General features: G+C 44.8%; 1 protein-coding gene across 1 annotated transcript; it reads right to left on the reverse strand.

Annotated features, from left to right (window-relative positions):
• Positions 1-21,334: 21,334 nt before the first annotated feature.
• Positions 21,335-26,136, reverse strand: LOC101176379 (inverted formin-2-like). Its single transcript, XM_012503521.2, has 4 exons — positions 26,102-26,136; positions 21,983-22,503; positions 21,663-21,732; positions 21,335-21,374 (listed from the first exon to the last, which is right to left on the reverse strand). Exons 1-4 carry the CDS (start codon positions 26,134-26,136, stop codon positions 21,335-21,337), a joined length of 666 nt encoding a protein of 221 aa, XP_012358975.2.
• Between the last annotated feature and the right edge of the window lie 35,737 nt (positions 26,137-61,873).

The raw sequence follows: 61,873 nt of genomic DNA on the forward strand, positions 1-61,873 counted from the left end.
AAGTACACAAATTAGATGTAGTTTTCGTCTTTTCACATAGTCCCATATTTCTGGGAGGCTTTGTTGATTTCTTTTTGTTCTTTTTCCTGTAAACTTCTCTTCTCACATCATTTCATTCATTCGATCTTCCATCACTGATACCCTTTCTTCTAGTTGATCAAATCGGCTACTGAGGCTTGTGCTTTCATCACGTAGTTCTCGTGCCATGGTTTTCAGCTCCATCAGGTCCTTTAAGGATTTCTCTGCATTGGTTATTCTAGTTAGCCATTCATTTAATATTTTTTCAAGGTTTTTAAATTCTTTGCCATTGATTCAAACTTCCTCCTTTAGCTCAGAGAAGTTTGATCGTCTGAAGCCTTCTTCTCTCAACTCGTCCAAGTCATCCTCTGTGCAGCTTTGTTCCTTTGCTGGTGAGGAGCTGCGTTCCTTTGGAGGAGGAGAGGCACTCTGATTTGTCGAATTTTGAGTTTTTCTGCTCTGTTTTTTCCCCATCTCTGTGGTTTTATCTACCTTTGGTCTTTGATGATGGTGACGTACAGGTGGGGTTTTGGTGTTGATCTCCTTTCTGTTTCTTAGTTATCCTTGTAACAGTCAGGACCCTCAGCTGCAGGTCTGTTGAAGGTTGTTGGAGGTCCATTCCAGACCCTGTTTGCCTGGGTATAAGCAGTGGAATCTGCAGAACAGCGAATATTGATGAACAGCAAATGATGCTGCCTGATCGTTCCTCTGGAAGTTTTGTCTCAGAGGAGTACCTGGCCATGGGAGGTGTCAGTCTGCCCCCACTGGGGGTGACTCCCAGTTAGTCTTCTTGGGGGTCAGGGACCCACTTGAGGAGGCAGTCTGTCCATTCTCTGATCTCAAGCTGTGTGCTGGGAGAACTACTACACTTCAAAGCTGTCAGACAGGGACATTTAAGTCTGCAGAGGTTTCTGCTGCCTTTTGTTTGGCTATGCCCTGCCCCCAGAGGTGGAGTCTACAGAGGCAGGCAGGCCTCCTTGAGCTGCGGTGGGCTCCACCCAGTTTGAGCTTCCTGGCCACTTTGTTTACCTACTCAAGACTCAGCAATGGCAGGCGCCCCTCCCCGAGCCTCACTGCCACCTTGCAGTTTGATCTCAGACTGCTGCGTTAGCAGTGAGGGAGGCTCCATGGGCATAGGACTCTCCGAACCAGGCGCGGGACATAATCTCCTGGTGTGCCACTGCTAAGACTGTCGGAAAAGCACAGTATTAGGCTGGAAGTGATCTGATTTTCCAGGTGCCATCTGTCCTTGACTAGGAAAGGGAATTACCTGACCCCTTGCACTTCCAGGGTGAGGCGATACTTTGCCCTGCTTAGGCTCAGGCTCGGTGCACTGCACCGACTGTCCTGCACCCACTGTCCAACAATCCCTAGCGAGATGAACCCAGTACCTCAGTTGGAAATGCAGAAATCATTCGTCTTCTGCGTCACTCATGCCAGGAGCTGTAGACTGGAGCTGTTCCTACTCGGCCATCTTGGCTCCATCGCATGGAACAATTTCTTATAAATCCCTTTTGCATGGGAGGGGTTTTAGGGGATAGGGGCTAAGCAGAGTGGGAAGGTCTGCAAAGGGTCTTTCTGGAGGCTGAGACCTGGGAACCCAACCTCACCCCTTCCTGTCTTTAGCCCTTTCTCTGTGATGGCCATGCAGGCACCTTGTGCTCCACCTGCCTAGGGTGTGGGCCAAAACTGGGCTGTCAGAGATGCTGCCTGCAGTCCTCAGGGTGGCCCTATGGTTGGCTATTCAGACACCTGCCCATGGTCCACTGTGTGCCTGCCCTGTGCAGGGCATGGGACATGTGCCCAGGCACCACCCACGGCCTCCTCTAGTTACCCTCAATGGATTTCTACAGGGTCTGGTGTGAGAAGGGCTCAGAAAATACTTTAGGGCTGACTGCAGCAGGTCCCAGGATGGACACTGCTCCAATGTCCCATTTGGGAGAGGACTCTCCTGAATTATGGAGATCCAGTGTCTCCAGAGGGTTGTGATCCAGGCACAGGTACAGTGGCTGCACCATGCCATGATCACGCAGCAGGCCAATGATTGTGAGCCCCTTCTTCCAGTGCTTTTGTCCTAGGGTTGCCCCCATGGTAACTACAGTGTCTGACTTCCCATTTGAGGACCTAAGGCTTGCTGGTCAGGGGGCACCAGGACTCTGAGGCATGTGTCCTCCACTGTCAGTGGGCCTGGTCTCTGTGGCATTTGGGTTTTGGGGGCCTTGGAGAGTGGGATGCAGACGACTTCATGACCAGTCTTTTGGCTTGGGTGCCAGAAAGCCTGGGTGCTCAATACAGACAATCTCAGGAGGATGTGGCCTTCCTGCCTCCTAGCGTCCTTTTCCCTTCTTGAGATGGGCCCAGCTGCCCTCTGAGCAGGTTCTTCACTCATTCCCCAGCCCCTCCAGCAGGGGGAGCGGGACCTGCCCCCACTTCCTGGGCAGAGGCCTTGACTATGCCAATGCAACTGCCTGCTTCATGTCCCTGGCTGGCCAACAAGATCTGCCAGGCCTTTTGCTGTTCCTTAGGGGCCTGGAGGCTGGGTAGGGTGGGGCTGAGGCCATCCACCTTCTTGCTGCCTTGGGAGCTGAGATGGAACCCAAGATAGCTAAGTAGGAAGGGAAGAGCTGGTGGGTGCTCACGGACTCATGGAGCCCTGTGGTATCCACATCTGCCCTAGCTCCTTCCTGCCTATGTACATTGGTACAGCTCGGCTTAAGCCGGTTTGGCTTGTAGTTTCTGTCATTTGCAATTCCAACAATTGTAGCAGACGTACCCTCTGAGCCTGAGCTTCCACCCTTCATGCCTTGGGGAGAGGCTTTTCCTTGATTGGCAGCACCAATGGACAAGCCAAACCTCACCCAGGCCAACCCTCCCTGGAGTGGAAAATTCCTGCTGACACCAGTCTCCCCGGGGCGGTCCCCCAAGAAGGAGGCCAGCAATTGCCTGAGTCCTGGGCTGTGCCTGAGCCCTGGTGATTCAGGTATTGAGTGGTTCTGTCTGGGGGCAGCTCTGGTCTTGCTGTGAGGCAGTGTGGCCACGGCTAAGAGGTTCGGGGAGGCAGCCAGGGCTGAATCCTAGACAGATTGAACATGAGTCTGTAGCCCAATCACCACACAGCAGTGGCTCACTTAAACCTGGATGACAATAGCAGCTACCCGTCGGGGCCCAGGAAGACACTGCCCAAGTGTGGCCCTTCTCCTTCCCTGGGTAGAAGGTGTTGGGGATCTCTGTCCACAGAGGTCCTTGATTTTCATACCTGTGAGGTGAAGTTCCCAGCACAGGGGAATAGAACTCCTTCAGGGTCCACGTGGATCCTGGGCCTTACATCCTCCTGGGAGCGGCCTGGGGCTGAGGGCTTTGAGAGCCAGTGGAGAAGAGTAGTTAATACCCCAGGCCTAGGGAGAGGCAAAGCCTAAACAGGGTGCACTGGATGGCAAAATTCCATTCTATTTTGTGGCTTCAAGACTAGAATGGTTAGCCTGGCTGATGTTGTAGCCCATTCATCCTCTCCCTCAGCTCTGGCCCCACTGTCCATGGCCACAGGCTTCAGCTTATGCAGCTCCTCCTGGGAAGTTCCCTATCAGGATCTCATCCTTTAGGCACCTGGAAATCAAGGCCACCCACACAGCCCCAGGGCCCCGGGCTCACTGGGCCCCAAGAGATTCAGAGCTATGGGGTATGGGACACATGTTCACAGGCAGCCAGACAGAAAAGGGGCTCGACGTGGCTGTGGATCTCCCGGGAGCTCAGACGTGTCGGGACACACGCATGCTGGGTGGGAACTGGAGTCTTGGGCTACTGGGCCTCCCGCCCCCAGCGTGTGAGCTCAGCACACAATTCATGGCTCTTGTCCACACAGGAGCACTGGCTCAGATTCCTCCCAATGGAGTAGCAGGAAAATCTCTCTCAGCAGGGTCCAAGGAAGGACCCCCAAAGAGGCTGCCCCCAGAAACTGCTGAGAAATGAGGTCCAAGGACTCTGAACCCTGATCGGCACTGTCAGTGGAAAGTCAAGGCCAGGCTAAGACCCCCGTCCCCTCTCCTCAAGGGTGGGCATGAGACCCCGTCTCTCCTTGCCTCCGTTTCCTCACCTGTAGAGTGGCTTTGGGAGTAAATGACTTTATCTACGTGGGCTGAGCAGTTTGGAGGCACTGAGCTCTTGCGATGTGGATGTTTTTGTTGAAGGAAGGGCTTTCACAAAGACCACTGTTGCAGGGCCTTCAGCGTCCCCATACACCATCCTTCCGGAAAGATCAACTCTGGCCATATCTCAGCACCAGTCACCCCAAAGGGCCTGCCATTAGGACCTAGAGTCACACCCCCACCCTGCATGACAAGGGACCCTCTTTGAGAAGACCTTGCTCAGTGTAGCAGAGGGGTCAGGATGCACTGACTGGAGGAAGATGATGGCTGGGGCACCTCTGTTCAAGAAGGCGTCCTTAGTCCATCAGCAGCAGGGTTATATCACTGTCATGAGTGGACCCTGTGCAGAGCTGTCATGCCCAGTCCTCACAGGAGCTTCCCCTGGCTATAGGGCACCTTGGCAAGCTTGCCTTAAGCATGCACTCACCTCGACCAACTGGGGGGACCTCATGGGTGTTGGGATTAGGAGCCCACCTTGTATGTGACCCCCAGCCCCTGCCAAAGGATGAGGCTGCTCTGGTGCAGAGGGAGGAGGGAGAAGGACACGCCCGCAGGCTGGCCACAAATAAAACTCTTGGCAGGACACCACCACGCAGGGTACCAAATCATCAGGCAATTGACGGCCCAGGTGTGGATATTTTTAGTCTGTGACCTGTCATCCACTCTTGTCTGGGTGTTAATGTCCAAATGTTTTACAAGTATATTACCAGAAAGAATTATTCCCGAGAGGCAGCCATTTGTGGGAAGGTGTTAGAAAAATGTTGCTTTTCATCCCTTCATCCTTACCATGAAAAGAGGGCCAGGCAAACTGGCTTCTGAAGCTTTGGTAGGGTTTAGGCTGAGGAGGAACCTAGTGGACCCCCAAAACCTCCCTGCTGCAGGAGCTGCTTCCTTGCATGGAGGGCCCAGAGTAAGCAGCACGGACGGTAGAGCTTTTGGAACTCCTGCCGCAGTGGGTGCCAGATAGAAGGGCTCTGCTCCATCTCTCTTGGAGGGTGATCCAGCAGCAGCCAGGGCAGGGGTTGCTGCCCTTCCTCAAAATGTGCTGGAAACCCCCTTTAGGAATTGGCTAAAGGAGAGCTGTCTGTCCTGTCCCTGCTAGAGAAGGGCTGGCAATGCATGGGCTGACCAGATGGGGCCCCCAGAATCGTGGAGGCAGGAGTCAGCAGGACGAGAGGGGTTCCCTTAGTCTGTGCTTCTTCTAGATGGATGGTCCAGGCCAACCTGTATTCCAGCCAGCCCAGGGCACTCACTGCCTGGAGGACTAGGGTAGCAGCCTGGGGATGGAGCATTCTGCCCTCCACCCGAGGCACATGAGGAGTCTCTGAGGAGAGCTAGATGGGCTAGTGGGTCGCCTCAACAACCCTCACCCAGCCGGGAGATCCAAGGCATCTCACCTGGAATGACTGGCTCTCCAAGGGCCAGCTGGCCACCCTATCCTGGATGTGGTCAACAAAGCTTTGACCCTGGCCAGAAAGGAAGATGCTGGCAGGGTCCTGGGCTGAGGACAGCAAGGACATATCACACTTACTTGGGCAGGACCCACACACAGAGACTCCTGGAGAGGCACAGGGCCTGTCACCAAGATGAACAATCTCTGGCGATTGTGTCCCTGGGGACTGGCTGTGTGGGTGGACTGTGGGAGCTGCCCCAATATGCCACCCAGAAAGTGGAAATGGCCTTGGAAAGCGGTAGCAGGGAAGCCCCTCCTCGGTGGCTTTTTCTCCACCTGCCTCCCTCTGCTCCTGGCAGCGCTGCCCCATCTCGATTTTCAACCCCACCTGTGTCTGCCTGGAGGGTGGCATGGCTAGCTTTAGTATTTCCTTCTGCAGCTCAGTGATGGGCTCCAGCAGCCCTCACCATGCCTCAGAACCTGAGACCCTTAGGGAAGGACAGGACATGCTGCAAACACAAACCCAGTGTGAGAGGATCCTCGGGCCACAGAGGTCACAGGTAGGGGTCTACGGACTCCAATTCTGATTTCCTGACCAGGATTCAACCATCAGCATGCTCTTTAACCTTATTAAGTCTTGTTGTTCCCATCCGTGACATGGGGATGGCACTCACCTCAGAGGTTTTGTGTAGCAACAAATGAATATGATTAAAGTGTCTTTCCTGGTGCTACACATAAAGCCAGGCGTGAGTCCTCGTGCAGCTGTCCCCCATGTCCAGGTCCCAGAGGGTAGCCTGGAGCCTGACATTGGGCCGGGGCTCAACAATGCCTGGATGCCAGGCCCCCTGGAGATACTGGGACCCTGGCCTAGGCCAGGACAGAAGGTGTTGCTGCGGCATTTGGAGATGTCCCCATGGGTGAGGACTAGGGCCTATGTGGCCCTGTGAAGGGGTGCACCCTAAGGTGGGGCTTGGGCACGCGGGCTGAGAGGGTACAGGATGGACGGGCCGGCAGGTGAGATCCAAGACCACTCTCCACCATGCTTCGAACAAACCCCTCACCCTCCATCGGCAGACTCAGCTCTGCATATTTAAGACACTAACGGGCCCTTACTTAAAAAAATGATATTTTGCTTGCACTCTCAAGACTCTTCATCCGACATCAGTAGGGAATCAAAAATCTCTTATTTGGAAACAGCACGTAGGGGAAGCAATGTTGACAATTTGTCATTGTTCCACAACCTACACATCCTCTGGGACTTATTATTTTAAAACGCAACATGTACTGTTAGTTTAAATCATCCCAACTGTGATAACACTCTTTAAATCTTCTGTAAACCTTCACATTTGAACCACTTGCAGATGAGAGTAAATCTATTAGGTGAGAGGAGAGTCAGCACTCAGTGGAGGTGAAATAAAATGAAGTAACAAAAACCTAGATTGTGGGCTAACACCTCCCACCATCCCCCTCAGAATGTGGCAGCTGAACAAGGAGACATGGCAGGCCCGGCCACGGTGCCCAGTGGGGCTTCCCTTCCTAGCTTTTAGGATACTGGACACTTGGGGCAAGTGTCCACCAGGGGCCTAGGGGTAAACCTAAGATCTGTGTCCAACTGTGGCCTAGTGGTCAACCTAAGACCTGTATTTCCCCTGGGACCTGAGGTCCACCTGAAGACTGGAGTTCACCTGTGGCCTACTGTCCACCTGGGGCCTGAGGTCACTAGGGGCCTAGGTATCCTTCTGGGGCCTGTTGCCCACTTATCCCTGATTTCTACCTGGATCCTGGGTATCCACCTGGAGCCATATACCATGAGCCTGGTTACCTTCCTGCGGCCTGGTGTCCATCTGGGGCCTGAGAGTCAACCTGGGGCCTAATGTACATCTGGAGTTCAGTGTTCACCCGGGGCCTGAGTTCTTGAGGAGCCTGGTCTTTATCCGGGGCCTGTATCTCTGTGTGTGTGTGTGTGTGTGTGTATGTGCATGTGTGTAATCTCACTTTCTATATAGTTTTGAAAAATAACTCTGGTTTTTTTTTGTTATCATTGTGCTTATGCAGTTAAGTTTCAAGTAAATGGACACATTGATTTGTTTGTCTTCTCATTTTTTCTTATCATCGTGCTTCATTTGCTTTATTATTTCTGTTCATCACCATTTGAAGGGTCAATCACAGGATACCAAAAATGACTTTATAAGGAACAGTGGTAAAGAAAAATTGATCAGAAAATATGAAAATCTGTAACATAAATATGATTAGAAGTATAACTTTGAAATTTTAATTTAAACAAATTGGGAAAATAGGTGGAAAATTAATTGTAATTAGTTCTTTAGTTAACTAGTACAGAAATATTGAAAGACAAAAGTAAAAAAGCTGAAAAAAGTATAAATAACATGGTCAATAAGCTTTATCTAAAAGTATACAAATGTACATTCAACAAAAGAATATAAATTTAGTCATGTTTTCAAATGTAGGTGATGAATTAGACAACCAAGGAGTAATCAATGCATTCTAAATAATCAACATCATATTGTATTCCTCAAAGCCAGCACCAATTGGAGGTATATTTCTAACTTTAAGTATGTTTTTTAGAAAAAATTGAAAATCTAATAAAACAACTAAATCATCCACCTGAAAACCTAGAAAAAGCATATAAGTAAACAAAAAGCATAACAAATTTAAGAATATAAACTACTTAAAGAAATAATATAAGATAAAAATTAAAATAAGAAAATAATTTTTGATATTAGCAGCAACACTAATTAAAAACATAAGGTACATAAATGAAACACAGAATTTTGAAAAAGATATTACTAGAGATGTAACAGAGATTAAAAAAATTGGTCATAAAATAGCAGGAAAAAATGTTTATCCCTGTTCTTTTCACAAATTCCTCCAAACTATCAAAGATACACAGAAAGAAACAAACAAGAACAAATAGAAAATAGAAAAGCACAACAAACCAGACCTGTTCATTTCACGCTCTCCTATTAGGTTGGTGTAAAAGTTATTGTGGGTTTTGCCATTAAAAGTAACGTCAAAAACTGCAATTACTTTTGCACCAACCTAATAATCTTTTGCTTATGATTTGCCTTTTTCTGCATATGGGACTGCGGAGAGAACACACCAACCATGACAATCCAAGTATTCAATTTCCATATGTGCATTATGACTGGCATGGGTTTGTGGGTGGTGGATGTACAGAGTGTTGGCATAATTTGCTATGTGGGGGATGCTCTTAGATATCCAGATAGAGTTACCAGGCAGTAGCCCATCACCTCTCCGAGTCTAGAGGTCTGAGAACAGGGTGGGTGGGAGAATATAGCGTGAATTCTGTGAGGAATTAGAGATATGGGGGTTACACCCTTGACCTACGTGTAGCCAGCAAGTCCTATTCAATGTGCTGAGTTTTAGAGAAAGGCTCAGACAAGGGACCAGAGCATGTGCAGGAGATTCCACAAGATTCCCAGGGTTCTGCTTGGGCCAGGGCCTTGCCCAGCACAGTCTTGAAAGGACAGAACTGGGGTCCTGCAGTCCACCTCTGTGGGCACCTGGAACTAGGACAGTCCCACTTACCCTAGTGTAGACAGCGGCTACAGGAAAATAAGCCTCCGTTTTCTCCTGTAAATAATGTGAGGTGCTTAGAGCATGAAACCACAGGGTTCCACATGCTCAGAAAGTGTCTGTTGACCTTGATTTTTTATGAATGATCCCATTTGTGCTGAGACACTTGGAAAAAGCTATTCACTCCTGGGGGTCCTGCAGAGCAGAGAGAGGCTTGGAGGTTTGGGTAAATGATTTGGGATAGGACAGAATGTGCCCAGGCACTGGACCCTGTGTCAAAAGTCCCAGAACAAGATCAAACCTCATTTGGAAGTTGGGGGAAATTGCTGCCCTGGCTGAGCTGAGGATATCTGGAGAGTGAACTGCACACCCAAGGAGCTGGAGGCAAAGAGGGGACAAGAGAGGCTACTGAGGTCCTCCTTACTGCCCCTGGAGCCTGCAGATCCTGCTCCTTTGCCTCCTGGGACCCTGGAGAGCCAGCAACTTGAGGACTCCTAAATGCAGTTTCCTGTTTTGTTCTGTGATGCTCCTGTTGAGGCTGCGGTGCTGATGCTGGCTGGGTGGGTGGAGGACAGCCTCCTGTGTTCCTGGCACCCACTGAGCTTTGCTCATGCATCTGGAGCCAGGGGAGTCATGCTGAGGTCATGCATTTCCTGTTCTTGTGAATAATCTCCACATTATGAGGTGGCCAGAAGCAGGAAAGGGCATTTGACATCCTCCCATTTATTCACTCAGCGACTCTGCCCTTAGCATTAGTCCTATGTGCCAGATGCCCTGGTGGGCCCAGCGTATGGTATTGAAAATGATCTCGTGGTCCCTGACCCATAGGGGCCAACAGTCTGAAGACAGGTAGACATCAAGCCCCAAGTTGATACCTAGGTGCCTGGTGAACATCAGGCCGCAGATGGACACCCTGGAGAGAGGTAGACATCAGGTCCCAGTGGAAACTCGGCCCAAGGTGGATACCTTGCCACAGTTGAATAGCTAGTCCCAGGTGGACATCAGCCTCCAGGTTGACATCAGTCCCCAAGAGTATATCTAGGCCCCAGCTGGATACCCACTGCATACTTGCAAATTGTCAAGATTGCTTTTTAAAGCAACAGAGAGTTATCATAGAACATGATAACTTTTAGTAGATTTTGAATATTCCTAAACTCCATGAGAAATCATAATAAATATTTTTAAAATCAGGGTGTATATTAAATGAGTATTTTTAAATTTGTCTTTCATGTTTAAGGATTTGGAATGAAATGTTGCAAAAGCTATCTGTGTTATTTGTAGAAAATGTAGACAATGAAAAAATCAGAGGGCAAAAATATCTATATTTTTTGGCTATGGGATAATCACTGCTATATCACATTCCTTCTAACCTTATTGCCATAGATTTTTTACAATTAATATTGATTTTATGCCACATAATTCATTACATGTGCAATGGAGTATTACTTGTTCATTAGTAAATCACAGTTTGACTGTATGTATATTTAAAAACGCAAAAGAGAGAGATGAATTTACATAATTCATGTTTTTCCACTTAGCATTTTATCAATAAATATATGTGATTGAGTGCAGATGAATGAGATTTGGCTCTGCACTTACTTCGGAAGGCCTCATGCCCTATGTGCTTATCACTAAATATGATTCTATTGTAAACCATTTGGATTGATTTTTAAATATGTCCTTAAAGGAACAAAAACCTCTATCTTTGATGTAAAGCAAATAAACAAGAATCTGTTCTAATGCTAGAACAAAAGCAAACTGAGGATGATTGTAAAATTACATATATCAATACGTCACTTTAGAGGCCTCTTAATTTTTTTCCAAGGGGATATTTGACTACATTTCACTTGCATCTTATTTAATGATTTTATAATTTAAACCTCAAATTATAAATCTAGAATTTAGAAAGTATATGTCCCCACTGGATTACATTTTTGGAAATATTATTTTATATGTGCACAAATATTAAAAGTCACTGTAGACACTTGAAAACTGAAATATCTTTTAAAGGCAATATTCTACATTAAACTGGTGTAACAAAATTGTTTGGTGCATTTTGTCCAGTACATTTTGTATATATTACATATTTAACCTTTTTTATTCAGCAAATAATTTTTGAGTATCTACTAAGTACTAGGTTCTGCATTACTAAATGAATTTAAAGAGTGAAATAACAGACATGGTCTCAGACAATAAAAATTAACATTAGGTCACCTATTTATATATTTTAAAATGGTAATTATGAAAACTTTTTGAGATTTTTAACTAGATAACATTATAATAACACACTTGATGTTGTTAATATTTTCCAGTGAGCAAAAAAGAAAATAAAAAGATGGTTTAATTTATTCAATATACACTTTAAAATTGCAGAAAATAGTCAAGTTTCTCTGCTTTGCAGTTGAATGTCTATGTGTTTTTCTCTACAACTTGGCTTTTGTGGAGTGAGAGAAACAATTATTCTTCCAGCCCAATAAAGGCAGAAGAGTAACAATAAATCTAATATTTTAAATGCTTATCAAAATATAGTAAACATATTATTTCAGAATACTGAGATCAATAAATTGACCTACAAAAAAAGCCAAACTGACAGTATTACTGAATAAGGAAAGGCCCAGACAAAATACTTTTTATTTTGTAACCTCGATATGACACAACTTACCCTAACTATAAAGAGCCTAAATTAGCAAGATGGGTGCTTATAATATGGAGAGTAGAAAAACTCATTTCACTTTTAGCTTTTTTATTTCTCTCAGAATAAAAAGTGTATACGGAGTTTATAAAGAAGTTGATACTATAAGTTAATACTACAATGAAGCACTTTTCAAGAAAAGACTTTTTTCTCTTTTACAAATATCGTGTTAGCAGTATTTGTTTTCTCCAGAAATAATGAGGAAATAAAAACATGAGTATGTGGGTAATTAGTGTAGTTTTAAAGAAATGAGTTAGGCAACAGGCTAATCATGTATACTTCACTGGGTTTTGAATGCCAACAATCATATTCTTTATAAGGCACAGATATTTTTCCAAAGAACAAGTATGTGAACCTGAAAAGTAATCACCACTTGGTAGTGACAATATAGATAGGGTGAAGGGTGTCATCAAGAAGCAATGAAAAGATACATTTGCAGTTAAATTTGTAAACCATGATGTTTAATACATATGGTAATAAAGAATACTTTCTCCTGTTTCGACATTATTTTAGAATTTAAGATAGAAACTAAAATACCTAGGGATAATGATATGACTATCAAAAATTAAAGGACATTTTGAGTATTATAGGTTAAGAATGAAAACTTACTACCCAATGAACAGGGGATAATTCATTATGCTCCATATGCATTGAATTAAAAGACAGGCCCATTACCTAGATAATTTGAAAGTTTAATTTTATTTAAAAGTCTTGTTTCATTCATCAAGCTAAAGGATTAGCTCCCAGAAATATTCTAAGATTGCATATCCCCAACTCCGTAGGAAGTATAGAAAGAATGTTATAAGGGCCCCCATCTAAACATTATTATGTAAATAATTTAGTACCATTCCATTTGCCTTTGTAGATTTAAAAATGTAAATGGCTTTCTCATATTACGAAACGTCATTTTTCAAAACCCAGATAAACATAGTATATTGCAAGAGAATAATTATTTTCTTTATTAAAAAAGAAATGCTGGATGCTAAGTCCAAGAGACATAAATTATTTTATACTAATAACTACTAACATTTTATTCATTAAAATATAAAGGTCCAAGATTTCAAAATGATCTTTAAATGATAACATGTTGATCTCTTTTTCTTCTTTCTGTAAACCTTTTTGAGTCTCAAAAATACTAAACTATACAAGCAATATTAAATAGTATATAAACTTGGATTAAAATATTCAAATTTACTAGAATGTGGACATTGGAAAGAATGAAAATAAACAGAGGCATAAAGCAGCAGATATAAAATTAAGAAAGCAACTGAGTGTTTAAAGTACATATTCATCTGTAGTCTAATGTCTACCATAAACAGTGAGTCTTCTCAGTAAAACACAAATTGTTCATGAAGGGAAAAAGCATGTTGTATTACAGAATATTCAACATAATTTTTTTTAGTACTAAATTGTGCCTGGAATATTATCGGTTTTTCTATTATGAACTTATGCACTTGCTAATTTTTTTCATAAAAAGTTGTGTTTACAACTCCATTCAAAAGAAGTTTTTGGTGGTTTTTGTTTTTTTTTCCTTCGAGACAGAGTTTTGCTCTTTCCACCTAGGCTGGAGTGCAATGGTGTGAACTTGGCTCACAGCAACCTAGCAACCTTCGCCTCCCAGGTTCAGCTGATTCTCTTGCCTCAGCCTCTCGAGTGGTTAGGACTACAAGCGTGCACCACCATGCCTGGCTAATTTTGTGCTTTTAGTAGAGACGTGGTTTTGCCATGATGACCAGGCTGGTCTTGAACTCCTGACCTGAGGTAATCCGTCCACCTTGGCCTCCCAAAGTGCTGTGATTACTGGCAAGAGCCACCCTACCCGGCCTCAAAAGCAGTTTTTAAAAGCAAACACAATATAACACCAAAGTTGAAAAATCTATGCTCACCCAAAGATGCCAGGTTTAATTATTTATAGAATACTGCATCAAAAATAAGACAATAACCCAAAGTATACCATTAAAGATGTATCCACTCCTACAACTAGAGACACTTAATCTATCTGGTAGCAAATGATACTCCAATCAGTTTCAGCATGTCTGAAATCTGTAAGGACAAAAGTGATAAAACATGACCTTCATTCTTCATTAGACTCTTACAACACTTGAAGGAAAATAATTTCTGAAGCACAAAGAGGTAAAGAGGTGCAATCTTTCAAAAAGATATTCAGTGTTCACAATCCAAGAGTGCAATATCAGGCTGGGTGCGGTGGCTTACGCCTGTAATCCCAGCACTTTGGGAGGCCATGGTGGGTGGATCACCTGAGGTCAGGAGTTCGAGACCAACCTGGCCAACAGGGTGAAACCCTGACTCTACTAAAAATACAAAAATTAGCCAGGCATGGTGGTGTGCATCTGTAGTCTTAGCTACTTGGGGGGCTGAGACAGAAGAATCGCTTGAACCTGGGAGGTGGAGATTGCAGTGAACGAGATCATGCCACCTCACTCTAGTGTCAGTAACAGAATGAGATTCCATCTCAAAAAAAAAAAAAAAAAGAGTGTAATATCGGTATACACAGATAATATACTGAATGAAACAAATAGAATAATTTGAAGAGGTATCTTGATGAACAAGGAGTCATTAGAAAGGTTGTTTTCATGTCTTTGAAGGAAATTGCAATGTGAGAAATTAGTACTTTGACTAAATTTAGTAAATTTAGTACTATTTAGTACTATACTAAAAAAGTACTATTTAGTACTATACTAAAAAAGTACTATTTAGTACTATACTTAAAGTACTATTTAGTACTATACTAAAAGTTTGGTGCTAACATGTATTATTAACGTGAGTTAGGCAGAGTACCATATAATTTACACGTGTTATCTCATTTATTGTAGGTAAAACGTAATTTCAAACTCTGGGAGTATATATGAATTAGATGGAATAAAATTCTATTTAAATGGCCACCAGTAAACCGGTATCTAGGAACAGGGTGATACAGTGCCCAAGTTTTCTATTCTTACTAAATGTTGTGTTTCATTTTCAACGTTTTCTTGGATATTGCTCTTTTTTGGTCATTTTTATTTTTATTTTAGAAAACTAACAAATTGACTCTTCTTGGTACTGACTCTTGGGTTTTATAGAAGAAAAACTAATTAAATTCTGTACATTTACCTTTACCTCATTTTTTCTCTTTTAAATTTATTTTAATTGACATATAATAGATGTACATGTTATGGGGTACAGAGTGATATTTTGATATATTTATGCAATGCGTAAAGATCAAGTCAGAGTCATTATCATATCCATTGCCTAAATCATGTATTATTTCTTTGCAGTGAGAATATTCAAATATTCCTTATTTTAGTTATTTGAAAACACAAAATAAGTTCCCGTTAACTACAGTCACCCAATAATGCTGTAGAGAACTAGAACTTCTTCCTTCTCTCCAGCTGTAATTTTGTACGTATTAACCACATTTTTCTTATACTCTTCTTTCTCCTACTCTTTCCAGGATATGGTAACCAGAACTCTACCGTTATCTACTTCTATGAGATTAAAAATTTTAACTTCCATACATAAGTAAGAACATGTAGTTATGTGGTGTTTATGTTTCTATGCCAGGCTTATTTCACCTAACATAATGCCCTCCACTTGCATTCTTGTTGCCACAAATAACAGGATTTTGTTCTTTATTATGACTAAATAACATTCCATTATACATATATGTCACATTTCTTTATCTATTCATCTGTTGATGGACACTTATGTTGATTCCATATCCTGGCTATTGTGAATAGTGCTGTAATAAACATGGGGGTGCAGGTAACTCTTTGATATACTGATTTTCTTTCCTTCGGATATATACTGAAAACCATATGATTAAATTAATAAACAATAAAAGCGTTTGGCAAAATTAAATATTCTTACATGACAAAAAACCTCTCAACAATTTAGTATAGAAAATATATGCCTTAACACGGAAGGACATAAAGGACAAATCTACAGCTAAGATCATACTGAATGTGGAAAAGGTGAAAGATTTTACTGTGAACAAGAAAATAATTTTACTGGAACAAGAAAAGGATGCCTATTTTCACCAATCATATTTCACATAGTGAAAGTCTTAGCCAGGACAATTAGGTTAGAGAAAGAAATAAAGGACATCTGAATTGGAAAGGAGACAGTCAAATTGTCCCCGTTTAAAGACAATGTGATCTTATACATGGAAAAAAATAAGACTCTACCAAAAGCTTCTTAGGGTGATAAATGAAATGAATAAAGTTGCAGGATATAAATCAACATACAAAAATCAGTAGCATTTCTATACATTGATAGTAAACTAGCTGAAACAAGAAATTAAGAAAGCAATTCCTTTTACAGTAGTTACAAAAATGTACTTAGAAATAAATTTAACCAAGGAAGTAAAAGATTTCTACAACAAAAATGACAAATATTAATGAAAGAAATTAAAGAAAACACAAAAAAGGAAAGACATCCACGTTTATAGATTGAAATAATATTCTTAAAATGACCCACTATCCTATGTGATTTACAAATTTAGTACAATCACTAGCTTGTATTTTTAAAAGCACCTTTGCTGCATATTCTTAAGATACTCAATGGCAATGCCTGGATTTAAGTTTGAGGTGTTATTACATCTGTTTTATATTGGGCACAATATAATGTTATCAGAGATAACAGTTTTGAATGGTCCTAGGTCATACAGTAATATATACATTGTGATTTATAGACAAGCTATCTTTTAATATTCAGGCATTTAGAAAGTTCATTTAGACAAAGTTATAAAACTTGCCTTCCATTCTGCCTATATCACCTAAAAATCCTAATTTAAGAGGTAAATTTGATATTTTTTGATACACAATTTATCAACACAATAAAAATCTAACAACTATCATGTGCAGAGTGTGAAAATCTCATCAGATTAGGGAACACAAAGTCATCCTTTTCATATTTCGGAAGTAAAACTGTTTTGGAAACTGCTATTTTTAGAAACAGTTAAAAACATTTTTTCATTAGTTTTTCATGTAAAATTGTGACAACCAGCATGAAATAACTGTCATCACAGAAGCATGGTATATTCGATTCCAAAACATATTCTGCGTAAGTTTTATTATATTTATGTATTATTTATACTTAGATTGCAACCCATAATGTACAGATATTATTTTTCCTTCAACTCTTAAGAATATTCTTAAATAATAAAATTAAAATTAATGAATTATAATTTTTTTTGGTTGGGAAAATGAAGACACACACCTGACAGTGCATCACTTCACCTCATCATTTCGTCTCATCATTTCATCTCATTTCATCATTTCATCTCATCATTTTATCTCATCATTTCATCTCATCCCATCTCATCTCATCATTTCATCGTATCATCTCACCATTTCATCTCATCATTTCGTCAAATCTCATCTCATTTCCATTTCATTTTCATTTCGTTATTTCATTTCATTTCACTATTTCATTTCATTTCATCTAATTTCATTTCATCTAATTTCATTTCATTATTTCATTGTGTCATTTCATATCTCATTTCATTTCATCTCATATTTTTATCTCATTTTTCATATCACTTTTCATCTCATCATTTCATCTCAATTCATTTCATCTCATCATTTCATCTCCTCATTTCATCATTTCATCCTTTCATTTCAACATTTCATCTCATCATTTCATCTCATTTCATTATTTCATTTCATCTCATTTCATTATTTCACCTAATTTCATTATTTCTTTTTTATTTTATTTTATTTTATTACCATACTTTAGGTTTTAGGGTACATGTGCACAATGTGCAGGTTTGTTACATATGTATCCATGTGTCATGTTGGTTTGCTGCACCCATTAACTCGTCATTTAGCATTAGGTATATCTCGTATTTCATGTCATCTCATCTCATCTCACTTCATCTCATCTCATTTCATCTCATTTCATCTCATCATTTCATCTCATTTCATCTCATCATTTTTCATCTCATCATTTAATCTCATTTCATTTCATCTCATCATTTCATCTCACCACATCTCTTAATTTCATCACTTCATTTCAACATTTCATCACTTCATCTCATCGTTTCATCTCATCTTTCAATTTCATTTCAATATCATCATTGCATTTCATCTTTTTTATTTCATCTCAGTTAATTATTTCATTTTATTTCATCTCATTTCATCTCATCATTTTTCATCTCATCATTTCATCTCATCATCTCATCATTTCATCATTTCATTTCATCATTTCATGTCATTTCTTCTCATTTCATCTCATCTCATTTCAATTTCATTTCATTATTTCATTTCATTTTACCTCATTTCATTTCATCTCATTTCATCTCATCATTTCATCTCATTTCATCTCATCATTTCATCTCATCTCATTTCATCTCATCATTTCTTCTCATCTCATCATTTCACCATTTCATCTCATTTCATCATTTCATCTCATCTCACCTCATCTCATCATTTCATCTCATTTCATCGCATCATTTCATTTCATCTCATTTTTCATCTCATTTCATCTCATTTCCTCTCATCATTTCATCCCATCTCACCTCAGCATTTCATCATTTCATCTTACCATTTCTTATTTCATCTCATCATTTTATCTCATCATTTCATCTCATCTCATCTCAACTCAATTCAATTTCCTTTCATTATTTCATCTCACTTCATTTCATCTCATTCATTTCATCTCATTTCATTACATCTCATCATTTCCTCTCATCATTACATCTCATCTCGTTGCACCTCATCATTTCATCTCATCATTCATTTGATTTCATTTCATCTCATCATTTCATCTCATCTCATCATTTCCCTTTCATTATTTCATTTAATCGTTTAATTTCATCATCTCATTTAATTTCACCTCATTTCATTATGTCATTTCATTTCATCTCATTACATTTCGTCTAATTTCATTTCATCTCATTATCTCTTTTCATCTAATCATCTCATCAACTCATCATTTCATCTCATCTCATATCTTCTCATCTCATTTCAATTTCATTTTTTCATTTCATTATTTCAGCTCAACTCATTTCATCTCATCACATCTCATCATTTCATCATTCTATTTCATTATTTCATCTTATCATTTCATCTCATCATTTCATCTAATCTCATTTCAATTTTATTTCAATTTCATTTCATTATTTCACTTCATCTCATTATTTCATTTCATCTCATCATTTCATCTCATCATTTCATCTCAACATCTCATCTCATCTCATTTCATCTCATCATTCATCTCATCATTTCATATCATCATTTTATCTCACCATTTCATTTCATCTCATCTCATTTCATCTCATCTCATTTCATCATTACATCTCATTTCATCATTTTATGTCATCATTTCATGTCATCATTTCATCACATCTCACTTCATCTCATCATTTCAGCATTTCATCTCATTTCATCTCATCATTTCAACTCATTTCATCTCATCTCATCATTTCCATTTCATTTCCATTTCATTATTCCATTTCATCATTTCATTTCATTATTTCATTTCATTATGTCATTTCATCTCATTACATTTCATCTCATGTCATCATTTCATCTCATCATTTCATCTTGTCATTTCATCTCATTATTTCATCTGATTTCATGTCATCATATCATGTCATCATTTCATCTAATCATTTCATCACCTCATCTCATCATTTAATCTCATCATTTAATCTCATTTCATCTCATCATTTCATCTCATCTCATTTCATCATTTCATCTCATCATTTCGTCTCATCTCATTTCATCATTTCATCTCATCTCATCATTTCCATTTGATTTCCATTTCATTATTTCATCATTTCATTATTTCGTTTCATCTCATTTCATTATTTCATTTCATCATTTTATTTCATCTCATTATATTTCATCTCATTTCATTTCATAACATTTCATTTCATCTCATTTCATTTCATTTCATCTCATCTCATTTCATCATTTCATCTTATCTCACCTCATTTCAATTTCATTTCAATTTCATCATTACATTTCATAATTTCCTTTCATTATTTCATTTCATTTCATCTCATTTCGTTATTTCATTTATCTCATTTCATCTCATCATTTCATCTCATTTTTCATCTCATCATTTTTCATCTCATTTCATCTCATCATTTCATCTCATCATCTCATCTCATCTCATTTCATCTCGTTCATCCAATTTCATCTCATCATTTTAACTTATTATTTCGTCCCATCTCAATTTCATTTCATTATTTCATTTCATTTCATCTCATCATTTCATCTCATCATCTCATCATTTCATCTCATTTCATCTCATCTCATCTCCTTTCAATTTCTTTTCAATTCTGTCACTTCATCTCATCATTTCAACTTACCATTTCATCTCAAAACTTCATCTCATCTCATCTCATCATTTCATCATTTCATCTCATCATTTCACCTCATCTCAAGTCATCTGATCATTTCATCTAACTGAAATGATGTAATGGAATCATGAAATGAAATGGATAGGATGCCCTCACTGATGTTAAATTTAAAAATTGTTTTCATGTATTCATTTTTATATTTATATGTATTTATATTTACTTATATTTCTTTTTACTTCTTTTTATTTATATTTTTACTTATTTCTTTATTTACAGACAAGGTCCTCTTCTGTGGCCTAGGCTGGAATGCAGTGGTGCATTCACAGTTCACTGCAGCCTCGAGCAAACCAGCCACCTCAGCCTCCCAGGTAGCTGGGACCCCAGGTGCGCACCATCACACCTGGTTAATATTTTATTATTTGTAGAGATGGAGGCTTGCTATGCTGCCCAGGCTGGTCTCAAACTTCTGGGCTCAAGCAATCCTCCTGCCTTGGCATCCCAAAATGCTGGGATTACAGACATGAGCCACAGTGCCCAACCTATTTATTTATTTATTTATTTAATAAAGACAAGGTCTCACTATGCTGCCCAGGCTGGTCTTCCACTCCTGGCCTCAAATGATTCTCCAAACTTGGCCTCTCAAAATGTTGGGATTACAGTTATGAGCCACCATGCCTGGCCTAAAAATAGTATTATATTTTTGCGTTATATAATTTTCAATTAGGTAATATGAAAATTCAGTACAGGAAATATGCCCTTAATTACATAGGCATAAACATTTGTTACACTGAGAAAAATCTAATAGAGCTAAAAGTAAAAATTAATTTGAAAAGGTCATTAGATACTCATACATTCTTAACGTTTACACATTCTTTCATATATTCACATATTCTTTTAACAGTATCAATGGTTTGGAGTTATGCGTACAAAACCATGACCTATATGGAATACAACAAATAACAGGCTAATAACTGATAACTAATACAACTAATAATTACAATTCAAGGCATGTTATATACAAAGCTTTAACTTCTCATCATCAGAATTTTTTTCTTTCTGTTTTGGCAGATACTATGAATACAACATTCAACTCACAGACACTATGGAGCCCTTACTAAGCATAAAGTACTGTGAAAGGCCAGTGCTAGGACAGAACAGAGACAGGGCCAGGGATACGACAGAACTGGGGCAGGGTCATGGCCAGAGATAAACCAGGGGCAGGGTCACAGCCAGGGAAACGACAGGACCAAGGCCAGGGCCAGAAGCAGGGCAGAACCAGAGCCAGGGCAAGGCCAGGGCCAGCAGAATGCCAGGGCAGGGCTAGGGTGGCACAGGGCCAAGGCAAGGCAGGGTCAGTGTAGAACAAGGAACGGGCTAGGGTATGGCAGGGCAGGGACAGGGAGGTCCAGGGCCAGAGCCAGGTCCAGGACATGGACAGGGCAGGGCCAGAAACATGGCAGGACCAGAAAGGGGACAGGGCAAGAGCAAGGCCAGAGAAGGACCATGGAAAAAACATGGCCATGGAGGGTCCAGGGCAAGGGCAAGTCCACGGCAGAACCAGAGCCAGGGCAGGCCAAAGGCAGGGCCAGGGCAGGGCAAGGCCAGGGTAGGGCAGGGCCAGTGTAGGGTGAGGGTAGGGCCAGGGCGAGTTCAGGGCCAGGACAGGACTAAGATAGCACAGGGCCAAGGCAGGGCCAGGGCAGGGCCTGGGGATTGTCAGGGCCAGGGCCAGGGTCAAGGCTGGGCCAGGGACAGGGCCAGAGCAAGGGCAGGGCCAGGGAGAAGGCAGAACCAGAGAGATCCAGAGCAAGGGAAGGGCCAGGGCAGAACCAGGACCAGGACAAGGCAAGGCCTGGGCAGGGCAAGAAAAGGGAAGGGCAAAGCCAGGGTAGAAAAGACCAGGGTAGGGCCAGGCCAGGGTAGGAGAAGGCCATGGTAGGGCCAAGGCCAAGGCAGGGCAGGGCTGGGGTAGCACAGCGAATGGCCAAAAACAGGGCAGGGCCATAGCAGTGGCAGGACTAGCAACAGGGCCAGGGCAAGCGCTGGACCAGAGCATGGTGGGGACAATATAGGGCCAGGACACAACATGGCAAGGCAGGTCCAGTGCCATTTCATGGACTCGGTAGGCCTGGGGTCAGGCCAGGGCAGGGCAAGGGCAAGGCCAGGGAGAAGGCAGGGCTGGGGCCAAGGCAGTACCAGGGAAGGGCAGGAACAGTGCAGGGCCAATGCAGGGTAAGGGCAAGGCCAGGGCATGGAAGGGCAGGGCACGACCAAGGAAGGGCCAGGAGAGGGCCAGGGCAAGGTCAGGGCCAGAACAAGAGTACGGCTGGGGCCAGGAATATGGTAACACCAGGGCTCAGCCCAGGCTGGGATACGCAGGGCAGAGCATGGCCTGTGCAAAGCAGGGTGAGGGCCAGGCCATACAGAGAGTAGGCCAAATGCCAAGGCAAGGCTAGGGTACTGCCAGGGCTGAGGCAAGGTCAGGGAAGGTCCAGGGCTGAGTCAAGGCTACAATCAATACACAGCAAAGGTCGGGGCAGATATAGGGCACAAGCAGGGCAGGCTAGGGCACGGCAATGGCAAGACCAGGCCATGGCAGGGCCAGCCCAGGATAGAACAGGGCACAGGCAGGGCAAGGCCAGGGCCATGGCTGGGGCAGGATAAGGACCAGGACCAGGGTCCAGGCCATGGCAAGGGTATGGCCAGGGCAGAGGTAGGGCCAGAGCCAGGGTCCAGGCAGGGCCAAGGCAGGTCCATTGCAGTGCCAGGGTTCAGACCAGGGCTAGAGCAGGGCTTGGGTAGGGCCAGAGCCAGGACCAGGAAAGGGCAATGTCAGGACAAGGGCCATGGCAGGACCAGCAACGGGGCTAGGGCCAGAACAGGGACAGGAACAGGGACAGGGTCAGGGCTAGGGCCAGAATAGCATGCCAGGGTAGAGCCAGGCCAAATTAGGGCCAGGACAGGGTCAGGACCAGGGCTGGGCCAGGGTATGGCCTTAAGTAGCGAAGGGCCAGGCCCAGGGTCCATGCCAGTGCCAGCGCCAGTCCAGGGCAGAGGCAGGGCCATGGCCAGGTCTAGGACAAGGCTGGGGCAGGGCCAAGGTCTGGGTCAGGGTCAGCACAAGACCAGGGCAGAGCCAGGGGAGGGACAGGGCCATGACAGGACCAGGGTCAGGAGCAGGGCTCAATGCCGGGCCAAGGCCACAGATAGGACCAGGTCTGTGCTAGGGCCAGTGTGAGGGCCAAGGCGGGGTCAGGGCAGGGCCAAAGGGAGGGCAGGGCCAGGACAGGGTGGAGCAGGCCTGGGGTAGCACAAGGTTAAGTCACGGCATGACAAACTAGGGCAGGTCTATGGCTGGGGCCGGGACAGGGCCAGAGCCAGGGCAGGGCCAAGACAGTGGCAGCTCCAGGGCAGAGCCAGGGTTAGGACCATGGACATGTCCAAGACCAGTGCCAGGGCAAGGGCACGGGCAAGGGCAGGGGCAGGACCAGGGTCATCTAAGAACCAGGGACAAAGCCAGGCCCAGAGCAGGGCCAGGACAGGTACCTGGCAGGGCTAGGGTCTGGGACAGGGCCATGGCAGGGCCAGGGCCAGGGCCACAACCAGGTCTGTGCTATGGCCAGGTCCAACACAGTGCCTAGGTGAGGCTAGGGTGAAGGTCAAGATAGGGCCAGGGCAGGGTCAAAGCCATGTTAGGGCCAAGGCAGGGCGATGGCAGCCAAGGCAGGGCCAGCAAAGCATAGGGCCAAGACAGGGCAGGGCCAGACCAGTGCCAAGACCTGGGCAGGGCCAGGGAACAGCCAGGGCAGGGCCAGGGCCAGGGCCATGACCATGACCTGGGCAGGACCAGGTTTGGGGCAGGGGCAAAACAAGGGCAAGGACAGTGCAGGTTCTTGGCACAGCCAGGGTCCAGGACAGTGTCAAGGCAGGGCCAAGGCAGGGTCTGGGCCATGGTAAGACCAGCAACAGGGCTGGGGCTAGGCCAGTGACAGGACCAGAGTCAGGGCAAGGAATAGAGCAGTGTAAAGCAAGGGTAGGGCCAGGGCCAGGGTAGAACCAGGGCAAGGTCCCAAGCAGGGAAGGGCCAGGGCCAGGACAGGTCAGGGCAAGGCCATGACAGGGCCAGCGGCTGCGTTAGGGCAAGGGCAGGGCCAGAGCAAGGTAAGGGTCAGGGCCAAGGCCAGGGTAGGGACAGGGCAAGAAATATGGCAGGACCGGGGCAATGCCAAGGCCAGAGCTGGGCCAGGGCTGAGCCAGGGCTGAGTCAGGGCAGGGCAGGGCAGGCCATGGTATGGCCAGTGCAGGACAGGACAAGAGCCGGTCCACAGAGAGAGCAGGGCTGATGCCAAGAAAGAGACAGGCTAGTGCCAAGGCTGAGGCAGTGTCAGAGCATGTCCAGGGCAGGGCCGGGGCCAGGGACAGAACCGAGCCAGGGCACAGCCAAGGCAGGGTAGGGTGGGGAAATGGCACAGCCAGGTCAGTACTGGGACAGGGCAGAGCAGGGCAAGGCGATGGTAGGGGCAGGGGAGGGACAGGCCAAGGCAGAGACATGTCACGCCAGGGCCAGGACACCTCCAAGTCCACTTCAGGGCCAGGGCTATGGCAGGACAAAGACCAGGGCCAGGGTCAGGGCCAGGACTGTGCTAGGGCCAGGTCCAGAGCAGGACCTAGCAAAGACTAGGGTGAGGGCCAAGGTAAGGCCAGGGCAAGGTCAAAGGCAGAGTAGGGCCAGGGCAGGGTGATGACACACCCAGAGCACAGCAGGGCAGGGTGATGGCAAGACAAGGGGCAGACCACTGCCAGCTCAGAGCCAGGGAAGGACCAGGGAAGAGCCAGGAATGGGTCTGGGTCAGGGCCAGGACCAAGGCAGAGCAGGGCCAGGGCCATGGCAGAGTCAGGGCAGGTCCTTCACAGCAGGACCAGGTTCCAGGCCAGGGCCAGGGAAGCAGCAGGGGCAGGGCCTGGATAAGGGCAGGGCCAGGGATATGGCAGGACCAGGGCTAGGGCCAGGACCAGGCCATAATGAGGGCAGGGCAAAAGCTAAGGCAGGGTCAGGGCAGGTCCAGGGAGCGGTCAGCACCAAGCGTGGCCAAGGCACAACCAGCGAAGGGTAAGGCAGGGCAATGGCACCACTGGGCCATGACAGGGCAAGGTCAGTGCCAGGGGAGGGCAGAACAGGCAGGCCCATGGTGGGGCCAGGGCAGGGATGGGCCAAAGCAGGGCCAGGACATGTCCAAGGCCAGGTCAAGGCCAGAACAGGAGCAGGACCATGACCATTGGCAGGGCCAGTGTCATGACAGGACCAGGGTCAGGACAGGGGGCAGGGCCAGAGCCAGAGCCAGAGTAAAGGTCAGGCCAGCACAGGATCAGGGCAGAGCCAGTGCCAGGGCAAGACCAGGGCAGGGACAGGGTAGCACAGGGCCAAGACACGGTCAGGATGGGACCAGAGCAGGACAGGGCCGAGACAGTCCAGGTAACAGTAGGGCAGGTACAGGGCAAGACATGGCAGTACAGGGCCAGATCCATGGCAGGGGCAGGGCAAAGCTAGGCCCATTGCCAATGCACCTGCCCTCCATACAGGGCTCCTACCACCTGGCCACTGCTGCAGCCCATCCATCACTGTAAGCCTGAACTCCAATCCTGGCTGCAGCCGCCTGCCCTCCTAGTGAAGCCGCTCTCCTACCACTCTGGTGCACTGCAGTCTCTGTCACTGCCACCCACCTGCAACGAGGTGAGCTGTGGTTTCGCAGGCTCTAGGTGTCTCCTCCTCCTCCTGGCAAGGAGCTGCTGGGCAGACAAAGCCAGAAAAGCCTGGAGGAAGATGTGAGAGGTGGAAGGGTTAGAGCCTCAACTTGTCATGCCGGCCACTGGGTGGCAGGGGCCAGTTTCAGCAAAGGCACTCACACCCACCATCCAAAGTCCAGCCTCTCCTTTTGGCCCAAGCTGGCTAGGAACTGGGGTCTGGGGTGGGTATGGAGACACCACAGCACCCAGCTCCCCACTCCACAGGAACCATTGGGCCCATCGTGGCTGCACTCGTCGGGGAACAGGAGAAGCAGAAAAATTCAGACCCAGCCAACCCTCCACACCCAGGTGCCAATTCCTGTTCCAGACACCTATATGCACAGGGCCTTGTCCCCCGTGGTGTCCCCAGGGGTGCCTGGCAGCCTCTGAGGCAAGACTCAGAGTGCACAGGACCAGGAACCATGGTGGGTGAGGGGGCTCTGCCATGCTCAGGATTCCCACGCAAACGCTGCACGCCTGCCGCACTCCAGTATGACCAAGAGTAGGTTGGCCTCTGGAGTGTGGAGTCAGGGAGGAGAGAACCACTCCTTCCTTGGATGCCAACTCTGCTGACCACCGCCAGCAGTGCAGCCCCTGATAGCAATGAACTCGCCCCTCCTCCACGGCTAGTCCTGCCCTCAGTAGCGCCCCCCACCTCCATCCCCCAATGCTGCCAGTAGCATATACCCAATAGTGCCCTAACCTGTCCTCCTCCATGGGCACTGCAGACCCAGAAAGTGCCCATAACCCACCCTCCTTGCCGTGGGCAGTGCAGCCCTGTACAGTGCTATCAACCAGTACCCCTAATGCAGGCAAGGACACCCTGGATAGCGCCCCCAACCCACCCCACACTGCGAAAGGTGCAGCCCTGGATAGCCCCTGTCCTACCACTCTGGTCGTGCTGCAGTCTCTGTCACCACCACCACCAACCACAGTGAGGCAAGCCAGTGGGCCGCAGGCTCTAGCACCCAGCAGCCAGGCACGAAGCAGCTCTCGCTGATGGCCGGCTCCTACCACTCCCACCATGCTGCTGTCTCCGTGGCTGTCTTCTTTGACTACAAAAGAATGAAACTAGGTATCAATAAGAAGAGTAACTTTGGAAAGAATACAATCACAGGGAAGTTAAACACTACTCTCCTGAATAAATGACTAGCGGGTCAATGAAGACACTAAGACAAATTCAAAAATTTCATGAAACAAAGGGTAATGAAAACACAGTATACCAAAATTGTTACGCAGAAAGCAGGACAAAGGCAGAGATTTATAGCTATAAGAGTCTACCATCCAAACAAAAGAAAAACTTCAAATAAATAATACATCTTAAAGAACTAGTAAAGTAAGAACAAACTAAACTGAAAATAAGAAAATAAATAAGATCGTAGCAGGAATAAAATTGAAATAAAAAACACACAACATTAAATGAAAAGCTGGTTTTCTGGAAAGCTAAACAAAATTGACAAACTTTTAACCAGGCTAACTAAGAAAATAAGAGACAAGATTCAAATAAATAAAATCAACAGATTAAAAAAGGAGACATTACAACTGATACTACAGAAATTCAAAGGATCATAACTGGCTATTATATGCCAATAAATTGGAAAGCCTAGTAGAAATTGGCAAATTCCTAGATGCATACAACCTACTTACGTTGAACAATGAAAACATCCAAGACTACAACAGACTGGTAACAAGTAATGAGATCGAAGCCATCAGAAAAGCTCTCCCGGTAAAGAAAAGCCCAGCAACTGATGTCTTCACTGCTGATGGCTTCACACCAAACAATATAAAGACCTAGTACCAACCCTACTCAAACTATTTTGAAAAACAGGAGGGAATACTTCCAAACTTATTCTATGAGACCATTATTACTGTGATACCAAAATCAGACAAAGGCATCAAAGAAGGAAACTACAGGCCAGTATCTCTAATACTGATGCAAAAATCCTCAACAAAATACCAGTGAGTCAAATTCAGTAATACATTAAAAATATAATTCATCATGATCAAGTGGGATGTATCCCTGGAATGCTGGGGTCACTCAACATACAATGTGATACATCCCATCAACCAAATAAATGACAAAAGCAGTATGATAGTGTCAACTGAAACTGAAAAAGCATTTGATGAAATTCAGCATCCCTTCATGCTATAAATCCTCAAAAAACGGGTACAGAAGAAACACACCGCAACATAATAAAAACTACAGGAAAGACACCCACAGTTAGAATCAGATGGAATGAGGAAAAATGGAAAGCTTTTCCTCTAAGATTGAACATGATAAGGATGCCCACTGTCACCACTGTTGTTTAACGTAGTACTGGAAATCCCAGCTAAAGCAATCAGTGCAGCACCTGATATGGCCCCCAACCCACCCTGTCCCCTGCCACCAGCAGTGTAGCCCCCAGCAATAGTGCACCCAAGACACCCAAACCACCCTGCCTCCCCACACCATGGGCATTGCAGCACCCCAAGCACCCTTAACCCGAAACTGCCACCCCCCGCAGCCACGCAGTGCAGCCCCGGAGAGCACACTTAGCCCACCTCACTGTTGCCAGCAATACAGTCTGGGATAGTGCCCCCAACCGGCTCCCCACCAAGGGCATTTCCATCAAGATGGAAATGTAAAAAATTTCTTTGAACTGGATAACACAACCTATCAAGACCTCTGGGATACAGCAAAGGCAGTGCTAAGAGGAAAGTTTGTAGCCCTAAACACCTATGTCAAAAAGTCTGAAAGAGCACAAACAGACAATCTAAGTTTGACAATAAGGCCATAGTTACCAAAACAGTATGGTACTGGTTTAAAAGGCACATAGACCAATGGACCAGAAGAGAGAACCCAGAAATTAACCCAAATACTCACAGCCAACTGATCTTTGACAAAGTAAACAAAAACATAAAGTGGGGAAAGGACACCCTTTTCAACACATGATGTTGGGATAATTGGCGAGCCACATGTAGGGGAATAAAACTGTATTCTCATCTCTCACCTTATAGAAAAATCTACTCAAGATGGATTAAGAACTTAAACCTAATTCCTGAACTATAAAAATTCTAGAAGATAACACTGGATAAACCCTTCTAGACATTGGCATAGGCAAGGATTTCATGACCAAGAACCCAAATGCAAATGCAATAAAAACAAAGATAAATAGCTGGGACTTAAATAAACTAAAGAGCTTTTGCATGGCAAAGGGAAGAGTCAGCAGAGTAAACAGACAACCCACAGAGTGGGACCCCTGACCCTGACCCCTGACTCCTGACCCCTAACCCTTAACCCTAACCCCTAACCCCAACCCTCACCCTCACCCTAACGCAACCCTAACCTCTAATCCCTAACCCCTAACCTCTCTTAACCCCTAACTCTAAACGTTGACTCCTAATCCCTAACTCTGACCCCAACCCCTATCTCCAACCCCAAACACTAAACTTAACCCCTAACCCTAACGACAACCTTAACCCTAGGTTTGCTACTAAGTTTGTATTGACTATGTCAACGTTGATTATTATAATCGCTGTCTTAGGACTGCACGGCAGCGAGGGGATTGCGAATCTTATATTAATATTTTTGTATTGAGGCAGTGCATTAGCATTACAGGTGCTTGTTACATGAGCAATGGGGATGTCATATTTTGGGTGTCACGTCTGCATTACGAATGCCGCATTTGTCTTCCGCGGCTGCGGTGTGTATCTCGCATTGCGGCCGCCTCACAATGGCTGGGGAGAACCTCGGTGGGCAGGATTCAGAGGGGCTTTTGGTTTCCCGTTTTCCACACTGAACCCTTCTAACTGGTCTCTGACCCTGATTATTCAGGGCTGCAAACAGGAAGGATTTTACTCACCGTCGATGCCGCCCCGAGTTGTCCCAAAGCGAGGCAGTGTCCACAAGGTCTGTGCTGAGGAACGCTGCTCTGCCTTCGCGGTGTCTCCCGGGTCTGTGCTGAGCAGAACGCAGCTCCGCCCTCGCGGTGCTGCTGGCCCACCCAGGTCTGTGCTGAGCAGAATACTGGTCTGCCTTCGCTGTACCTCCGAAGTCTGTGCAGAGGAGAACTCAGCTCTGCCCTCGCGATGCTCTCCGGGTCTCTGCTGAGGAGAGCACAGCTCCGTCCTCGCAAAGGCACAGCGCCGGCGCAGGCGCAGGGGGCCGCACAGCGCCGGCGCAGGCGCGGGGGTGGGGGCCCCCCCGCACAGCGCCGGCGTAGGCGCAGAGGGGGGCGCACAGCGCCGGCGCAGGCGCAGAGCCGGGGGGCCGCACAGCGCCGGCGCAGGCGCAGGCGCAGCGGTGGCCCGCCCCCCCCCCCCCCCCCCCCCCCGCACAGCACCGGCGCAGGCGCAGAGGGGGCGCAGAGCGAGCATCGCGAGGGTGGAGCTTAGTTCTCTGCACACACTTCAGAGGTACAGCAAGGGCGGACCAGTGTTCTCCTCAGCGCAGACCCGGGCTGGCCGGCGGCACTGCGAGGGCAGAGCTGGGTTCTGCTCAGCACAGACCCGGGGGACACCGCGAAGGCAGAGCTGCGTTCTCCTCAGCACAGACCTTGGGGACACTGCCTTGCTTTGGGACAATTCGGGGCCTCATCGATGGTGAGTAAAATCCTTCCTGTTTACAGCCCTGAATAATCAGGGTCAGAGACCAGTTAGAAGGGTTCAGTGTGGAAAATGGGAAACCAAAAGCCCCTCTGAATCCTGCCCACCGAGGTTCTCCCCAGCCATTGTGAGGCGGCCGCAATGCGAGATACACACCGCAGCTGCGGAAGACAAATGCAGCATTAGTAATGCAGACGTGACACCCAAAATATGACATCCCCATTGCTCATGTAACAAGCACCTGTAATGCTAATGCACTGCCTCAATACAAAAATATTAATATAAGATTCGCAATCCCCTCGCTGCCGTGCAGTCCTAAGACAGCGATCATAATAATCAATGTTGACATAGTCAATACAAACGTAGTAGCGAACCTAGGGTTAAGGTTGTTGATAGGGTTAGGGGTTAGGGGTTAAGTTTAGTGTTTGGGGTTGGAGATAGGGGTTGGGGTCAGAGTTAGGGGTTAGGAGTCAACGTTTAGAGTTAGGGGTTAAGAGATGTTAGGAGTTAGGGGTTAGGGTTGCGTTAGGGTGAGGGTGAGGGTTGGGGTTAGGGGTTAGGGTTAGGGGTTAGGGGTTAGGGTTGGGATTACGTGTCAGGGGTCAGGGTCAGAGTCAGGGTCAGGGGTCCCACTCTGTGGGTTGTCTATTTACTCTGCTGACTGTTCTCTTTGCCGTGCAAAAGCTCTTTAGTTTAAGTCCCAGCTATTTATCTTTGTTTTTATTGCATTTGCATTTGGGTTCTTGGTCATGAAATCCTTGCCTATGCCAATGTCTAGAAGGGCTTATCCAGTGTTATCTTCTAGAATTTTTATAGTTCAGGAATTAGGTTTAAGTTCTTAATCCATCTTGAGTAGATTTTTCTATAAGGTGAGAGATGAGAATACAGTTTTATTCCCCTACATGTGGCTCGCCAATTATCCCAACATCATGTGTTGAAAAGGGTGTCCTTTCCCCACTTTATGTTTTTGTTTACTTTGTCAAAGATCAGTTGGCTGTGAGTATTTGGGTTAATTTCTGGGTTCTCTCTTCTGGTCCATTGGTCTATGTGCCTATTTTTAAACCAGTACCATACTGTTTTGGTAACTATGGCCTTATTGTCAGACTTAGATTGTCTGTACTCTTTCAGACTTTTTGACATAGGTATTTAAGGCTACAAACTTTCCTCTTAGCACTGCCTTTGCTGTATCCCAGAGGTCTTGATAGGTTGTGTCATCCAGTTAGAAGAAATTTTTTACATTTCCATCTTGATGGAAATGCCCTTGGTGGGGAGCCGGTTGGGGGCACTATCCCAGACTGTATTGCTGGCAACAGTGAGGTGGGCTAAGTGTGCTATCCGCGGCTGCACTGCACGGCTGTGGGTGGGTGGGGGGTGGCAGTTTCGGGTTGAGGGCGCTTGGGGTGCTGCAATGCCTATGGTGCAGGGAGTCAGGGCGGTTTGGGTGTCTTGGGTGCGCTATTGTGGGGGGGCTACACTGCTGGTGGCAGGGGGCAGGGTGGGTTGGGGGCCATATCAGGTGCTGCACTGATTGCTTTAGCTGGGATTTCCAGTACTATGTTAAACAACAGTGGTGACAGTGGGCATCCTTATCATGTTCGAGATCTTAGAGGAAAAGCTTTCCATTTTTCCCCATTCCATCTGATTCTAGCTGTGGGTGTCTTTCCTGTAGTTTTTATTATGTTGCGGTGTGTTTCTTCTGTACCCGTTTTTTTGAGGCATGAAGGGATGTTGAATTTCATCAAATGCTTTTTCAGTTTCAGTTGACATTATCATACTGCTTTTGTCATTTATTTGGTTGATGTGATGTATCACATTGTATGTTGAGTGACCCCAGCATCCCAGGGATACATCCCACTTGATCATGATGAATTATCTTTTTTATGTATTAATGAATTTGATTCACTGGTATTTTGTTGAGGAATTTTGCATCAGTATTAGAGATACTGGCCTGTAGTTTCCTTCTTTGATGCCTTTGTCTGATTTTGGTATCACAGTAATAATGGTCTCATAGAATAAGTTTGGAAGTATTCCCTCCTGTTTTTCAAAATGGTTTGAGTAGGATTCGTACTAGATCTTTAAATTGCTTGGTGTGAAGCCATCAGCAGTGAAGACATCAGTTGCTGGGCTTTTCTTTACCGGGAGACTTTTTCTGATGGCTTCGATCTCATTACTTGGTACCAATCTGTTGTGGTCTTGGATGTTTTCATTGTTCAACGTAAGTAGGTTGTATGCATCTAGGAATTTGCCAATTTCTACTAGGCTTTCCAATTTATTGGCATATAATAGCCAGTTATGATCCTTTGAATTTCTGTAGTATCAGTTGTAATGTCTCCTTTTTTTTAATCTGTTGATTTTATTTATTTGAATCTTGTCTCTTATTTTCTTAGTTAGCCTGGTTAAAAGTTTGTCAATTTTGTTTAGCTTTCCAGAAAACCAACTTTTCGTTTAATGTTGTGTGTTTTTTATTTCAATTTTATTCCTGCTACGATCTTATTTATTTTCTTATTTTCAGTTTAGTTTGTTCTTACTTTACTAGTTCTTTAAGATGTATTATTTATTTGAAGTTTTTCTTTTGTTTGGATGGTAGACTCTTATAGCTATAAATCTCTGCCTTTGTCCTGCTTTCTGCGTAACAATTTTGGTATACTGTGTTTTCATTACCCTTTGTTTCATGAAATTTTTGAATTTGTCTTAGTGTCTTCATTGACCCGCTAGTCATTTATTCAGGAGAGTAGTGTTTAACTTCCCTGTGATTGTATTCTTTCCAAAGTTACTCTTCTTATTGATACCTAGTTTCATTCTTTTGTAGTCAAAGAAGACAGCCACGGAGACAGCAGCATGGTGGGAGTGGTAGGAGCCGGCCATCAGCGAGAGCTGCTTCGTGCCTGGCTGCTGGGTGCTAGAGCCTGCGGCCCACTGGCTTGCCTCACTGTGGTTGGTGGTGGCGGTGACAGAGACTGCAGCACGACCAGAGTGGTAGGACAGGGGCTATCCAGGGCTGCACCTTTTGCAGTGTGGGGTGGGTTGGGGGCGCTATCCAGGGTGTCCTTGCCTGCATTAGGGGTACTGGTTGATAGCACTGTACAGGGCTGCACTGCCCACGGCAAGGAGGGTGGGTTATGGGCACTTTCTGGGTCTGCAATGCCCATGGCGGAGGACAGGTTAGGGCACTATTGGGTATATGCTACTGGCAGCATTGGGGGATGGAGGTGGGGGGCGCTATTGAGGGCAGGACTAGCCGTGGAGGAGGGGCGAGTTCGTTGCTATCAGGGGCTGCACTGCTCGTGGTGGTCAGCAGAGTTGGCATCCAAGGAAGGAGTGGTTCTCCTGTCCCTGACTCCACACTCCAGAGGCCGACCTACTCTTGGTCATACTGCAGTGCAGCAGGCGTGCAGCCTTTGCGTGGGAATCCTGAGCATGGCAGAGCCCGCACACCCACCGTGGTTCCTGGTCATGTGCACTCTGAGTCTGTGCCTCAGAGGCTGCCAGGCACCCCTGGGGACACCACGGGGGACAGGGCCCTGTGCATGGAGGCGCCTGGAACAGGAATTGGCACCTGGGTGTGGAGGGCTGGCTGGGTCTGAATTTTTCTGCTTCTCCTGCTCAGCGACGAGTGCAGCCATGATGGGCCCAGTGGTTCCTGTGGAGTGGGGAGCTGGGTGCTGTGGTGTTTCCACACCCACCCCAGACCCCAGTTCCTAGCCAGCTTGGGCCAAAAGGAGAGGCTGGACTTTGGAGGGTGGGTGTGAGTGCCTTTGCTGAAACTGGCCCCTGCCACCCAGTGGCCGGCATGACAAGTTGAGGCTCTAACCCTTCCACACCTCACATCTTCCTCTAGGCTTTTCTGGCTTTGCCCACCCAGCTGCTTCTTGCCAGGAGGAGGAGACACCTAGAGTCTGCGACACCACAGCTAGCCTCGTTGCGGGTGGGTGGCAGCGACGGAGACCTCAGTGCATCAGAGTGGTAGGAGAGTGGCTGCGCTAGGAGGGCAGGTGGCTGCAGCCAGGGTTGGGGATCAGACTTACAGTGATGGATGGGCTGCAGCAGTGGCCAGGTGGTAGGAGACCTGTAGGGAGGGCCGGTGCATTGGCAATGGGCCTGGCTTTGCCCTGCCCCTGCCATGGATCTGGCCCTGTACTGCCCTGTCTTGCCCTGTACCTGCCCTACTGTTACCTGAACTGTCTCGGCCCTGTCCTGCTCTGGTCCCATCCTGACCCTGTCTTGGCCCTGTGCTACCCTGTCCCTGCCCTGGTCTTGCCCTGGCACTGGCCCTGCCCTGAACCTGTGCTGGCCTGGCCTTGGCTCTGGCCCTGGTTCGGGCCCTGCCCCTTGTCCTGACCCTGGTCCTGTCATGGCACTGGCCCTGCCAATGGTCATGGTCCTGCTCCTGTTCTGGCCTTGTCCTGGCCTTGGACATGTCCTGGCCCTGCTTTGGCCCATCCCTGCCCTGGCCCCACCATGTGCCTGCCTGTTCTGCCCTCTCCTGGCACTGACCTTGCCCTGTCATGGCCCAGTGGTGCCATTGCCCTGACTTACCCTGCGCTGGTTGTGCCTTGGCCCTGCATGGTGCTGGCCACTCCCTGGACCTGCCCTGACCCTGCCCTTGCTTTTGCCCTGCCCTCACTATGGCGTGGTCCTGGCACTAGCCCTGGCCCTGCCCTTATCCAGGCCCTGCCCCTGCTGCTTCCCTGGCCCTGGCCTGGAACCTGGTCCTGTGAAGGACCTGCCCTGACTCTGCCATGGCCCTGGCCCTGCTCTGCCTTGGTCCTGGCCCTGACCCAGACCCGTTCCTGGCTCTTCCCTGGTCCTTCCCTGGCTCTGAGCTGGCAATGGTCTGCCCCTTGTCTTGCCATCACCCTGCCCTGCTGTGCTCTGGGTGTGTCATCACCCTGCCCTGGCCCTACTCTGCCTTTGACCTTGCCCTGGCCTTACCTTGGCCCTCACCCTAGTCTTTGCTAGGTCCTGCTCTTGACATGGCCCTAGCACAGTCCTGGCCCTGAACCTGGCCCTGGTCTTTGTCCTGCCATAGCCCTGGCCCTGAAGTGGACTTGGAGGTGTCCTGGCCCTGGCGTGACATGTCTCTGCCTTGGCCTGTCCCTCCCCTGCCCCTACCATCGCCTTGCCCTGCTCTTCCCTGTCCCAGTACTGACCTGGCTGTGCCATTTCCCCACCCTACCCTGCCTTGGCTGTGCCCTGGCTCGGTTCTGTCCCTGGCCCTGGCCCTGCCCTGGACATGCTCTGACACTGCCTCAGCCTTGGCACTAGCCTGTCTCTTTCTTGGCATCAGCCCTGCTCTCTCTGTGGACCGGCTCTTGTCCTGTCCTGCACTGGCCATACCATGGCCTGCCCTGCCCTACCCTGACTCAGCCCTGGCTCAGCCCTGGCCCAGCTCTGGCCTTGGCATTGCCCCTGGTCCTGCCATATTTCTTGCCCTGTCCCTACCCTGGCCTTGGCCCTGACCCTTACCTTGCTCTGGCCCTGCCCTTGCCCTAATGCAGCCGCTGGCCCTGTCATGGCCCTGCCCTGACCTGTCCTGGCCCTGGTCCTTCCCTGCTTGAGACCTTGCCCTGGTTCTACCCTGGCCCTGGCCCTACCCTGGCCTTGCACTGCTCTGGCCCTTGCCCTGACTCTGGTCCTGTCACTGGCCTAGCCCCAGCCCTGTTGCTGGTCTTACCATGGCCCAGACCCTGCCTTGGCCCTGCCCTGACACTGTCCTGGACCTTGGCTGTGCCAAGAACCTGCACTGTCCTTGCCCTTGTTTTGCCCCTGCCCCAAACCTGGTCCTGCCCAGGTCATGGCCATGGCCCTGGCCCTGCCCTGGCTGTTCCCTGGCCCTGCCCAGGTCTTGGCACTGGCCTGGCCCTGCCCTCTCTTGGCCCTATGCTTTCCTGGCCCTGCCTTGCCTGCCATGGCCCTGCCTTGGCCCTAGCCTGGCTTTGACCCTGCCCTGGCCCTATCTTGGCCTTCACCCTAGCCTCACCTAGGCACTGTGTTGGACCTGGCCATAGCACAGACCTAGTTGTGGCCCTGACCCTGGCCCTGCCATGGCCCTGTCCCAGACCCTAGCCCTGCCAGGTACCTGTCCTGGTCCTGCTCTGGGCCTGGCTTTGTCCCTGGTTCTTAGGTGACCCTTGCCCTGCCCCTGCCCTTTCACTGGCACTGGCCTTGGACATGTCCATGGTCCTAAACCTGGCCCTGCCCTGGAGCTGCCACTGTCTTGGCCCTGCCCTGGCTCTGGCCCTGCCCGGCCCCAGCCATAGACCTGCCCTGGTTGGTCATGCCCTGACTTAACCCTGTACTACCCTGGGCTTGCTCCACCCTGTCCTGGCCCTGCCCTCCCTTTGGCCCTGCCCTGACCCTGCCTTGGCCCTCACACTGGCCCTAGCACAGACCTGGTCCTATCTGTGGCCTTGGCCCGGCATTGAGCCCTGCTCCTGACCCTGGTCCTGTCATGGCCCTGTCCCTCCCCTGGCTCTGCCCTGGTCTTGTGCTCACCCTGACCCAGACCTTGGCCCTGCCCCAGCCTTGTCCTAGACCTGGCCATGGCCCTGCCTCTGCCCTAGACCAGCGCTGGCACTGGCATGGACCCTGGCCCTGGCCCTTCACTACTTAAGGCCATACCCTGGCCCAACCCTGGTCCTGACCCTGTCCTGGCCCTAATTTGGCCTGGCTCTACCCTGGCATGCTATTCTGGGCCTAGCCCTGATGCTGTCCCTGTCCCTGTCCCTGTCCAGGCCCTAGCCCCGTTGCTGGTCCTGCCATGGCCCTTGTCCTGACATTGCCCTTTCCTGGTCCTGGTCCTGGCCCTACCCGAGCCCTGCTCTGGCCCTGGTCTGAACCCTGGCCCTGCAATGGACCTGTCTTGGCCCTGCCCGGACCCTGGCTCTGGCCCTACCTCTGCCGTGGCCATACCCTTGCCCTGGCCTCTACCCTGGTCCTGGTCCTTATCCTGTCCCAGCCGTGGCCCTGGCCCTGCCCTGCCTGTGCCCTGTTCTATCCTGGGCTGGCCCTTCTATGGCCTGGTCTTGCCATTGCTGTGCCCTAGACTGCCCTACTTGTGCTCTAGATCTGCCCCGGCCTTTGCCCTGTATTGGTTATAGCCTTGACTCAGCCCTGGACCTTCCCTGACCTTGCCTCAGCCCTGGCACTACCCTAGCCTTGCCTTGGCATTTGCCCTACTCTCTCTATGGCCTGGCTCTGGCCCTGCCTTGCACATGCCATGGTCTGCCCTGCGTGTCCCAGCCTGGGCCCAGCCCTTGTCTTACCATATTCCTGGCCCCAGCTGTACCCTTGTTCTGGCCCTGACCTTGCCCTGGCCCTCTCCTGGCTCTCTCCTGGCCCTTCCTTGGTCGTGCCCTGCCCTTCCATGCCCTGGCCTTGCCCTTACCCTGCATTGGCCCTGCACTGGTCCTGCCCTGCCCTGGCACTGCCTTGGCCCCAGCCCTGCGTTCTCCCTGGCGTTGCCCTTCCCCTGCCCTGGCCTGACTCCAGGCCTACTGAGTCCATGAAATCGCCCTGGACCTGCCTTGCCATACTCTGTCCTGGCCCTGTATTGTCTCCACCATGCTCTGGTCCAGTGCTTGCCCTGGCCCTGTTGCTAGTCCTGCCACTGCTATGGCCCTGCCCTGTTTTTGGCCATTCCCTGTGCTACCCTAGCCCTGCCCTGCCTTGGCCTTGGCCCTACCATGGCCTTCTCCTACCCTGGCCTGGCCCTACCCTGGTCTTTTCTACCCTGGCCTGGCCCTACCCTGGTCTTTTCTACCCTGGTCTTGCCCTGCCCTGGCCTTGGCTTTGCCTTGTCCTGGTCCTGGTTCTGCCCTGGCCTTGCCCTTGCTCTGGATCCTCTCTGGTTCTGCCTTCTCCCTGGCCCTGCCCTTGCTCTGGCCCTGTCCCTGGCCCAGCCTTGGCCCTGGCCCTGGCCCTGACAATCCCCAGGCCCTGCCCTGGCCCTGCCTTGGCCCTGTGCTATCTTAGTTCTGTCCTGGACCTGAACTCACCCTGGCCCTACCCTCACCCTACACTGGCCTTGCCCTAACCTGGCCTTGCCCTGCCCTGGCCCTGCCTTTGGCCTGCCCTGGCTCTGGTTCTGCCGTGGACTTGCCCTTGCCCTGGACCCTCCATGGCCGTGTTTTTTCCATGGTCCTTCTCTGGCTTTGCCCTTGCCCTGTCCCCTTTCTGGTCCTGCCATGTTTCTGGCCCTGCCCTGTCCATGTCCTGTCCATGTCTCTGGCCCTGGACCTCCCTGTCCCTGCCCTGCCATACCCTGGCCCATTCCTTGCTCTACACTGACCCTGCACTGCCTTGGCCCTGTGTTACCCTAGCCCTGCCCTGGCCTTCTGCTGGCCCTGATCCTGCCATGGCCCTGCCCTGGCCCTGGTTCTGCCCTGCTTCTGGCCCTGGCCTTGGTCCTGTCGTGTCCCTGGCTGTGACCCTGCCCCTGGTTTTTCTCTGGCCATGACCCTGCCCCAGTTCTGTCGTACCCCTGGCCCTGTCTCTGTTCTGTCCTAGCCCTGGCCTTTCACAGTACTTTATGCTTAGTAAGGGCTCCGTAGTGTCTGTGAGTTGAATTTTGTGTTCATAGTATCTGCCAAAACAGAAAGAAAAAAACAAAATCTGATGAGAAGTTAAAGCTTTGTATATAATATGCCTTGAATTGTAATTATTAGTTGTATTAGTTATTAGTTATTAGTTATTAGCCTGTTATTTGTTGTATTACATATAGGTCATGGTTTTGTATGCATAACTCCAAACCATTGATACTGTTAAAAGAATATATGAATATATGAAAGAATGTGTAAACATAAGAATGTATGAGTATCTAATGACCTTTTCAAATTAATTTTTACTTTTAGCTCTATTAGATTTTTCTCAGTGTAACAAATGTTTATGCCTATGTAATTAAGAGCATATTTCTTGTACAGAATATTCACATTACCTAATTGAAAATTATATAATGCAAAAATATAATACTATTTTTAGGCCAGGTATGGTGGCTCATACCTGTAATCCCAACATTTTGAGAGGCCAAGTTTGGAGAATCATTTGAGGCCAGGAGTGGAAGACCAGCCTGGGCAGCATAGTGAGACCTTGTCTTTATTAAATAAATAAATAGGTTGGGCACTGTGGCTCATGTCTGTAATCCCAGCATTTTGGGATGCCAAGGCAGGAGGATTGCTTGAGCCCAGAAGTTTGAGACCAGCCTGGGCAGCATAGCAAGCCTCCATCTCTACAAATAATAAAATATTAACCAGGTGTGATGGTGCGCACCTGGGGTCCCAGCTACCTGGGAGGCTGAGGTGGCAGGTTTGCTCAAGGCTGCAGTGAACTGTGAATGCACCACTGCATTCCAGCCTAGGCCACAGAAGAGGACCTTGTCTGTAAATAAAGAAATAAGTAAAAATATAAATAAAAAGAAATATAAGTAAATATAAACATAAATACATATAAATTTAAAAATGAAAACATGAAAAACAATTTTTAAATTTAACATCAGTGAGGGCATCCTATCCATTTCATTTCATGATTCCATTACATCATTTCAGTTAGATGAAATGATCAGATGACTTGATATGAGATGAAATGATGAGATGAAATGACGAAATGATGAGATAAGATGAGATGAAGTTTTGAGATGAAATGGTGAGTTGAAATGATGAGACGAAACGACAAAATTGAAAAGAAATTGAAAGGAGATGAGATGAGATGAAATGAGATGAAATGATGAGATGATGGATGAAATGATGAGATGAAATGATGAAATGAAATGAAATAATGAAATGACATGAAATAATGAAATGAAATTGAAATGAGGTGAGATGAAATAATGAGTTAAAATGATGAGATGAAATGAGGTGAATGATGAGATGAAATGATGAAATGAGATGAGATGATGAGTTGAAATGATGAGATGAAATGAGATGAAAAATGATGAGATGAAAAATGAGATGAAATGATGAGATGAAATGAAATGATGAAATGAGATGAAATGAAATGAAATAATGAACGGAAATTATGAAATGTAATGATGAAATTGAAATGAGATAAGATGAAATGATGAGATGAGATGAAATGCGATGAAATGATGAGATGAAATGAAATGAGATGAGATGAAATGCGATGAAATGAAGAGATGAAATGACATAATGAAATGAGATGAAATGAAATAATGAAATGATGAAATAATGAAATGGAAATGAAACGGAAATAATGAGATGAGACGAAATGATGAGATGAAATGAGATTAAATGAGATGATATGTGATGAAATGACATGAAATGATGACATGATATGATGACATGAAATTATGACATGATATGATGACATGAAATCAGATGAAATAATGAGATGAAATGACAAGATGAAATGATGAAATGAGATGAGATGAAATGTAATGAGATGAAATGACATAATGAAATGAAATAATGAAATGAGATGCTGAAATGGAATAATGAAATGGAAATGAAATGGAAGTGATGAGATGAGATGAAATGAGTTGAAATGAGATGAAGTGATGAAATGATGGGATGAAATGACATGAGATGAGATGTGATGAAATGATGACATGAAATGATGACATAAAATGATGATGAAATGATGAGATGTAATGATGAAATGAGACGAGATGAAATGAGATGAAATGAAATGAGATGAGATGAAATGAAATGGTGAGATAAAATGATGATATGAAATGATGAGATGAATGATGAGATGAAATGATGAGATGAAATGAGACGAAATGAAATGAAATAATGAAATAATGAGATGAAATAATGAGATGAAATGAAATAATGAAATGAAATGAAATTGAAATAAAATTGAAATGAGATGAGATGAAATGATGAGATGAAATAAGATGAAATAATGAAATAAAATGATGAAATGATGAGATGTGATGAGATGAAATGAGATGAGATGAAATAATGAAATGAGATGAAATAATGAAATGAAAAAATGAAATGAAATTGAAATGAGATGAGAAGATATGAGATGAGATGAAATGAGATGAAATGATGAGATAAGATGAAATGAGTTGATAAGATGATGAGATGAAATGATGAGATGAAAAGAGATGGTGAGATGAAATGAAATGATGATATGAAATGACATGAAATGAAATTAGACGAAATGTAATGAGATGAAATGAAATGACATAATGAAATGAAAAAATGAAATAATGAAATGAAGTGAAATTAAATGAAATGATGAAATTAAATGATGAAATGAAATAATGAAATGGAAATGAAATGGAAATGATGAGATGAGATGAAATGATGAGATGAATGATGAGATGAAATGATGAGATTAAATGAGATGAGATGTAATGATGAGAGGAAATGATGAGATATAATGAAATGAGATGAAATGAATGAGATGAAATGAAGTGAGATGAAATGAAATAATGAAAGGAAATTGAATTGAGATGAGATGAGATAGATGAAATGATGAGATAAAATGATGAGATGTAATAAGAAGAAATGTTGAGATGAAATGATGAAATGCTGAGGTGAGATGAGATGAAATGATGAGAGGAAATGATGAGATGAAATGATAAGATGAAATGAGATGAAAGGATGAGATGAAATGATGAGATGAAATGAGATGAAATGATGAGATGAGGTGAGATGAAATGATGAGATGAAATGAGATGAAATGGTGAAATGAGATGAGAAGAAATGATGATATGAAATGAGATAAGATGAGATGAAATGAGATGAAATGAAATGAGGTGAAATGAAATGAGGTGAAATGAAATAATGAAATGAAATTGAAATGAGATGAGATGAAATGAGATAAAATGATGAGATGAAATGAGAAGAAATGAGATGAAATGATGAAATGAAATGATGAAATGATGAGATGATGAGATGAAAAATGAGATGAAATGAGATGAAATAATGAAATGAGATGAAATGAAAAGAAATGAAATGAAATGATATTGAAATGAAATTGAAAGGTGAGATGAGATGAAATGATGAAATGTTGAAATGAAATGATGAAATGAAGAGATGTGAGATGAAATGATGAGATGAAATGAAATGAAATGAGATTAAATGATGAGATGAAAAATGATGAGATGAAATGAGATGAGATGAAGTGAGATGAGATGAGATGAAATGATGAAATTAGGTGAAATAATGAAATGAGATGAAATGAAATAATGAAATGAGATGAGATGAAATGATGAGATGAAATGTCGAAATGAAAGGATGAAATGATGAGATGTGGAGATGAAATGATGAGATGAAATGAATTGAGATGAAATGAGATGAAAAATGATATGAAAAATGAGATGAAAAATATGAGATGAAATGATATGAAATGACACAATGAAATAATGAAATGAAATTAGATGAAATGAAATAGTGAAATGAAATGAAATGAAATAATTAAATGGAAATGGGATGAGATTTGATGAAATGATGAGATGAATGATGAGATCATATGATGAAATGATGAGATGAGATGAAATGATGAGATGAAATGATGAAATGAGATGAAATGATGAGGTGAAGTGATGTACTGTAACGTGTGTGTCTATTCATTTTCCCAACCAAAAAAAATTTATAATTCATTAATTTTAATTTTATTATTTAGGAATATTCTTAACAGTTGAAGGAAAAATAATATCTGTATATTATGGGTTACAATCTAAGTATAAATAATGCATAAATATATTAAAACTTACACAGAATATATTCTGGAATCGAATATACCATGCTTCTGTGATGACAGTTATTTCATGCTGGTTGTCACAATTTTACATGAAAAACTAATGAAAAAATGTTTTTAACTGTTTCTAAAAATAACAGATTCCAAAACAGTTTTACTTCCGAAATATGAAAAGGATGACTTTGTGTTCCTTAATCTGATGAGATTTTCACACTCTGCACATGATAGTTGTTAGATTTTTATTGTGTTGATAAATTGTGTATCAAAAAATATCAAATTTACCTCTTAAATTAGGATTTTTAGGTGATATAGGCAGAATGGAAGGCAAGTTTTATAACTTTGTCTAAATGAACTTTCTAAATGCCTGAATATTAAAAGATAGCTTGTCTATAAATCACAATGTATATATTACTGTATGACCTAGGACCATTCAAACTGTTATCTCTGATAACATTATATTGTGCCCAATATAAAACAGATGTAATAACACCTCAAACTTAAATCCAGGCATTGCCATTGAGTATCTTAAGAATATGCAGCAAAGGTGCTTTTAAAAATACAAGCTAGTGATTGTACTAAATTTGTAAATCACATAGGATAGTGGGTCATTTTAAGAATATTATTTCAATCTATAAACGTGGATGTCTTTCCTTTTTTGTGTTTTCTTTAATTTCTTTCATTAATATTTGTCATTTTTGTTGTAGAAATCTTTTACTTCCTTGGTTAAATTTATTTCTAAGTACATTTTTGTAACTACTGTAAAAGGAATTGCTTTCTTAATTTCTTGTTTCAGCTAGTTTACTATCAATGTATAGAAATGCTACTGATTTTTGTATGTTGATTTATATCCTGCAACTTTATTCATTTCATTTATCACCCTAAGAAGCTTTTGGTAGAGTCTTATTTTTTTCCATGTATAAGATCACATTGTCTTTAAACGGGGACAATTTGACTGTCTCCTTTCCAATTCAGATGTCCTTTATTTCTTTCTCTAACCTAATTGTCCTGGCTAAGACTTTCACTATGTGAAATATGATTGGTGAAAATAGGCATCCTTTTCTTGTTCCAGTAAAATTATTTTCTTGTTCACAGTAAAATCTTTCACCTTTTCCACATTCAGTATGATCTTAGCTGTAGATTTGTCCTTTATGTCCTTCCGTGTTAAGGCATATATTTTCTATACTAAATTGTTGAGAGGTTTTTTGTCATGTAAGAATATTTAATTTTGCCAAACGCTTTTATTGTTTATTAATTTAATCATATGGTTTTCAGTATATATCCGAAGGAAAGAAAATCAGTATATCAAAGAGTTACCTGCACCCCCATGTTTATTACAGCACTATTCACAATAGCCAGGATATGGAATCAACATAAGTGTCCATCAACAGATGAATAGATAAAGAAATGTGACATATATGTATAATGGAATGTTATTTAGTCATAATAAAGAACAAAATCCTGTTATTTGTGGCAACAAGAATGCAAGTGGAGGGCATTATGTTAGGTGAAATAAGCCTGGCATAGAAACATAAACACCACATAACTACATGTTCTTACTTATGTATGGAAGTTAAAATTTTTAATCTCATAGAAGTAGATAACGGTAGAGTTCTGGTTACCATATCCTGGAAAGAGTAGGAGAAAGAAGAGTATAAGAAAAATGTGGTTAATACGTACAAAATTACAGCTGGAGAGAAGGAAGAAGTTCTAGTTCTCTACAGCATTATTGGGTGACTGTAGTTAACGGGAACTTATTTTGTGTTTTCAAATAACTAAAATAAGGAATATTTGAATATTCTCACTGCAAAGAAATAATACATGATTTAGGCAATGGATATGATAATGACTCTGACTTGATCTTTACGCATTGCATAAATATATCAAAATATCACTCTGTACCCCATAACATGTACATCTATTATATGTCAATTAAAATAAATTTAAAAGAGAAAAAATGAGGTAAAGGTAAATGTACAGAATTTAATTAGTTTTTCTTCTATAAAACCCAAGAGTCAGTACCAAGAAGAGTCAATTTGTTAGTTTTCTAAAATAAAAATAAAAATGACCAAAAAAGAGCAATATCCAAGAAAACGTTGAAAATGAAACACAACATTTAGTAAGAATAGAAAACTTGGGCACTGTATCACCCTGTTCCTAGATACCGGTTTACTGGTGGCCATTTAAATAGAATTTTATTCCATCTAATTCATATATACTCCCAGAGTTTGAAATTACGTTTTACCTACAATAAATGAGATAACACGTGTAAATTATATGGTACTCTGCCTAACTCACGTTAATAATACATGTTAGCACCAAACTTTTAGTATAGTACTAAATAGTACTTTAAGTATAGTACTAAATAGTACTTTTTTAGTATAGTACTAAATAGTACTTTTTTAGTATAGTACTAAATAGTACTTTTTTAGTATAGTACTAAATAGTACTAAATTTACTAAATTTAGTCAAAGTACTAATTTCTCACATTGCAATTTCCTTCAAAGACATGAAAACAACCTTTCTAATGACTCCTTGTTCATCAAGATACCTCTTCAAATTATTCTATTTGTTTCATTCAGTATATTATCTGTGTATACCGATATTACACTCTTTTTTTTTTTTTTTTTGAGATGGAATCTCATTCTGTTACTGACCTGAGTGAGGTGGCATGATCTCGTTCACTGCAATCTCCACCTCCCAGGTTCAAGCGATTCTTCTGTCTCAGCCCCCCAAGTAGCTAAGACTACAGATGCACACCACCATGCCTGGCTAATTTTTGTATTTTTAGTAGAGTCAGGGTTTCACCCTGTTGGCCAGGTTGGTCTCGAACTCCTGACCTCAGGTGATCCACCCACCATGGCCTCCCAAAGTGCTGGGATTACAGGCGTAAGCCACCGCACCCAGCCTGATATTGCACTCTTGGATTGTGAACACTGAATATCTTTTTGAAAGATTGCACCTCTTTACCTCTTTGTGCTTCAGAAATTATTTTCCTTCAAGTGTTGTAAGAGTCTAATGAAGAATGAAGGTCATGTTTTATCACTTTTGTCCTTACAGATTTCAGACATGCTGAAACTGATTGGAGTATCATTTGCTACCAGATAGATTAAGTGTCTCTAGTTGTAGGAGTGGATACATCTTTAATGGTATATTTTGGGTTATTGTCTTATTTTTGATGCAGTATTCTATAAATAATTAAACCTGGCATCCTTGGGTGAGCATAGATTTTTCAACTTTGGTGTTATATTGTGTTTGCTTTTAAAAACTGCTTTTGAGGCCGGGTAGGGTGGCTCTTGCCAGTAATCACAGCACTTTGGGAGGCCAAGGTGGGCGGATTACCTCAGGTCAGGAGTTCAAGACCAGCCTGGTCATCATGGCAAAACCACGTCTCTACTAAAAGCACAAAATTAGCCAGGCATGGTGGTGCATGCTTGTAGTCCTAACCACTCGGAGGCTGAGGCAAGAGAATCAGCTGAACCTGGGAGGCGAAGGTTGCTAGGTTGCTGTGAGCCAAGTTCACACCATTGCACTCCAGCCTAGGTGGAAAGAGCAAAACTCTGTCTCGAAGGAAAAAAAAACAAAAACCACCAAAAACTTCTTTTGAATGGAGTTGTAAACACAACTTTTTATGAAAAAAATTAGCAAGTGCATAAGTTCATAATAGAAAAACCATAATATTCCAGGCACAATTTAGTACTAAAAAAAATTATGTTGAATATTCTGTAATACAACATGCTTTTTCCCTTCATGAACAATTTGTGTTTTACTGAGAAGACTCACTGTTTATGGTAGACATTAGACTACAGATGAATATGTACTTTAAACACTCAGTTGCTTTCTTAATTTTATATCTGCTGCTTTATGCCTCTGTTTATTTTCATTCTTTCCAATGTCCACATTCTAGTAAATTTGAATATTTTAATCCAAGTTTATATACTATTTAATATTGCTTGTATAGTTTAGTATTTTTGAGACTCAAAAAGGTTTACAGAAAGAAGAAAAAGAGATCAACATGTTATCATTTAAAGATCATTTTGAAATCTTGGACCTTTATATTTTAATGAATAAAATGTTAGTAGTTATTAGTATAAAATAATTTATGTCTCTTGGACTTAGCATCCAGCATTTCTTTTTTAATAAAGAAAATAATTATTCTCTTGCAATATACTATGTTTATCTGGGTTTTGAAAAATGACGTTTCGTAATATGAGAAAGCCATTTACATTTTTAAATCTACAAAGGCAAATGGAATGGTACTAAATTATTTACATAATAATGTTTAGATGGGGCCCTTATAACATTCTTTCTATACTTCCTACGGAGTTGGGGATATGCAATCTTAGAATATTTCTGGGAGCTAATCCTTTAGCTTGATGAATGAAACAAGACTTTTAAATAAAATTAAACTTTCAAATTATCAGGTAATGGGCCTGTCTTTTAATTCAATGATATGGAGCATAATGAATTATCCCCTGTTCATTGGGTAGTAAGTTTTCATTCTTAACCTATAATACTCAAAATGTCCTTTAATTTTTGATAGTCATATCATTATCCCTAGGTATTTTAGTTTCTATCTTAAATTCTAAAATAATGTCGAAACAGGAGAAAGTATTCTTTATTACCATATGTATTAAACATCATGGTTTACAAATTTAACTGCAAATGTATCTTTTCATTGCTTCTTGATGACACCCTTCACCCTATCTATATTGTCACTACCAAGTGGTGATTACTTTTCAGGTTCACATACTTGTTCTTTGGAAAAATATCTGTGCCTTATAAAGAATATGATTGTTGGCATTCAAAACCCAGTGAAGTATACATTATTAGCCTGTTGCCTAACTCATTTCTTTAAAACTACACTAATTACCCACATACTCATGTTTTTATTTCCTCATTATTTCTGGAGAAAACAAATACTGCTAACACGATATTTGTAAAAGAGAAAAAAGTCTTTTCTTGAAAAGTGCTTCATTGTAGTATTAACTTATAGTATCAACTTCTTTATAAACTCCTATACACTTTTTATTCTGAGAGAAATAAAAAAGCTAAAAGTGAAATGAGTTTTTCTACTCTCCATATTATAAGCACCCATCTTGCTAATTTAGGGTCTTTATAGTTAGGGTAAGTTGTGTCATATCGAGGTTACAAAATAAAAAGTATTTTGTCTGGGCCTTTCCTTATTCAGTAATACTGTCAGTTTGGCTTTTTTTGTAGGTCAATTTATTGATCTCAGTATTCTGAAATAATATGTTTACTATTTTTGATAAGCATTTAAAATATTAGATTTATTGTTACTCTTCTGCCTTTATTGGGCTGGAAGAATAATTGTTTCTCTCACTCCACAAAAGCCAAGTTGTAGAGAAAAACACATAGACATTCAACTGCAAAGCAGAGAAACTTGACTATTTTCTGCAATTTTAAAGTGTATATTGAATAAATTAAACCATCTTTTTATTTTCTTTTTTGCTCACTGGAAAATATTAACAACATCAAGTGTGTTATTATAATGTTATCTAGTTAAAAATCTCAAAAAGTTTTCATAATTACCATTTTAAAATATATAAATAGGTGACCTAATGTTAATTTTTATTGTCTGAGACCATGTCTGTTATTTCACTCTTTAAATTCATTTAGTAATGCAGAACGTAGTACTTAGTAGATACTCAAAAATTATTTGCTGAATAAAAAAGGTTAAATATGTAATATATACAAAATGTACTGGACAAAATGCACCAAACAATTTTGTTACACCAGTTTAATGTAGAATATTGCCTTTAAAAGATATTTCAGTTTTCAAGTGTCTACAGTGACTTTTAATATTTGTGCACATATAAAATAATATTTCCAAAAATGTAATCCAGTGGGGAATATACTTTCTAAATTCTAGATTTATAATTTGGGTTTAAATTATAAAATCATTAAATAAGATGCAAGTGAAATGTAGTCAAATATCCCCTTGGAAAAAAATTAAGAGGCCTCTAAAGTGACGTATTGATATATGTAATTTTACAATCATCCTCAGTTTGCTTTTGCTCTAGCATTAGAACAGATTCTTGTTTATTTGCTTTACATCAAAGATAGAGTTTTTGTTCCTTTAAGGACATATTTAAAAATCAATCCAAATGGTTTACAATAGAATCATATTTAGTGATAAGCACATAGGGCATGAGGCCTTCCGAAGTAAGTGCAGAGCCAAATCTCATTCATCTGCACTCAATCACATATATTTATTGATAAAATGCTAAGTGGAAAAACATGAATTATGTAAATTCATCTCTCTCTTTTGCCTTTTTAAATATACATACAGTCAAACCTGTGATTTACTAATGAACAAGTAATACTCCATTGCACATGTAATGAATTATGTGGCATAAAATCAATATTAATTGTAAAAAATCTATGGCAATAAGGTTAGAAGGAATGTGATATAGCAGTGATTATCCCATAGCCAAAAAATATAGATATTTTTGCCCTCTGATTTTTTCATTGTCTACATTTTCTACAAATAACACAGATAGCTTTTGTAACATTTCATTCCAAATCCTTAAACATGAAAGACAAATTTAAAAATACTCATTTATATACACCCTGATTTTAAAAATATTTATTATGATTTCTCATGGAGTTTAGGAATATTCAAAATCTACTAAAAGTTATCATGTTCTATGATAACTCTCTGTTGCTTTAAAAAGCAATCTTGACAATTTCAAGTATGCAGTGGGTATCCACTGGGGCCTAGATATCTCTTGGGGACTGATGTCAACCTGGAGGCTGATGTCCACCTGGGACTAGCTATTCAACTGTGGCAAGGTATCCACCTTGGGCCGAGTTTCCATGGGACCTGATGTCTACCTCTCTCCAGGGTGTCCATCTGCGGCCTGATGTTCACCAGGCACCTAGGTATCAACTTGGGGCTTGATGTCTACCTGTCTTCAGACTGTTGGCCCCTATGGGTCAGGGACCACGAGATCATTTTCAATACCATACGCTGGGCCCACCAGGGCATCTGGCACACAGGACTAATGCTAAGGGCAGAGTCGCTGAGTGAATAAATGGGAGGATGTCAAATGCCCTTTCCTGCTTCTGGCCACCTCATAATGTGGAGATTATTCACAAGAACAGGAAATGCATGACCTCAGCATGACTCCCCTGGCTCCAGATGCATGAGCAAAGCTCAGTGGGTGCCAGGAACACAGGAGGCTGTCCTCCACCCACCCAGCCAGCATCAGCACCGCAGCCTCAACAGGAGCATCACAGAACAAAACAGGAAACTGCATTTAGGAGTCCTCAAGTTGCTGGCTCTCCAGGGTCCCAGGAGGCAAAGGAGCAGGATCTGCAGGCTCCAGGGCAGTAAGAAGGACCTCAGTAGCCTCTCTTGTCCCCTCTTTGCCTCCAGCTCCTGGGGTGTGCAGTTCACTCTCCAGCATCCTCACCTCAGCCAGGGCAGCAATTTCCCCCAACTTCCAAATGAGGTTTGATCTTGTTCTGGGACTTTTGACACAGGGTCCAGTGCCTGGGCACATTCTGTCCTATCCCAAATCATTTACCCAAACCTCCAAGCCTCTCTCTGCCCTGAGGGACCCCCAGGAGTGAATAGCTTTTTCCAAGTGTCTCAGCACAAATGGGATCATTCATAAAAAATCAAGGTCAACAGACACTTTCTGAGCATGTGGAACCCTGTGGTTTCATGCTCTAAGCACCTCACATTATTTACAGGAGAAAACGGAGGCTTATTTTCCTGTAGCCCTGTCTACACTAGGGTAAGTGGGACTGTCCTAGTTCCAGGTGCCCACAGAGGTGGACTGCAGGACCCCAGTTCTGTCCTTTCAAGACTGTGCTGGGCAAGGCCCTGGCCCAAGCAGAACCCTGGGAATCTTGTGGAATCTCCTGCACATGCTCTGGTCCCTTGTCTGAGCCTTTCTCTAAAACTCAGCACATTGAATAGGACTTGCTGGCTACACGTAGGTCAAGGGTGTAACCCCCATATCTCTAATTCCTCACAGATTCTCGCTATATTCTCCCACCCACCCTGTTCTCAGACCTCTAGACTCAGAGAGGTGATGGGCTACTGCCTGGTAACTCTATCTGGATATCTAAGAGCATCCCCCACATAGCAAATTGTGCCAACACTCTGTACATCCACCACCCACAAACCCATGCCAGTCATAATGCACATATGGAAATTGAATACTTGGATTGTCATGGCTGATGTGTTCTCTCCACAATTCCATATGCAGAAAAAGGCAAATCATAAGCAAAAGATTGTTAGGTTGGTGCAAAAGTAATTGCAGTTTTTGACGTTACTTTTAATGGCAAAAACCAGAATAATTTTACACCAACCTAATAGGAGAGTGTGAAATGAACAGGTCTGGTTTGTTGTGCTTTTCTATTTTCTATTTGTTCTTGTTTGTTTCTTTCTGTGTATCTTTGATAGTTTGGAGGACTTTGTGAAAAGAACAGGAATAAACATTTTTTCCTGCTATTTTAGACCAATTTTTTTATCTCTGTTACATCTCTAGTAATATCTTTTTCAAAATTCTGTGTTTCATTTATGTACCTTATGTTTTAATTAGTGTTGCTGCTAATATCAAAAATTATTTTCTTATTTTAATTTTTGTCTTATATTATTTCTTTAAGTAGTTTATATATCTTAAATTTGTTATGCTTTTTGTTTACTTTATGCTTTTTCTAGGTTTTCAGGTGGATGATTTAGTTGTTTTATTAGATTTTCATTTTTCTCTAAAAAACATACTTAAAGTTTGAAATATACCTCCAATTGGTGCTGGCTTTGAGGAATACAATATGATGTTGATTATTTAGAATGCATTGATTACTCCTTGGTTGTCTAATTCATGACCTACATTTGAAAACATGACTAAATTTATATTTTTTGTTGAATGTACATTTGTATACTTTTAGATAAAGTTTATTGACCATGTTATTTATACTTTTTTCAGCTTTTTTACTTTTGTCTTTCAGTATTTCTGTACTAGTTAACTAAAGAACTAATTAAAATTAATTTTCCACCTATTTTCCCATCTATTTGTTTAAATTAAAATTTCAAAGTTATACTTTTAATTATATTTATGTTACAGATTTTCATATTTTCTGGTCAATTTTTCTTTACCACCGTTCCTTATAAAGTCATTTTTGGTATCCTGTGATTGACCCTTCAAATGGTGATGAACAGAAATAATAAAGCAAATGAATCACGATGATAAGAAAAAATGAGAAGACAGAAACAAATCAATGTGTCCATTTACTTGAAACTTAACTGCATAAGAACAATAACAAAAAAAAAAAACCCAGAGTGTTACTTTTCAAAACTATATAGAAAGTGAGATTACACACATGCACATACACACACACACACACACACACACACACATGCACAGATACAGGCCCCAGGTAAAGACCAGGCTCCTCAAGAACTCAGGCCCTGGGTGGACACTGAACTCCAGGTGTATATTAGGCCCCGGGTTGACTCTCAGGCCCCAGATGGACACCAGGCCCCAGGAAGGTAACCAGGCTCATGGTATATGGCTACCCAGGATCCAGGTAGAAATCAGGGACGAGTGGGCACCAGGCCCCAGAAGGATACCTAGGCCCCTAGTGACCTCAGGCCCCAGGTGGACAGTAGGCCACAGGTGAACTCCAGTCTTCAGGTGGACATCAGGTCCCAGGGGAAATACAGGTCTTAGGTTGACCCCTAGGCCACAGGTGGACACAGATCTTAGGTTTACCCCTAGGCCCCAGGTGGACACTGGCCCCAAGTGTCCAGTATCCTAAAAGCTAAGGTGGGAAGCCCCACTGGGCACTGTGGCCGGGCCTGCCATGTCTCCTTGTTCAGCTGCCACATTCTGAGGGGGATGGTGGGAGGTGTTAGCCCACAATCTAGGTTTTTGTTACTTCATTTTATTTCACCTCCACTGAGTGCTGACTCTCCTCTCACCTAATAGATTTACTCTCATCTGCAAGTGGTTCAAATGCGAAGGTTTATGGAAGATTTAAAGAGTGTTATCACAGTTGGGATGATTTAAACTAACAGTACATGTTGCATTTTAAAACAATAACTCCCAGAGGATGTGTAGGTTGTGGAACAATGACAAATTTTCAACATTGCTTCCCCTACGTGCTGTTTCCAAATAAGAGATTTTTGATTCCCTACTGATGTCGGATGAAGAGTCTTGAGTGTGCAAGCAAAATATCATTTTTTTAAGTAAGGGCCCGTTAGTGTCTTAAGTATGCAGAGCTGAGTCTGCAGATGGAGGGTGAGGGGTTTGTTCGAAGCATGGTGGAGAGTGGTCTTGGATCTCACCTGCCTGCCCGTCCATCCTGTACCCTCTCAGCCCGGGTGCCCAAGCCCCACCTTAGGGTGCACCCCTTCACAGGGACACATAGGCCCCAGTCCTCACCCATGGGGTCATCTCCAAATGCCACAGCAACACCTTCTGTCCAGGCCCAGGCCAGGGTCCCAGTATCTCCAGGGGAACCTGGCATCCAGGCATTGTTGAGCCCCGGCCCAATGTCAGGGTCCAGGCTACCCTCTGGGACCTGGACATGGGGGGCAGCTGCACGAGGACTCATGCCTGGCTTTATGTGTAGCACCAGGAAAGGCACTTTAATCATATTCATTTTTTGCTACACAAAACCTCTGAGGTGGATGCCTTCCCCATGTCACAGATGGGAACAACAAGACTTAATAAGGTTAAAGAGCATGCTGATGGTTGAATCCTGGTCAGGAAATCAGAATTGGAGTCCGTAGACCCCTACCTGTGACCTTTGTTTCCCTAGGACCCTCTCACACTGGGTTTGTGTTTGCAGCATGTCCTGTCCTTCCCTAATGGTCTCAGGTTCTGAGGCATGGTGAGGGCTGCTGGAGCCCATCACTGAGCTGCAGAAGGAGATACTAAAGCTAGCCATGCCACCCTCCAGGCAGACACAGGTGGGCTTGAAAATCGAGGTGGGGCAGGGCTGCCAGGAGCAGAGGGAGGCAGGTGGAGAATAAGCCACCGAGGAGGGGCTTCCCTGCTACCGCTTTCCAAGGCCATTTCCACTTTCTGGGCGGCATATTGGGGCAGCTCACACAGTCCACCCACACAGCCAGTCCCCAGGGACACAATCCCCAGAGATTGTTCATCTTGGTGACAGGCCCTGTGCCTCTCCAGGAGTCTCTGTGTGTGGGTCCTGCCCAGGTAAGTGTGATATGTCCTTGCTGTCCTCAGCCCAGGGCCCTGCCAGCATCTTCCTTTCTGGCCAGGTCAAAGCTTTGTTGACCAACTCCAGGATAGTGTGGCCAGCTGGCCCTTGGAGAGCCAGTCATTCCAGGTGACATGCCTTGGCTCTCCTGGCTGGGTGAGGGTTGTTGAGGTGACCCACTGGCCCATCTAGCTCTCCTCAGAGACTCCTCATGTGCCTCGGGTGGAGGGCAGAATGCTCCATCCCCAGGCTGCTACCCTAGTCTTCCAGGCGGTGCATGCCCTGGGCTGGCTGGAATACAGGTTGGCCTGGACCATCCATCTAGAAGAAGCACAGGCTAAGGGAACCCCTCTCGTCCTGCTGACTCCTGCCTCCACGATTCTGGGGGCCCCATCTTGTCAGCCCCTGCATCGCCAGCCCTTCTCTAACAGGGACAGGACAGACAGCTCTCCTTTAGCCAATTCCTAAAGGGGGGTTCCAGCACATTTTGAGGAAGGGCAGCAACCCCTGACCTGGCTGATGCTGGATCACCCACCCAGAGAGATGGAGCGACCCTTCTGTCTGGACCCACTGCGGCAGGAGTTCCAAAAGCTCTAGCGTCCGTGCTGCTTACTCTGGGCCCTCCATGCAAGGAAGCAGCTCCTGCAGCAGGGAGGTTTGGGGGGGTCCACTGGGTTCCTCCTCAGCCTACACCCTACCAAAGCTTCAGAAGCCAGTTTGCCTGGCCCTCTTCATGGTAAGGCTGAGGGGATGAAAAGCAACATTTTTCTAACACCTTCCCACAAATGGCTGCCCCTTGGGAATAATCCTTTCTGGTAATATACTTGTAAAACATTTGGACATTAACACCCAGATAAGAGTGGATGGCAGGTCACAGACTAAAAATATCCACAGCAGGGCCGTCAATTTCCTGATGAATTGCTACCTTGGGTGGGGGCGTCCTGCCAAGAGCTTTATTTGTGGCCAGCCTGCAGGCGCGTCCTTCTCCCTCCTCCCTCTGCACCAGAGCAGCCTCATCCTTTGGCAGGGGCTGGGGGTCACATGCAAGGTGGGCTCCTAATCCCAGCACCTATGAGGTCCCCCTAGTTGGTCGAGGCAAGTGCATGCTTAAGGCAAGCTGGCCAAAGTGCGCTATAGCTAGGAGAGGCTCCTGTGACTGCTGGGCATGCCAGCTCTGCACAGGGTCCACTCATGACAGTGATATAACCCTGCTGCAGATGGACTAAGGACGCCTTCTTGAACAGAGGTGCCTCAGCCATCATCTTCGCCCAGTCACTGGATCCTGACCCCTCTACTACACTGAGCAAGGTCTTCTCAAAGAGGGTCCCTTGTCATGCAGGGTGGGGGTGTGACTCTAGCTCCTACTGGGAGGCCCTTTTGGGTGTCTGGTGCTGAGATATGGCCAGAGTTGATCTTTCTGGAAGGATGGTGTATGGAGACGCTGAGGGTCCTGCAGAAGTGGCCGTTGTAAAAGCCCTTCCTTCAACAAGAACATCCACATCGCAAGAGCTCAGTGCCTCCAAACTGCTCAGCCCGTGTAGATAAAGTCATTTACTCCTCACAGCCACTCTACAGGTGAGGAAACGGAGGCAAGGAGAGATGGGGTCTCATGCCCACCCTTGAGGGGAGGGGACCAGGGTCTTAGCCTGGCCTTGACTTTCCTCTGACCATGCCAGTCAGGGCTCAGAGTCCTTGGACCTCATTTCTCAGCAGTTTCTGGAGGCAGCCTCTTTGGGGGTCCTGCCATGGACCCTGCTGAGAGAGATTTTCCAGCTGCTCCATTGGGAGGAATCTGAGCCAGTGCTCCTGTGTGGACAAGAGCCATGAAGTGTGTGCTGAGCTTACACCCTGGGGGCCAGGAGACCCAGCAGCCCAAGACTCCAGTTCCCACCCAGCGTGAGTGTGTCCCGACCCGTCTCAGCTCCCGGGAGATCCACAGCCAGGTCAAGGCCCTTTTCTGTCTGGCTGCCTGTGAACATGTGTCCCATACCCCATAGCTCTGAATCTCTTGGGGCCCAGTGAGCTGGGGCCCTGGGACTGTGTGGGTGGCCTTGATTTCCAGGTGTCTAAAGGATGAGATCCTGATAGGGAACTTCCCAGGAGGAGCTGCAAAAGCTGAAGCCTGTGGCCATGGACAGTGAGGCCAAGGCCGAGAGAGAGGATGAATGGGCTACATCAGCCAGGCTGACCATTCTAGTCTTGAAGCCACAAAATAAAATGGAATTTTGCCATCCAGTGCACCCTGTTTAGGCTTTGCCTCTCCCTAGGCCTGGGGTATTAATTACTCTTCTCCACTGGCTCTCAAAGCCCTCAGCCCCAGGCCGCTCCCAGGAGGATGTGAGTAAGGCCCAGGCTCCACGTGGACCCTGAAGGGGTTCTGTTCCCCTGTGCTGGGTACTTCACCTAACAGGTGTGAAAATCAAGGACCTCAGTGGACAGAGATCCCCAACACCTTCTACCAAGGGAAGAAGTGCCACACTGGGACAGTGTCTTCCTGGGCCCCGACAGGTAGCCGCTCTTGTCGTCCAAGTTTAAGTGAGCCACCGCTGTTTGGTGAGTGGGCTACAGACGCATGTTCAACCTGTCTAGGATTCGGCCCTGGCTGCCTCCCCGAACCTCTTAGCTGTGGCCACACTGCCTCTCAGCAAGACCAGGCCTGCCCCCAGACAGAACCACTCAATACCTGAATCACCAGGGCTCAGCCACAGCCCAGGACTCAGGCACTTGCTGGCCTCCTTCTTGGGGGACCGCCCCAGGGAGGCTGGTGTCAGCAGGAATTTTCCACCCCAGGGAGGGTTGGCTGGGTGAGGTTTGGCTGTCCATTGGTGCTGCCAATCAAGGAAAAGCCTTCCCCAAGGCATGAAGGGTGGAAGCTGAGGCTCAGAGGTACGTCTGCTACATTGTTGGAATTGCAAATGACAGAAACTACAACCAAACCGGCTTAAGCCGAGCTGTACCAATGTACATAGGCAGGAAGGAGCTAGGGCAGATGTGGATACCACAGGGCTCCATGAAGCCGTGAGCACCCACCAGCTCTTCCCTCCTACTTAGCTATCTTGGTTCCATCTCAGCTCCAAGGCAGCAAGAAGGTGGCTGGCCTCAGCCCCACCCTACCCAGCCTCCAGGCCCCTAAGGAACAGCAAAAGCCTGGCAGATCTTGTTGGCCAGCCAGGGACCTGAAGCAGGCAGTTGCATTGGCATAGTCAAGGCCTCTGCCCAGGAAGTGGGGGCAGGGCCCGCTGCCCCTGCTGGAGGGGCCGGGAATGAGTGAAGAACCTGCTCAGAGGGCAGCTGGGCCCATCTCAAGAAGGGAAAAGGATGCTAGGAGGCAGGAAGGCCACATCCTCCTGAGATTGTCGTATTGAGCACCCAGGCTTTCTGGCTCCCAAGCCAAAAGACTGGTCATGAACTCGTCTGCATCCCACTCTCCAAAGTCCCAAAACCCAATGCCACAGAGACCAGCCCACATGACAGTGGAGGACACATGCCTCAGAGTCCCAGTGCCCCCTGACCAGCAAGGCCTTAGGTCCTCAAATGGGAAGTCAGACACTGTAGTTACCATGGGGGCAACCCTAGGACCAAAGCACTGGAGAAGGGGCTCACAATCATTGGCCTGCTGCGTGATCATGGCATGGTGCAGCCACTGTACCTGTGCCTGGATCACAACCCTCTGGAGAGACTGGATCTCCATAATTCAGGAGAGTCCTCTCCCAAATGGGGAATTGGAGCAGTGTCCATCCTGGGCCCTGCTGCAGTCAGCCCTAAAGTTTTTCTGAGCCCTCCTCACACCAGACCCTGTGGAAATCCACTGAGGGTCACTAGAGGAGGCCGTGGGTGTGCCTGGGCACATGTCCCATGCCCGCACAGGGCAGGCACACAGTGGACCATGGGCAGGTGTCTGAACAGCCAGCATAGGGCCACCCTGAGGACTGCAGGCAGCATCTCTGCAGCCCAGTTTTGGCCCACACCCTAGGCAGGTGGAGCACAAGGTGCCTGCATGGCCATCACAGAGAAAGGGCTAAAGACAGGAAGGGTGAGGTTGGGTCCCAGGTCTCAGCCTCCAGAAAACCCTTTGCAGACCTTCCCACTCTGCTTAGCCCCTATCCCCTAACACCCCTCCCATGCAAAGGGATTTATAAGAAATTGTTCCGATGGAGCCAAGATGGCCGAATAGGAACAGCTCCAGTCTACAGCTCCCGGCATGAGTGACACAGAAGACGAATGATTTCTGCATTTCCAACTGAGGTACTGGGTTCATCTCACTAGGGATTGTTGGACAGTGGGTGCAGGACAGTCGGTGCAGTGCACCGAGCCTGAGCCTAAGCAGGGGAGGCATCGCCTCACCTGGAAGTGCAAGGGGTCAGGGAATTCCCTTTCCTAGCCAAGGACAGATGGCACCTGGAAAATCAGATCACTTCCAGCCTAATACTGTGCTTTTCGACAGTCTTAGCAATGCACACCAGGAGATTATATCCTGCACCTGGCTCGGAGGTCCTATGCCCATGAGCCTCCTCATTGCTAACACAGCAGTCTGAGATCAAACTGCAAGGTGGCAGTGAGGCTCGGGGAGGGGCGCCTGCCATTGCTGAGGCTTGAGTAGGTAAACAAAGTGGCAGGAAGCTCAAACTGGGTGGAGCCCACGCAGCTCAAGGAGCCTGCCTGCCTCTGTAGACTCCACCTCTGGGGGCAGGCATAGCCAAACAAAAGGCAGCAGAAACCTCTGCAGACTTAAATGTCCCTGTCTGACAGCTTTGAAGTGAGTAGTTCTCCCAGCACACAGCCTGAGATCAGAGAATGGACAGACTGCCTCCTCAATGGGTCCCTGACCCCAAGAGACTAACTGGGAGCACCCCCAGTGGGGCAGACTGACACCTCACATGGCCAGGTACTCCCTGAGACAAAACTTCCAGAGGAACAATCAGGCAGCATCATTTGCTGTTCATCAATATTCGCTGTTCTGCAGATTCCACTGCTATACCCAGGCAAACAGGGTCTGAATGGACTCCAACAAACTCAACAGACCTGCAGCTGAGGGTCCTGACTGAAAGGATAACTAAAAACAGAAAGGAGATCACACCAAAACCCCATCTGTACGTCACCATCATCAAAGACCAAAGGTAGATAAAACCAAAAATGGGGAAAAAACAGAGCAGAAAAACTCAAAATTCACAAATCAGAGTGCCTCTCCTCCTCCAAAGGAAGCAGCTCCTCACCAGCAAAGGAAAAAGCTGGACAGAGGATGACTTGACGAGTTGAGAGAAGAAGGCTTCAGATGATCAAACTTCTCTGAGCTAAAGGAGGAAGTTGAATCAATGGCAAAGAATTTAAAAACCTTGAAAAAAATATTAAATGAATGGCTAACTAGAATAACCAATCAGAGAATCCTTAAAGACTGATGAGCTGAAAACCATGGCATGAGAACTACGTGATGAAAGCCAAGCCTCAGTAGCCGATTGATCAACTAGAAGAAAGGTATCAGTGATGGAAGATCAAATGAATGAAATGAAGTAAGAAGAAGTTTACAGAAAAAAGAACAAAAAGAAATAACAAAGCCTCCAAGAAATATGGGACTATGTGAAAAGACCAAACTATCTAATTGGTGTACCTGAAAGTGACGGGAGAATGGAACCAAGTTGGAAAACACTCTGCAGGATATTATCCAGGAGAACTTCCCCAATCTAGCAAGGCAGGCCAACATTCAGATTCAGGAAATACAGAGAACCACAAAGATACTCCTCGAGAAGAGTAACTCCAAGACACATAATTGTCAGATTCACCAAAGTTGAAATGAAGGAAAAAATGTTAAAGGCAGTCAGAGAGAAAGGTCGGTTACCCACAAAGGAAACCCATCAGACTAACAGCTGATCTCGCAGAAACTCTACAAGCAGAAGAGAGTGGGGGCCAATATTCAACGTTCTTAAAGAAAAGAATTTCAACCTAGAATTTCATATCCAGCCAAACTAACTTCATAAGGAAGGAGAAATAAAATACTTTACAGACAAGCAAAGCTGAGAGATTTTTCACCACCAGGCCTGCCCTAAAAGAGCTCCTGAAGGAAGCACTAAACATGGAAGGAAAACCGGTACCAGCCACTGCAAAAACATGCCGAATTGTAAAGACCATGAGGCTAGGAAGAAACTGCATCAACTAAAGAGCAAAATAACCAGCTAACATCATAATGACAGGATCAAATTCACACATAAATATTACCTTAAATGTAAATGGGTAAATGCTCCAATTAAAAGACAGACTGGCAAATTGGATAGAGTCAAGACCCATCAGTGTGCTGTATTCGGAAACCCATCTCAGTGCAGAGAACAATAGGCTCAAATAAAGGGATGGAGGAAGATCTACCAAGCAAATGGAAACAAAAAAAGGCAAGGGTTGCAATCCTAGTCTCTGATAAAATAGACTTTAAACCAACAAAGATCAAAAGAGAAAAGAGGCATTACATAATGGTAAAGGGATCAATTCAACAAAAGAGCTAACTATCTTAAATATATATGCACCCAATACAGGAGCACCCAGATTCATAAAGCAAGTCTTAGAGGACCTACAAGAGACTTAGACTCCCACACAATAATAATGGAGATTTAACACCCCACTGTCAAATTAGGCAGATCAAGGAGACGAAAGTTAACAAGGATATCCAGGAATTGAACTCAGCTCTGCACCAAGCAGACTAATAGACATCTACAGAACTCTCCACCCCAAATCAACAGAATATACATTCTTTTCAGCACCACACCCACCTATTCCAAAATGACCACATATTGGAAGTAAAGCACTCCTCAGCCAATGGAAAAGAAAAAAATTATAACAAACTGTCTCTCAGAACACAGTGCAACAAATCTAGAATTCAGGCTTAAGAAACTCACTCAAAACCACTCAATTACATGGAAATGAACAACCTGCTCCTGAATGACTATGGGTACATAAGAAAGAAGGCAGAAATAAAGATGTTCTTTGAAACCAATGAGAACAAAGACACAACATACCAGAATCTCTGGGAACGTTTAAAGCAGTGTGTAGAGGGAAATTTATAGCAATAAATGCCCACAAGAGAAAGCAGGAAAGATCTAAAATTGACACCCTAACATCACAATTAAAAGAACTAGAGAAGCAAGAGCAAACACATTCAAAAGCTAGCAGAAGGCAAGAAATAACTAAAATCAGAGCAGAACTGAAGGAAATAGAGACACAAAAAACCCTAAAAAATTAATGAATCCAGGAGGTGTTTTTGAAAAGATCAACAAAATTGATAGACCGCTAGCAAGACTAATGAAGAAAAGAGAGAAGAATCAAATAGACGCAATAAAAAATGATAAAGGGGATATCACCAGTGATCTCACAGAAATACAATACCATCAGAGAATACTACAAAACCTCTATGAAATAAACTAAAAAGTCTAGAAGAAATGGATAAATTCCTCGACATATAAACCCTCCCAAGACTAAACCAGGAAGAAGTTGAATCTCTGAATAGACAATCACAGGCTCTGAAATTGTGGCAATAATCAATA

The sequence above is a fragment of the Nomascus leucogenys genome, chromosome 19 (assembly GCF_006542625.1).
Source record: "Nomascus leucogenys isolate Asia chromosome 19, Asia_NLE_v1, whole genome shotgun sequence".
Lineage (NCBI taxonomy): Eukaryota > Metazoa > Chordata > Mammalia > Primates > Hylobatidae > Nomascus > Nomascus leucogenys.

Bases quoted from the DNA above. Each gene is read 5' to 3' on its own strand.
- LOC101176379 (XM_012503521.2), bottom strand. From the start codon at position 26,136: ATGGGCCCAATGGTTCCTGTGGAGTGGGGAGCTGG. The intron at 22,504-26,101 runs GTGCTGTGGTGT...TGCTTTGCACAG, and splicing joins CCTGTGGAGTGGGGAGCTGG to GCCATGCTCTGCCCTGCGTA. The intron at 21,733-21,982 runs CTTTTCTTGCCC...CCTCACCCTACA, and splicing joins TACCCTGGCTTTGCCCTTCC to CTGGCCCTGCCCTACCCTGG.